Raw genomic sequence first — 72089 nt, 5'->3', positions numbered from 1 at the left:
GAAATATTTTGAAATGAGTCATAAGTTAACCAATGACCACTTTTGATGCATTTGAACCACCTAAATGGGTCCTTAGAAGCCCTAGGGCTCCTAGGTACATATGTTGTCATGAAATACATCGAAAGTGGTCATAGGTTAACTTATGACCCCTTTTGATGCATTGGAATCAAACAAATAGGTTGCAAGGGGTCTTAGGGCCCCTAGGCACATATGTTGTCATGAAATGCATTGAAAGGGGTCATAGGTTAACCTATAACCCCTTTCAATGCATTGGAACCAACCAAATCGGTTCCCATTAGCCCTAGGGCCCCTAGGGACATTTCCATGCATTTGAACCAACCAAATGGGTCCTTAGGGGCCCTAAGACCCCTAGGGATATATTTTGTCATGAAATGCATCAAAGGAATCATAGGTTAACCTATGAACCCTTTCGATGCATTGGAACCAACCAAATGGGTTCTTAGGGGTCCTATGGCCCCTAGGGACATATATTGGTTCCAATGCATGGAAAAGGGTCATAGGTTAACCTATGACCCCTTTTGACACATTTGAACCAACCAAAGGGGCCCATAGGGACATATATTTTCATGAAATGTGTCAAAAGGGGTCATAGGTTAACCTATGACCCCTTTTGAGGCATTGGAACTAACCAAATTGGTTTGTAGGGCTCCTAGGGCTCCTAGGGAGATATGTTTTCATGAAATATATTGAAAGGTGTCATAGGTTAACCTATGACCCTTTTCAATGCATTGAAACCAACCAAATGTGTCCCTAGGGGTCTTAGGGCCTCTAACGACATATGTTGTCATGAAATTCATTGAAAGGGGTCATAGGTTTTGACACATTTGAACCAACCAAATGGGCCCTAGGGCCTCTAGAGACATATGTTGTCATGGAATGCGTCGAAAGGGGTCATAGGTTAACTTATGACCCCTTTTGATGCATTGGAACCAAACAAATCGGTCCCTAGGGGCCCAAGGGTGCATAGGGACATATATTGTCATGAAATTACTAAATTAAATTTAATAATAATAGTAAAAATCATAATGATTTAATATAATAATCAGACATATATTAATATATTATATTTATAGATCATAATAATAATATATATATTACTATATTATATTTAATAAATATAGTAAAATCATAATAATAATAACAATAATAACATATATTACTATATTATATTTAATAATAATAGTAAAAATTATAATAATATAATATAATAATCATATATATAAATATTAATATATTATATTTATGGGTCATAATAATAATAAAAATAATAATATATATTACTATATTATATTTAATAATAATAGGAAAAATCATAATAATATAATTTAAAATAATCATATATAATAATCATATATAACAATAATCATATTTGTTCACATCCCTCCAAAAAATTTTCACTTCCCTCGAAAATTTGGGCATCCATTTCGGGTACCTGATCTCATATCGAGTACTCAAAAAAATGGCATGCTTTTCCCAACATATTCCCTGTCACTACAAACCAATGAATCACATTTTTTGCGAGCCATTTTCATAGATTTGGAGAAAATTGAGTTTTTGGGGCCCATGCAATCAAAAAAGGTTCTATAATATATGATTAGGTGTCCGATATTGTTTTATGAATGGGGAGTAGTAGTTGTCAAAAGGATAAATGGAAAAGGAAGGTATCAAATGAAGATGTTGTAGCATATAGGGAAAGGACAAGCTAAATCATCGAAGGAAGAGACAACATATGTTATATGTGAGTCAAGTTGATGATGTATTGATCGAAGATGAAATCATAGAGTCAAATAATGAATATGTGCAGTTGGGGAATGAAAATTTACCGATTGATAATGATAATGCCAGGATTGAAAATTTAGAGTGAAAATTTGGAGAATGAAATGCTACTAGGTCATAATGTAAATTGCATGATTGACCATGTCGAAAATGACAATGCACACAAACATTACATATCTCCTAATTATAATCGACATGAAGGTTTTAGAACACCAAAATGGATAATTGAAATTGATGAAATGATTTTACCAATTTGGAAAAGAAGTAATCAAAAAGAACCATTTGGTTATGGGCTTCAAGACTATATAAGATGTTTTTCAACAACACGACAGTGGTGAAGCAATGTCAACTTTTTATGTACACTTATTAAAGATACAAATATGAGACCTATGCTTTCCAAATTGAAGATTTGCATCAATAAAAAATTGGAAAGAAATGCCATCACTGTCAAGAATCTTTTTAGTGCTCTCAATAACATTGAGAAAAATAGTAGGGATAAGGATAAGAGAGCTTCTTGAAGGGTTATTACAACCTCTTTGGTAAGTCACAATTTGAGAAAGGGTAGATATATGAGACAAACTTGTATTGACTTGAACCTAAATCATACTACTTTGAGAAGAGCACTTAGAGGATGAGAGAGAATTGATGATCCTCTTCAAAATGAAATATGATATTTTGGTGGAAGACTTCCATGTTTTGATAAGAAGCTATCCAATCATGTGAAGGAAGAAATTACACAATTTTGAGACTCTACCTTAAGAGTATCACCCAATGCTAAAGATGTGTTAAAGTTGAGAATTGGCATCAGAGACCGCATGCCACATCCTGAACATTATTTGGAGGTAATTTAAAATATGTTGTTCAAACAATTGAGAGAGAGTCATCCAAGATTTCATATATCAAAAAGGGATTTTGAATCTTTGAAGCCATTTTATTGTGTGCCACTTAAAATTTTGAAATACATGTTGTTGCAAATACTATGTCGAGTTTTCTATGCACCATGAACTATTACTCTCCATTCATTCCACTTTGCATAGTAAAAAAATGTTGGAGAATTGTGGTGCTAATGGTATTCCAAAATCATCAAGAGACTTGCTAGAACATTTTCTATGTCATAGAGTTGATGGTTTTTTCTTTTATAGAAATGCTTGCTTAAATCATAAGTGTTTAGAATATGCTAGTTTATCCAAGTTTGACACATGTTTCCATGAGGGGTGTGAACGAGATCTTGGAAAGACAATAGTAAAAAAAATGGTATATGAAATTGTGAAATACACATTGAAGAGTGGGGGTTAGGGCTCTAGATGTGAATTGGTTGCAAAAAAAATTAGTGTGGCTAGTCTTATTTCAAATTTCAAGAAAAATCTTTTCTACAAGTATGCAAGACATAGTCATAGGTATCACTGGTTGGATCAACAATTTAGAATGTGTAAGGAGACTTTTCCCATTGTCACTATTATATTAGTTGTTGACTTTTTTGAGAACTACACATTGCAACCTCAAAATGAGACACAATCTTAGTATTATAACTCTATTCAGATTGTTGTTTTTGTCCACATAACATATAGACATGCCCTTCATAGTGCAGAAGATAATCAGAAGATTATTAGAGAGTACCATTTTTATATGAGCGATGATAGATCTCACTCTCATTAGTTTGTGCAACATTGTTTCAAGAATTATTTTGATTCCTTACAAGAGAATGCAATTGTTATGGATAGACATATCATTTGGTTAGATAATTGTATAGGTCAATTCAAGAATGCTTGCATGTTTTATTGGTTGTGTAGGATGCACATAGAGAGGAGGGTGCCTCATATTTGGAGTTTTTTTTGAGTCCAACTATGGGAAAGGGGAACATGATGGAGTAGGGGCATGTGTGAAGACAACTCTAGTTAAGGAACAATTGAAGATTTCAAGAGAAAAGCTTCTTGATGATTGTAGCATTGTTGATTGGTGTAATTCAACATTATCATGGGGGGACTCTTAATTCAGTAGTATGCAGGTTCTTTTAGTTGGTTGAGGAAGGGTCCATAGTTGATAGATTAGATTGTGCTACTGTGATAGGCTCATAAAAAATGTATTCATTTTGGCACTTTGATTCTAGTACATGGACCATTTGGACACAACAACTAGCTTTCTTTTGTCCTAGTTGTTTTTAATATGATTGGGATTACTGTGAGTTGAGTGAGTGGGTGGACACATGGGCTCCACATTATCTTACTCCATTGTCTATCATACCCTCTATTGATAATGATGGCATAGAAAGTTCACTTGAACATAAGCATCTATTAGATCTTCTTCAGCCAGGACGTGTCTTCGCATTGGTTGCACCATAGGGGAATGATGAGAAATCAAAATATTGGTTAGCATGTTGTGTAACAGGTAAATAAAAGCTTGCACAACTGATCAAAGATGATGATGGATTCACATATCCTGGTTTAGTGGTTGTTGTTGGAACATGGTTGTGGACATACATGCTTAGAAGGAATGGAATTCTTACATTCGAAGACTATTAGAAGCACAAAAAAAATTCTCATATATTCACATCTTATTATAGCAAAAAATGTAAAGTTGTTAAAGCATCAAGGAAGACCAAAAGTAAAATAAATTATTACTATTACTAATTCTAATCATGAAGTCCTATTGGAGACCCTAAAATAGAGAGAGGACCCTACTAGAATTCTCGACTAGGTATATTTACTTCTTATGTTATTTTGTTCATAATGATTTGGTGAACTGATGATTATCTTGTTTAATACTATAAGTTACTAATATTTTTATGATATTGGAATGTAGGTACATCATGAAGAGTAGCCATGCATGAAGACAAAAAACTAAATAAGGAGTAGAATGAAGAAAAATCTATTCTATTTTTGACACTACAATTTTTGACACTACGATTTTTGACATTGCGGTTTTTGACACTACTATTTTTGACACTACGATTTTGATAGTTGTGTAACCCTTCAAGATGGTTTTTGACCCTTGGTCAAATTTTCTACCACTTTGGTCAACCTAACCCCTATTGAGAAACTTATAGGCATAATAACAACTTAGGAACAAAAATCCACTTAGCAACTAAGTTAACCTTATCTAAGGACCTAATAGGTCTTATTAAACCACTAATTATGTAGCTAGCATAACTACAAGCCAAAATTACAAGAAAGAAGCACTAGGTACAAACTAGACAACTTAGGTGCTCATGCACCAAAGTGGCCATAGATGATGGAGGCTCTCCATAGACAAAACAAGGGTTTCAATAAGGTACACCTATCCATTTGGAGCTAATGGTGCTAATGATTCAATGCCGAGATTAGTGGTTTCAAAGTTGTGATGTGATGCACCTATGAACTAAGGTACACTACAAGTTTTGGCATCGAGCGAGATCGCTATGCCAAATTCAAATGGAATGTGATCTCTCAAAAATGAGAGTTTATTTTAGGACTTGACATGACTATCTTGTAGCATTTTATATTTCATCGATAGTTCCCATGAACTTTGAGTTACAACCCTCAGAAGATTGACCTCGACATGCACTTAGAGCACCTTGGAGACTCTTCAATACAGGGTGGCCGTAGACAATGGAGGATCTCCATGGCTATAACAAGGGTGTTAGTAGGGTTCAACCACCCATCTAGAGCTAATGGCACTAATGATTTGATGCCAAGATCAATGGTTTCAAAGTTACATTGTGATGTACCTATGAATTGAGGCACACTATGAGCTTTGGCATCGAATGAGATCATTGTGCCAAATCCAAATAGAATGTGATCTCTTAAAAATGAGATAGGTTATTTTAGGTCTTGGCAGAACATCCTATAGCATTCAATGTTTCATCAATAGCTCCCATGAGCTTTGAGTTATAACCCTCAAAAGATTGACCTCGACACACACTTATAGCACCTTGTAGACTCTTTGGTACACAGTGGCCATGGATGATGGAAGCTCTTTGTAGCTAGAACAAGGGTTTTAGTAGGGTTCACCCACCCATCTAGAGCTAATGGCACTAAAAATTCCATGCCAAAATCAGCGGTTTCAAAGTTATGCTATGATGCACCTATGAACTGAGGCACACTACAAGTTATTTTAGGCCTCAACATGACCATCATATAACATTCAACATTTCACCAATATCCATCATGTGCTTGAAGTTACGACCCTCAGAAGATCAACCTTGACATACACTTAGAGCACTTTGGAGACTCTTCAGTACTAGGTAGCCGTAGATGATGGAGGCTCTCTGTGGCCAGAACTGTATCACCTAATCTAGTAGTGTAAATTTAATATTTAACTAATAATGAAAGTGTTAACAATACTAAATATGCCAACACTTGTGATAGGACTAAGGTCATCACCAAGCAAGAAGGCAAACCAAGAATGGTAGGCTCCTTATAGTAAAACCCATGATGAAATATATATATGTCCTTGATGGATGGAGATGTGAGCTCATGATGTGGTCAAGCTTCAAATGGATGGGTGATTATCAAGTGTGCATATGGATGAAGGTAGGTTTCAACAATGGAGGTATGGAGGGATTTCAACATTATGATGATATTTTGGTAGTTTTTAGGCTCTCAAAATAGCATTATAAGTTTTCATGAAGATGGTTGATGAATTGTGAGAGGGAAGGGCTTCATTTATAGGCCAAGGGGTAGTGAGATGGAAGGTCAAGATGCAAGGATGGAAGGATGTTGAGGGAGGGCTAGGATGCACTCAAAGGGGAGCAGATGGATTGTGCTTCTTTAGAGCCAATAGGGGAGTAACACTTGTCACAAGGAGTATGAGTGTGAGAAGATGGGATAAGGGTCAGTCAAAGGGAGTAATGGGGGAGGTTGAGTATGTAAGAGGGATGTAAGAGTCATAAAGAGGGATGTAAGAGGAAGATCTTTTGACTTTGGTTTGGGTTAGCAAGTCTTAACCCTTGCTTAAAGTTCTGCAAATGTTTAGGAAGGGGATTGGGATTAGCTTAGGAAGGGGGTTAGGGGGAAAGTGGCTTAGCTTTGATGGGATGGGTTAGTTAGGAGGCTAAATGAGGTTAGTATGGGTGAATGGGTTGGATTAGAGATAAAGGTAGGTTTTAAGGATGTTTTAGGAGAATAGATATTTTATTAAATGATTTATTTAATAAAATGGGGATATGAGATTAAATTAAATATATTTGGGAATTATTTAATTTAATAGAGAAATAGGCATTTAATTGATAAGTCAATTTTGGGTTATCATTTGACTTTATCAATTGGACTATAATTAATTTAATTAATTAATTAACTAGGGGATGATGATTAATTAATTAAATAATAAATATTTAATTAGTAATGTCCTAGGAGATGACTAAATACGATTACCTAGTAATGTAATCAGATTTAGATGTCTATAGGAACAAGGGTGTTAGTAGGGTTCACCCACCCATCTAGAGCTAATAGTTCTAATGATTCGATGCCAAGATCAGTGGTTTTAAAGTCACTCTATAATGCACCTATGAATTGAGGCACACTGTGAGTTTTGGCATCAAATGAGATTGGTGTGCCAAATCTAAACAAAATGTGATCTCTTGAAAATGAGACAATTTATTTTAGGCTTGACATGACTATCCTATAGCATTTGACATTTCATTGATAGCCCCCACGAGCTCCAAGTTATGACCCTTGGAAGGTCGACCTTGACACACACTTAGAGCACTTTGGAGACTCTTTGGTATGGGGTGACCATGGATGATGGAGGCTCTCTGTAGTTAGAACATGGGTATTACTAGGGTTAACCCACCCATCCAAAGCTAATTACGTTGATGATTCCATGCCAACATCAATAGTTTCAAAGTTACGTTGTGATGCACCTATGAACTAAGGCACATTGTGAATTTTGGTATCAAGCAAGATCACTATGTTGAATCCAAATAGAATATGATCTCTCAAAAATGAGATGGGTTATTTTAGGCCTCGACATGACCATCCTATAGAATTCAACATTTTATTAATAGCCCCCACGAGCTCTAAGTTACAACCCTTGGAAGATTGACCTCGATACACACTTAGAGCACCTTGGAGACTCTTTAGTATGGGGTGGTGGTAGATGATGGAGACTCTCCATGACCAAAATAAGGGTTTCAGTAGGGTTCACTTTCCCATCTAGAGCTAATGGCACTGACGATTTCATGGTAAGATCAGTGGTTTCAAAGTTACATTGTGATGCACCTATGAACTAAGGCACACTATGGGTTTTGGCATCAAGTGAGATCCTTGTGCCAAATCCAAATGGAATGTGATCTCTCAAAAATGAGACTAATTATTTTAGGCATCGACATGACTGTCATGTAGCATTGAAAATTTCATCGATAGCCCTCACGAGCTTCGAGTTATGACCCTTAGAAGATCAACCTCGACACACACTCAGAGCACCTTGGAGACTCTTTAGTACGATGTAGCCACAAATCATGGAGGCTCTTTGTGAATGGAACAAGGGTGTCACTAGGGTTATTATTAAGTAAAGACATTATTTTTTACCTCTCTCAAGTTTTTGGCATTGGGCACAGTGCAATTTTGGTGTTAATGTATATTAAAATCATCAATTTTTAGGTCCCTAACACATAAATTACATTAAGTAAAATCATCTTTATTTCTTATATTAAATCAAAGAGTTTACATTTACAATATCTCAAGTGTTTCATCATTATTATGTGGGTCATAAATTAGAGCTTGTGGGGGCTATTGATGAAATGTTGAATGCTACAAGATGTTCATATCAAGGCCTACAATATCCATCTCATTTCCAAGGTGATCTAAGTGCGTTTGGTCGAGTGAACCATAGTGACACCTTAAGGGATTGCAAAGATTATTTCAAATGACACATATATATGATAGCATTTCAAATTAAACATTGCATCAAAATTTGATAATAAAGGTTGTTAAAATGTTATTCAAAAATTATTACATTTGAATCAAATATAACAAACATGATCAAAATGAATTATATTCCATAAACATGAACAATACACATGATCCACGATAAATTGAACAGTACTATATATATATATATATCATTATGCACATAAACGACAAAAATATATATCAAAATACATATATCCATAGAAAAATTACACAAATATATATCAAAGTTCATCTATCCATAGACAAATTGCACAAATATATATATAAATATATAGATTCATATACAAAATATGGCTAATCATGCCATCAAAATGTGTATAATATCAATGTTTCTATAAATAATGTGGCATATGCCATCTCAAAATGTCTCATGACACATCTTATAACAAATATACTATCCTAGGCTATTGGTGGATGATCAAAATGTAGCCTCTTTACTACACTAGGTGGATTAGATGCCTCCTACATAAACAAAAAAGGAAAACCCAAAGTTTGACTACTAAATTTATATGATTCTATGCATCTAACATTGAATTTCTCAAATGCATAATGATCTTTTTTTAATGAAGATTTATAGTGTTAAATTTTCATCATAAATACCTCTCTCATTGACCTCCTACACCGATCAAGAGTCCTGTCATATATCCTCAGCAATGCTTGAACCTCACTAATTGTGGCCTATGTATGTTTAAGTATGTTTATTAGATGAACCTACAACTTAAAATATAACATTATAATTCATAGCATGCTAAATTTATAACATATAATCAAGAATTCAAACTACAACTTACCTATGTCAACTCCGTCAAATATAATGGCTGCGTCAACAAAGATACAAAAATTTGGCATCCAACCTCCTGTGCACTAGGTGTTTCCTATGAGATACAAAATACTAGTTGTTAATATTATAAAAATCAGTTTTGAATTTATTTTTGAAAATAAGGAAAATAAAAAATAATGATACTTATACATACGATGGGGCTCTTAGTGCAAATGGAAATGCCAGAGCATATGGGACGTGGAATCTACCTGGACTCATCACCAGTAGCCACACCCTATATAATAAATAATGTAATTAAATTTCATTACCACAAAAATTTTACAAGAATTAATTGAAATTTAATCAAATAGAAAGGACCTAATTGCCTTTCCCTTGTCAATCGGTCATGCCTTATCCCCCACACCCTACCCCCACTGACAGGTGATACCTACAAGAGAAAAGAAAGATTAAAAACCATATATGCTACAATATCAAATAGAAAAAAATGAGAACACAACATAATTTACCATAGATGTCTCAAGGCCAAATGAAATAGTTGAGAGTATGACATTATCAACCTATTTGAGCTCCTCCTCAGTCATCAACTAAACATGAATGAAGATCACACACATGTATAAGTTAGTATGGGTTAAAAATTAAAATTAGCCTATTATAAAGATTAACTTCAAATCACATATGTTGTAACAAAAGAATGTATACAAATGTACCAACACATAAGGAGTCCATGGCTCTACATGCCCCTCCCCTCTCACATTAGGGTGCGTAGCTTCTGTACACACATTTGGTGTATCCTCCTCAAATATAAATTGATACTTAGAAAGATCACCTATGGGACCTAGACAAATATTCTTGCACATTATGCAAGTATGGGGCACACAAACATGTGATGAGCTCACCGATGATGAACTCGCACTAGCATCATCAATATGAGGAAGCAACACTAACCTAGCCTGAGATATCAATAGGCTACTCAATCTATGGATGGCTCTAATTGTTTGAGAGCTAGCCTTTGCAATGATATCAGGATGCTGCACTTGAGGAGGGGGGGAGCCATTTTTAGTGGGGACAAAAGTGCCATCTTTCTTCTGCTTGGAAAATGGTCTATCCTAAGGACCTCATCCTCCTACACCCATGTTGGGCTTCATGCTTGAATAGTTCACCTTGAGGAGCAACACAAATCATGCATACAATTTTCTAAGGAAATAAAATGACACCTCTAAATTGCTGTGTGGAGTGATGTCAAAAACCATCCACCAACGATCCCAAAAGTTTGCATTCATAGCCTCATTTGTGCACCATTTAATTGATAGTTTGGGATTTGTATGTTCGACTTGTTTACCAATTTTTGGGTTTGCAAAAATGCTAACAAAATCATCTTTATTTATATTTAGGGCCACAACCTCATCATAGTCCAACCCATCATCAAGCTCATCATGTATTTGGTCACACTAGTGAAGAACAACATTTTTTTCATTGGTAAGTGTTTAAATATTATCCACTATGGTGTTTAATGTGGATAACATGGGAGCCAATGTGGGTATAGTATTATATGTGGTTCGCAAAACCCTCAATTTTACACAATTTTCAAATATCAAATCTTCAATTCGAGGAAGGTTTTGAGGGGGTAGGGGATCATTTGGTGGACAGTTTTGAGGGGGCACTAGATTGTTGGTGGAAGGTTACCAGGAACATTATTTCTTGCCTCAGTATCACCATTTTGGTTAGCCATGCCTATTAATTTGCAAAACATAATTTCTATTAAAAATAACCTAAATTTCAACAATTTCTTTTTTAAAAAACTATTTTTTAAAAAATTCAATTAAAAATAACTAATTTATAATAAGATTCATTCAAAACATTAAAAAAAAAAATGTCACCAATATCGTATACCCGTTCTGAGATCTGATATCGGAATAGAGGAACTCTAAAACACAAAGCAAACACAATGTGAAAAGAGCCCTCATGTTTTTTTTTATTTCAATGCAACAAGTTTTAAGTATCTGATTTCATATCGGATACCTGATAATATTGGGTATTCGATTTCATATCAGATACCCAATAATATCAGGTATCCGATATGAAATTGGATACCTAATATGGCTTGGTCCTAACTTTTTAGCTTTGGTATTAGGATGGGTCAAAAAAAATTTGACCGAATTTTCAAATGCTTTTAGTCATTTTCAAAATCTATTTTTTTCACATCTCCACTTTTTGGCACACCATGATCCTGCACATACCTAGGAGAGAAAGATAGTTATGATGGGGGAAGATGAAGACATAGAAATGGAGGAACATGAGACAAATATTGAGATGGATTTGGGAGTGGTTACCCCAACTTAGGATAATCCCACAAAGGACAAAGCCTAGATATATGGAATTAGGACTATAATATGGAAGAGGTTGATAAGGGGAAGAAAAATGGATTTTCTGCTAGATAGGATAAAGGAGATGGAACCAAGTTTCACTAGCTATTTGAATATCCCATAGAGTACAATTGTGTCCCTAGAAAAAATATACAAAGAGGCTATCACTGACATTGAGTTGGGAGGCATGGCCTCAACCCTCTACAAAATCCAATGTGAGATCCCAGAGAGATCTATTCATGGTGTCATCACTAAAAGGAGCAAGACAAAGAAGGAAAATGGTGTAAGGACAAGGAAGAGGAACAAGAAGCAGGAGACATCACTGATTGGTAGAATAAGCCTTACCAACTAGAGAAGGACTAGAATTCTATCAAGAAGGCTTGATAGTTTTGTTTCTATTTTATTTTCTATTAATAGTTATTTCTAGTTTTAGAGATGTTTATGTTTTTAAGGACAATCTGAAATTTATTATTTTGAAGTTTGGTAAATGTTACAAAAATGGTTTTTGTTGGCTGAACATTTTGAGAACTAAGTTCTGGTTTGATTATTTTTTAAGTAAGATGCTTAGTAGGATTAAATCTATGATTTCCTTGAGCAAGTAATTTTATGGTTATATCACGAAGGATCATGGTGTTGTTTGGTTAGTTATGATTTTAGTTATCTTTGATAAATTTTCTTGGACATATGGATTACTTTGTTGGTTTATAATGGTCTAGTCTACTTCTTAGTTACATGGCTCAAGGTTGATAATAATATATAACCGTTTTACACACTCAAGGCCCTTTTCCTACCTTTATTATCAAACATTGAACATATTGAACATTTTTATTAAAAGAAAATGAAGATTGTGTACCTCTTGTCTTTTCTTATATATTTGTCATCAACACATTACAAAGAACTCATTAACTAGTTTTGTTAAAAAATACTAAATGTGTAACATATTAATAGACCTTAACTGTAAAAAACCTACAAATCCCAAAATATGATGCAAAGATTTCATAGAATAGCTGTATGTCAAATCAAATATACTTCATGTCTTTTCACAATGTTTTACAAAGTCATGTGGCATGATGCTATCCATTATTCTCTCTATCTTCCTCAATTATAATGTGCTAATTTTTTTTATGACCTACTGACCTTTGTGTCAATTTTTTTTGTTGTAAATAATTATTTGAAGAAACACTTTTATGGGAGAAGATGACAAAATTCTAAATTTGAAGACATTGTGATAACAATTTTTTTTTTAAAAGAAGAGTGATAGGTAATGTAGAAGATCAATTGCACTCAATTATTGTGTTCGGTTGATAAATTATATTGTAAAAAAAATGAATAAGTACAAAAGCTGTATTATTTTATTTGAACATCAGTTTTTTTCACAAATATTCTCATTGTCATACAATAGGAAAAAATACTAGAAATAGAATAGTAGAACAATAATGCTACAATGATAAATTGTTTTTTGTACAAATTTATGTGAATAGTATTGGAAACAAGTAACAAAGAAATTTTTCTACTACTAAAAGATGGCATCTACCCAATATTCATTATTCACCTCCATAAGTCAAAACAATTGGAAACAAATAGAAACAAGGATGCATAGTATATAATTCCTCCTGGTGTAGAATTTGGGTAGAAAGTTATCTACTTAAAAAGTGTTAAGTATCTATGTAATTTAAACATTGAATACAATATTTATAAAATGTCTGCAAAGAGTAATGGTATCTTATAAAAGATCTATTGTATTTGTTATAAGATCAAATAGTCATCCTTAACTCTATGCAAATATATATATATATTTTTTTATGATAACATGGTTTTGAAAATGAGGTAATATAATATTGTAAATGTCAATTTTTTTTAATAAAAAAAAATTTAGTGCAAGGGGACAATATGTCTTATTGTTTTTAAATTATTTTTAAAGAAATGTTACCTTTGTTCTATAATTCATCAATCATACTTGAAAAAATCTTCTAATAAAAACCATTAGATCTCTTATTTTAATAAGATTTAGTTAACATGATTTAATTATAAATATCAAAATTATTATATTAATTATTGAGCATAAAAACATAAATATAAATAATAGTTATATAATTCAATTATAACTATTAAGAAATCTAATTTCTTTATTTAAAATTACAAACATAATTTCTTTAAAATAATTTATAATAAAAAATAAAGATAAACTACTATGTTTTTGGAAAAGCTTTAAGTAAATAGTATATGGTTATCAAGAGAGGATACATTCTAGGGTTAGTAGCATCAAGCTTCCATGATTTTTTTCAAAGCACTTTTGTTATAGTATGCAATAATTCATGACTGTACAAATCAATTACATTACAAGGAACATGAGAATATGGAATAAAATCTTTATGAGGATTTAGATAATGATGGTAAAATCAACACCATTTTATCCCTATCCCATGATGTATGGTTATATCTGATTTGGTTTGTTTCATTTGAAAGTAAATCATTATTAGAGAAAAAAGTAAAATCTAGAAGCCTCTTCAAAAGCAAGGAACAAGATACCTTATGAAAGGTTAGAAATTATTATGAGGGAAATAGTAAAGTAATTAGGTATTTTTCTTCCATTGAACAAGAAAACCACAATTTTTGTTTATACCCATAAAAAGATGACAAAAAAGTATACCATTAGGAATAGATTCATGATAGTTTTTTTATAGTTGTCATTGTCACAAAAGCTTGCACCCTTGCCTAAAGTTTTTAACTAAAGGCAACCTTGTGAAACATGGAAACAATCTCCAAGTTGTGGGACTTGAACTATAAGATTGAATCTCTGGAGAAGGCCAAATTCCTTACTATCAGGGTGCAGGGTAAAGGTACAAGCTCTGTCACCTTTCAGGCTTACTTATTAGAACAACTGAATTTGAGTATTTCTATATAAAAATCAATTATATTCAAACATATGATCTAAAAAAAATTACTATAGCTATGTTATATATGGTCTCACACTTTTTCATTTGGAAATGTCTATTAAATGCATGTTTTATACTAGTTTGTATCCAATTACTAAAGAAATCAAATTATTTCAGAAAATTGGCATTTCAATAACTCTTACTATTTTTAATAATATTTTTTTAATAGCATATAAACACCATTTTATAGAGTTCAAAGTTAAGAATATTCTCATATAGAGTTTATAGTGTTTTAATTAGATATAATATATTGTAACAAAAAAAATTCTTCAAGTACGTATTTTAACACTCGAGAAGATGTCAAGTTTGAGAAATGAAAAAATATTAAATCATATGGAAAAAATTTAAAAATCACATGACATTCTAGAGGAGAGAGTCCTCTTCAAGAATGTATAAATTTTCTTTTGGTTAGAAAATATTTGTTTTGAAAAATGTGGTGGGAGATGAAAACTATTGATTTCAGATGAGTTAAATTTCAATCATTATATAAGATAAACTATAGGTCTAAAGCTAAATTTTATTTTTGATTGTTATAGCTATATATGTTATCTATAACATAATCTAAGATTGAAGGGAAATAAGCTTATTTCCACATTATTTTGTGGTGGGAACTACACCCCTAATTATGAGCATTTTTTAGCAAGTAAAAATTAAGAGAATATGTCAATTCTTATTCCAAATAACTATAAAAAATTTATAATCCTAAAATTCATCCATTTCTACACATTTTATTAGTTTACTTCATTATCAAATTTTAAAAAATACTACTATTTTTATGTCATTGAAGATGAACAGTTATACTTTTGTTAGCCTTTTTCTTTATAAAAGGGTGACATAGGTTTGTGCTTTTACCTTGCATCTAACTACTCTTTGAGAGGAAAGGGAGGATGAGTACATAAAAGTAAACTACCTAATCTAATCTAAAGGGGGTGATACACCAAAATATTTTGTGCAGTCCTATTTCTACTTGAAAATGCACTATTCACCAATATAATCTCAGAAGAGACTAATTCAACCTTTGTTTTGACTCAACAATCACATACAAATCAAGAACCAAATGGATACTATGAGGAAGGGACTTCACTCCATAACATTCAAGGGGCAATAGTGGATACTTTTACGCAGATTGAAGAATGAAAAAAAAAAACATTAAAAAAGGTAAGGAGGTTTTACAGATATTAATGAGGAATGATGCACAATAGAGATTACATTCATTCATAGACAAAAGGGAAATCATAGTAGTAGAGCATGTAATACAATGCTAAAGAATTAGAAAAAAATTGACCCTAAAAAGGGTTACAAAATCTACTTTTATAGTTCAAGCATAACTTGGATAGCTTATATCCTAAGGAAAAGTACAACAACTACATTTAAGATTGCAAAGGACAATCACTACAAATTTAGGGAAGATTTGATCAGGCTACACATCTAGATGTAGAAAAATCATATCTTTCACCAACAAAGCCCTAAAAAGTGGTTGCCATTAATGCCTTAACCAAGTAGATGGATAAAACAAAGATGGTGGAGTGTTCCTTGCATTAAACAAGCATTGATAAACACCAAAAAGTGGTTGAGATTAATTGGTGATTGGATTCTAATTTAAGAAATGCATCTGATAGTGTTGTTTGGTGCAAAATCAGCTGTGTCTTTAGTTAAAAGGAGTCTTTTATCTAATCCTTCCAGATAGCCCAATACCTTGTCAATAAGTTTCCGCCTTGTACAACCTTCTTTCTTTCTTTGATGTGTTCACTAGCATGGTTTTGCATCTTTCCAACTGATTTCCTAACTTAACCATTTGACTTGGTGAAACTGTGATGTCTTTTTTTATGCTTGAACATTGCATCATAGCCAATAATTGAGTTAGCATAAAATTCTTGCAACCATGTGATCATGGTTTCCTTAAGATGTGATTGCATCATCACAACTTGATTTCTTATCCCTGACATTAACCCAACAATGATATGAAAAGTTGTTTCACTATTTCACAGCTTCAACCCCACTTAACCTTTTCTTCTTTGTGACCGAGTGATTGAATGAATATTGAATGAATAAATGTTTTGTTTTATCAATTGATTCATTTGAAATTTGACCCCACCATTTCCTTTCTAACTTTAACCCTCTAGGAACGTGCCACATGCCAACATTTTGTTAGGATTAACCTCAAATAGAAATAATAGTTACATGCAAATATAACCAATACCAAAAAAATAGTAGATTGCATTAAAGATAACACATGACACCAAGATTTAACATGGTTCATCCAATCCCTAGGCTACATCCACAAATAGAAAATCCAATATTATTATTATCCATTCATCATGAAATCCCTAACCCTAAGCCTTTTTATACAAGCTTTTTCCACTAATAGAATTAGGCCTAGAATAATAAAAAATAGTAACCAATGCCTTTTACAATATAAGGGCATTTTTGGCTTTAGGGGCACTACCCCTAAAAACCCCTGTGAGGGCATTTCCTCTACACCCCACCCTATACTATGACAAGGAGTGCACTTGGGGTGCAGCTCCAAGACCCCACAGGAGCATTGCCCCTTGACCCTATCTTGGGTGCGCTACCTAAAAACCCCCATAGAAATAATCTAGAGGGAAATCACACCGAATAAACCTCTTAGTCTAATTAGGCTCCAAATCACAACAATCTCCCACTTGTAGACTGATCAGACTCCACAATAATAACCTCCCACTTGGAGACTAATCATAGCACTGCTAATCCTCTAACTCCCATTGGAATATATCAAACCACCCTAGACTCTACTATTCTTTTATTCTATTTAGTCTAGAAGACCAACCAAGGCTAAAGAGGAATTCAACTTCTCCCTTGTCAAAATCTTTGTAAACATATTTGTTGGATTTTTATTTGTATGTATCTTCTCCAAATTTAGCTATCCATCATCCAAAACTAACCAAATGAAATGGTACCACAACTAAATGTGTTTTTATCTTTGAATGTAGAGCCAAGATGAATGGAACTTTGACTATCTGTAAAAAAATAATTATCATTTTAAGGGTCTCCTAATTCTTCCAAGAAGAACTAAATCCATATCGTCTCCTTAGTTTCCTCTATAGGAGCAACATACTCTACCTCTATAGTGGATAAATCATTAACCTAGAAACCTAGCTCATGACTGCACCACCAATAGTAAATACATAACTTGTAGTATGCCATTTGGTATTAGTATCCCCTTCCAAATCTAAGTCAATATATCTTTGTAAATTAGTAGTAGAACCCCCAAAGTGTAAACACTGGATGTTCCTCTCACATATTAGAGAATCCATTTAACTACATTCCAATGCTCAATTCTTAGATGACTCATATACCTACTAATAAATCTCACTGCATGTGTAATATCTGACCTAGTACATACCATAGAATACATCAAGCTTCTTATAGATGAAGCATAAGGTACCTTAGACTTGATCTTGTCCTTCTCTTCTTGTGTATTAGGACACATCTCCTTAGTCAACTTCAAATGACTAGGGAAAGGTGTGCTAACAACTTTAGCATTCTCCATAGAGAAATGTTGCAACATCTTCTCAATACAATCAACCTAAGATAATGTCAGTTTCTTATTCTTCCTATCTCTACAAATATTCATACCAAGGATTTTTTTGTTGCCCCCAAATCCTTCATAGAAAATACACGTGCTAACTAGTGTTTCAACCCCTTAACATGATCCATGTTAGACCTAGTTAGAGGCATATCATCAACATATAAACATAAAATAATTTACCTGCCATCATCCTACCTCTTAAAATAAACACAATTATCTGAATGACACATGCTATATCTATGCTCATGCTATATCCATTGCTAAGGTGCTTGCTTCAAGCCATATAAACTTTTTTTCAATCTGCACACTAATTTCTCCTTACCCTCAACTTCAAATCACTCTAGCTATGCCATATATATCTTTTTATCCAAATCACCATGAAGGAAGACTATTTTAACATCAAGCTACTCCAAATGCAAATCTTCAGTAGCCACAATACTTAAAACAATGCAAATAGAAGTCATTTTAAAAATAGGAGAGAATATCTCATCAAAATTGATGCCCTTTTTTTGTGCAAATCCTTTTACAACTAACCTAGATTTAAATATTTTCTTATCTCCATCCTCTTCTTTCAACCTGTAAACCCACTTACTCTGTAAAGCCTTTTTACTTGTAGGAAACTTGCATAAATCCCATGTCTTATTTTTCAGCAAAGAGTCCATTTCTTCTTTCATTACAAACTCCCACTAAATCTTTGTATCTGCCTATACAGCTTTATCATAACATTCAGGTTCACCAGCATTAGTAAGTAAAATAGAATACAAAGAAGGAGAAAAAAATTCTAGAGGTCTACTCATCTTTGTTTGCCATCTAACATTCACTGAGGTGTCTGGTATTTGTTTTTGCAGTTGTTGCACATCATGAGGAATTATTGGAACATTAGCTTTTGGAGTATCATCCAACATTACATAATCATTTTCTTTCTTCTCATTTTGTTGCAATAAATCTTTGTACAACACTTTCTCATTGAATATGACATCCTTTCTTCTTATAATTTTAAGATTTTCAAAATCCCAAATCCTATAACTAGATTAATTAATGCCATATCCAACAAATACACATTTCTTTGACTTACCTTCAAGCTTGGTTCTATTTTTAAAATCTATATGAGCAAATGCTTCATAGCTAAAGGTTCTAAGAAAAGAATAACTCACCTTCTTACCAGTCCATGATTCCTTTGGGATACCACAACCCAAAGGAGTAGAGGAACCTCTATTAATCAAATAAAAAAAAGTATTAATAGCTTCCACCCATAAGTTTAAGGGCAACCCTGCATGCAACCTCATGCTTCTTATGTGTTCCATTATAGTCCTATTCATGCATTCAACCACTTCATTTTCTTGTGGAGTCCTTGGAACAATTTTCTATCTATGAATACCATTCGTGGAGCAATAATCTTCAAATTCATGACTACAATACTCACCACCATTATCAAATCTGAGACATTTTAATTTCTTTCTAGTCTCATTTTCAACCAAGCATTTTCATTTCTTAAAAGTTTGAAATACAACATATTTCTATCTAAGGAAATAAAACCATACTTGTCTAGTTGCATCATCAATAAATGTAACATAATAATGAGAGCCACCAAGGGAAGATACCTGAGTTGGTCCCCATACATCTATATGCACAAGCTCTAATTTCTCACTTTTATTTTCCTTCCTAGTCTTCACAAAAATCACTCTCTCTCTTTTTCTATACACACACCTTTCACAAAAATCGATATTAACACATTTTAGACCTGGTAAAACTTTCTTTGAATGAAGTACTTTCATAATTTTCTTACTCATGTGTCTAAGTCTGTTGTGCCACAGTGTGGTATTAAAATCTTCAACAACTATTTGTTCTCCCTACTCAACTGCAGCAACTGTTCTTGAACATTCATTTTTCTTTGAAATAATCAAAGTAGAAGGAACAATATGACCTATATAAAGATATAAGGTGCCTACTTTCACACCATTTGCTACTACAAGAGAATCTTTTGAAACCTTCTAATTTTTATCATTAAAATTAACTACACAAAGCTCATCACCGAGTTTCCCTATTGAAATTAAATTCCCATTCAACTTTGGAACATGTCTTACCTCATTTAGTAGCCAATGATTCCCATTTTGTAACTTAATCTTAACTTTTCCCTTTCCAACAATCTGATAGGGTTCATTATCCCCTAAATAAACAAGCCCAAAATCCCCTTGGACATAATCAATGAAATAATCTCTATGAAGTGTAGTATGAAATAAAGCACCAAAATTTAAAACACATGAACCATCAACACTTTCTAAAGATAGAAGCAAAGCATCCTCTTCAAATTTTTTACTTAACAAATCTTTCTCCTTGTTCCCTTCTAGTTTATCTCCTTCATTATTCTTTCGAGTCCAATAATCTTTCTTCTTATGCACTAATTTCTCACAGTACCAACAATATCTCTATCCTTTGGATTAAGACCTCTTCCCCTTTGACTTTTCTCTTGATTTCTAATGATTTTTAGAATTATTTCCTCTCTCACTCATTTTGCCGGTGCTTTGTGCATTCAAAGCACTTCCTGATGTAGATCTAGTTGAGGTTTTCCTATGAGTTTCCTCACTCAAAATAACACTGACCACATCATCATATTTTAGGGTACTAGATCCATAAACATAATTAGTCAAAATCATTACCAAGCCATTTTAGCTTTCAAGAAAAGAACACAAAATCAAGAGCCTTAATTTCTTCATCAAAATTGATACCCATAGAAGATAATTGACTAGTAATAGTATTAAACTCATTTAAATGATTTGAAATAGATCTACCTTCTATCATTTTCATATTAAATAAATTCTTCATGAGATATACCCTTTTTGAAATAGTGGGCTTTTCATACAATTTTACTAGGGTTTGCATCAACTCTTCTGTTGTCTTCGCTTTTGTAGTTGATGCACTATGGGCTAGTTGTCATTTTTCATAGATCCCCCATTCTTGGTTTTTCCTTCCAATGACTTCCATAAATCCTTCTAATAAAGATAGTGCCTCATTTTCATTTTCCATAACTAAAAGTTTTTCCCATTAAACTTGTCAACCCTTAGCTTACCCTCATCTGCCATCACTCCCACTCAACTGTGAGACTCTCACTCAACCATGAGACCTTCTTGCAGAGGATCACCAAAAAAATGATGACCGTGTAGCTCTAATACCAATTGTTAGGATTAACCTTAGACAAAAATAACAGTTACATGCAAAAATAATGAATACCATAAAATAATATATCACATAAAAGAGAACACAAGACACCAATATTTAACATTGTTCACCCAATCCCTGGGCTATGTCCACCAACAACAAGTCAAATATCAAATTGATTACAATCTGTAATCCTTTACAACTCAATACCACTGTAAGAAGCTACGATATCACCATTCATCATGAAATCCTTAACCCTAACCCTTGTTATACAAGCTTTTTCCATTTACAGAATTAGGGATAGAATAAAAAAAAAATTGTAGCTGATGCTTTTTAGAATATAAGGATATTTCTAGCTTCAGGAAAACCTCTATGGGGCCATTGCCTCTCAACTAACCCATAGTGTACTGTGACAGGGAGTGCACCTGGGGCACTACCATAAGACCCCATAGGGGTACTGCTCCTAAACCCCCATAGAAATAAATTTGAGGGAAATCACACTAAATAAACCTCTAAGTTTTATTAGGCTCCACATCACAACACTTTTTTTTTTTTTTAGCTTCTGATCCTTACTTGATTATCTAGGCCTATTGGGACACATGTTGACCTATCATTATGTCACCATGGATAAAGATTGAGAAATTCCTAATAGTGGCATAATGAAAACCTTTGATCTTCTTTATATCTGATGATACAGATCCATGATAAAACTAATCTCATTCATCACATAGTCATGAATTTACATATCTTTTCATTATCTACTGGATTCAAGTTGCAACACTACACCAATGCTGAATATTTAACCTTTATCACCCAATCATGGCCTTAACTTTGGTTGATTGATTTGACCATGTGACTACATGAACAAGGGCATCTGACACTTTGCAACTCAAATCATGATTAACTCTTAACCTTCTACAACCATGTGAGTGAAGGAAGGCATTACTTCACAACTATTAACTGGATGACTACATTTTTAATTGTGACCCTATGTTAACCATTGAAGATGACCATGTCACATCTTCATGACCAAATTGATGATTAAGTACTAACTACCCTTGACCAAGTGATCAAAAGTATTCACACAGTTGTAACTTAAATATTTTAAAGGATAAAGCATGAAATACTTGATACTTATGATATAATGGATAATCCAAAGTTTTATCATACCCCTATATCATACGAGATTTGAATAATTGAATTTTGAAAATATGACCATTGGCCATGCTAATCACCTTAAAAAAAATAATTTTGGTAGGAGGGAAAGAATGGCTAACAATTTTGGCAACCTAGAGGGGATGGTAGCCTACTATACATTGACTAGTGACCTTAAGAATCTATTGGGCTATAGAGTCATAAAATAAAACTTGTGCTTCATGAAACCCTAACTTAGTCTCCATCTTCTCTACAATTGCAAAAAATTTGCAACTCTATCTCCTCTGCAACCTCAAACCTTCAAGACCTAGCTATCTTACAGAAAGATAACCTATTCTTAATACTTCTTGGAAAATTGGAGACTAACCTAGTGTATATAGAAAACCCTAACCCTCTCTAGAAGCAGGTCTTGAGGTAAATTCCAATGACTAGAATTGGTAGGGCATCACCATTGAGCCTAGATAGGTGAAAAAATTTGGCCTCTTTTCAACTAATGATAACATAAGGCCCACTCCATATAGCATCAAATTTGGAGTGCCTACCTAGTTTGGCTCTGTTTGCATCCTGCCTGAGAACAAGGTCTTCCTCTCTGAAAACCTTAGCTTTGGCCCTCTTGTCAAAGTTATTTTTAAGCTATTGCTAATTTTTTTCAAGAGATTTCATAGCTTATTACCTTTTCTCTTCTATCTCCATTAATTCTTCCATTCTGACTATCATGGCATCATCTTCAATTAGCTCCAATTGATGAGCTATTTCTAGGGAGGGGAACTAAGGTGAAACAGGAAGCCCAGCTTCTCTTCCATAAACTAACATGAAAGGAGAGTTCCCAATGGCCCTCTTAGGTGTGATTCTATTAGTCGAAAAGGCTATTTTTAGTTTTGAATGCCAACATCTCTGATTGTGTTCAATGGTTCTCCTCATAATTTGATCAGGTTCTTATTGGAGGATTTAGCCAAGCCATTTCCTTGGGGATAATAATATGAGGAAGTGCTCAAATATATACTATAATCAACTGTTTAAGAGCAAGAATGGCTCTAACAAAAGATTTAGTATTATCTGATATTATGGTTGAAGGAACACCAAATTTGGTAACAATCCCATCAAAGAATTCAACCACTAAAGTCTCTATGGCATCCTTCAAGGTTACTGCCTCTATCAACCTTGTAAAATAATTAGTTGTAGCTAAGATCCACTTGTGACCAGAGCTGGAAGGTGGATTAATTAGGCCAATAAAATCTAGCCCCCACTGAGTAAAAGGTTGGTCAACCTGAATAGGATGTAGGGGAAGAGCTATTAATCTTTGTTTTCTTGAAAAGAAAGCACACTTCTCACATTTTCTTATCTACATATAATAGTCCTTGAATAGATTTGGCCAATAATAACTAGCTCTCAGGTAAAAGAACAAACCTGTGTCACCTTTTATAAAGAAATGGGATATCAGAATGTGATAGTTTAACATTAATGACAAAAAAATGGTATTTGTGTTTAGAATATGAAGATGATGTAAACTGATGAAATGTGTAGAATTGGATGAATTTTATGTCTATAAGTTTTATAAATTTTTTGAGTAAGAATTTATTCATTTTATTTTATAATGAAGTCCCTTTTCTAACTATAAAAAATATGGGTTGTAGTTCCTATCAAACAAGTATATGCAATTTTTTTTATTTATTCTAATTTGAAAATATCTTATAGATGATATGTATAGCTAGGGAACCAAAAAGAAATAATTATTTCTGATATATATTTTCTTTGTTATAAGTACTCAAGTTTGACCTTATCAAAATCGAACAATTTTTTCCTCCCACCAAAACTTCCCTATCAAATGTATACCTTATTGAAAAAAAATTACATATTTGTGAAGAGGATTCTCTCCTCTAGAGATAAATCTAATTTTTAAATTTTTTTTGATATGATTTACTTTTTAACCTTTTTTGAGGCAGCATCTTCTGAAATGTTAAAATATCAACTTATAATATTTTGAGATTATAACATATTATAACTAATCAAAATAGTCAAAATTTTATATAATGATGATATTGAATTTGAAATCTATTAAAGGGTACTTTTAGTTTTTGAAAAAAAAAGAGTTTTTATAGAGAAATGAGATTTGACCAAAACAAGTTTTGGTATCCTAAACAGTGACACAAATCTATGCATTTACCATCTCATGATCTTCATGGGTATTAATCTAGTTGAGAAATGGCCACCATTAGGACTGTCATGAAATTCCTTGATCATCCTATCAGTTTGATCAGGACCAATACATCTCAATAGGGCTCCATTGAAGTCTTTCCCAAAAATAATTCCACTCACTAAGACAAAAGGAATAGACTGCAATCTAAATTGCCTTCTTTTAGCTCTAATTAATCCTTGTGGATATCCTCCTAACAAAAATGATTCCATGTCATGCATTCAGTAATTTAGATTCTCATTCCCCTATTGGTTCTTCATCTCCTATAACTAGAGCAACTTCCTTAGTTGACTCCTAGGATAAAATTATCTACTCAAAGAGTCCTTTACCTTTGACCAACTTGGTGATCTTGATGTCTATGTCATACTCCATGACCTTAGTGATCCATCCATCCCCTTTCTCATTGACATCCTTAATCAAGAGGAAGTCCTTAACACTTATATGTGGGACTAGCAGTTGGATCCTATTATGTGATAATAGATGTCTGAATTTCTTTAAGGCCCTTATGATAGAGAGGGCATGCTTCTCCACATAACTATAATATGTCATGCCCAAAATACAGGGGCATAACACACATAAAATTTGTTTTTATTAAAGATTAATAACACCACTAAGTTTGATATGTTTTTTTTCACAAGTTAATGTTTAGGTACAATGTAAGAGAGATATGAATTCTCCTAATAATGTCTTGAGATTCCATTTAGCTTAAAATCATCATCCAAGAATAATTCATTAAATTAAACTATCATTGTTAAATTGAATAATTAAATCAAACAATCCAATTTCAATTATTTAAAAGATCAAACACATTATTTCATTTATTTAATTTTAAAAAATATTATACTTACAACACAATAGAATACCAGACCCATTAGTAAACATAATTTACAATCGACCAAAAATATTAATTAACCCCATAATTAAATTTTTCTAATGACTCATAATTAAATCTAACATAAACATACATCTTTAAAATAATCATTATAATCCCTAAACATCAATTCCACATTAATTTAAAACTAATTCATTGTCTTTAAACTTACCACATAAATAATTTAAACAATAATTATATGAAACTTAAGTTAAACTAAATAAGAAATAACAAACTATCTCTAATAACGTTTATCATTATTTAGTTTAAAGATACTAAAATCTAATTTTAAGAAAGTATTAACTACCTTTAACTAATAATAAAATAACTTCTAATGATAAAATCTACTAACAATAAAACTAACTAAACTTTATTAAATCTAAAATAAATTCTAATATTAAAATATACTCATATTTTAAAAAAAACAATAATTAAAATTTCTTAAGAAATACACTAACTAAAACTTTCACAAAAGAAATAAACTAATAATTAAAAACATACTAATCTCTAACCCACATACTACATAACTAAATTCTAAAACTTTATTCAAAACTTACTAATCTAACATTAATTAAAAATCTAACATTTATTATAATAATTTAAAATTATTAAAATAAAATAACACTAAATTTAACTTATACCACAAACTTACTTTAAAACTTTAATATATAACTTGCCCCACTTAATTCAATTCCAAAAAAACAAGTCAAACATGACATAGGGGCACTTGAGGCAATTTATTTTAGATTTTGAAGGCCTTTGAAAAAGAGAATAAGAATTTATGTCTAAAAGTTTTCTAGGTAAGGATAAAGATAGAGACAATAGTTATGTTATAAAGTTAAGTAGTTAGGATATTAGGATATTTAGGATATTTTGACTTTCTTTTGCTGTTTTTTTTTTTTTTTTTTTTTTTAAATTACTTTATTTAAATTTAAAATATCTATTTATGACCCAATAAGACATTTGAAAGGGATCTTTAAGATGCTCTTGAAAGAAAGACAATTAACTTTTTCCCATACAAATTCCAGAGGCATATGTAAATTTTTTTTTGCCAAGTTCAATTTTTTTCTAAGTGTTAATTTTCTTTTTGAAAGCAAATTGGTTTTTTTTCTTTTTCTTTTCCTAAGTGTTAATTTTGAATGCAAGTTAATTTTTTTGATAAGGGGTATATATATATATATATATATATTCTCAAGATCATATTTATCTAAGTATGGATTTTTGAACGAACAAGGGAGAATATATTATTTTATTTCTAAGTAATGTATTGTTCAATTTACATAACTGACCAAGAAAAATATATATCTTTCTTTCTAACATTGATTATAATCATCGAGTTTAAATACTTTGTTTTAAAAAATGACGTAGGATTACTTTACGTCCTAATAATTACAAAAGTGAGTCAAAGTCCTAACCATAACATTAAATTTTCTTTAACATATCTGGAACTTATAATTGCATAATTATATTTCATCATTTGATCCAATTAATGTTAATCAATTAAATGAAATTTTGAAGTATAAAATGCCACAGTAGGGTAAAACATCATTACATCTAATTTCAAGTAACATATGCAAAAAACTAAAATACCTGAAATATGATAAGCAGGAATAATATTCAATTTTTATCAACAAACATGGTTCAACCATTTCTCATTTAGTTTATTGAATAACCTTATTCAAAGGTTCTACTGGGAAAGAACGAGGAAGAAAACCCGACTTCGTAGCCATTTCAATAAAGAGTTTAAATATAACATTTTTACATAGAATTAATGTCCTGAGGAGAATTCTCCCAACATATTTGGATTTCAATAAAATTTATAAATTTCTTCTTGGCTCTACAACAAGGAAACTATTACAAAGTTCGAAACACATTAGGGTGATCATGGAGAGAATGAAAATTGACCGAGAGACAACCAATCTGAACATGGAGACAAATTCAAAACATTCACTGCCATCCAAGTTTGCACAATAGGTTTGTCATTGAACTAGACTAGGGAGAAGGTGAATTTTTTCAACAAGAGATGTCAGCCACAACACCATAACAGGTGCCCTTTCCAGGCTATAATCATAAGAACTTTCATTCTTCCATTTCATAATTCCAAAAGTCAAGACATGATTTGTGTTGACGAGTAGGGGCTCATAACACCCTACTCTCTCCCTCTCCTCATCCTAAGGAGAGACTCTACACTATTGGAGTCCAACTAAAGACTTCCTCCCATACATGGCCACTTCTACCCTATTCAAGGGTGAGTTATTCCAATACAACCCATACAATCCCTTAAAAAATCAAAGCAAAAATACAAAGGAAAAAGATTTAAGAAAACCCATTTCATCCCTCCCAAACATATTCAAAAAATACACGAACATTACATATGCAAACAAAATGGCTTAAGCATGAAACACAACTTGAACAACATGAGTTGAGGGATTCCTACCTTCACAAAAAGGTTATGGCAATTGAAAAAATTTGAGATGAGCTTTCTTTCCTTCTCCTTCTCTTTCAATCCTGAATTGCTAAATAGAGGTTGGGTGAACACCCTTCCTCTCTCAAATTTTCCTCTAAATAAGATACTACTCAACCAACTCCCCAAAATGCAATAACTCCCCCACTTGCCTAAATGTTCTAGAGTCTTCTAATTGAACTAGTCACAAGGCTAACCTTAAGGTGGAGATTAACTCATCCAACTCATGGAAAAACATTCAATTTTCACAATAAAGCAAAAATAGGATATTTTGGTGACCATAAAAATCAACAAAAGGGGCTAGAGGGGTTGAAAATGCCCCCAACCCATACCATATCCCTTAGGTACTTAATTTTTATGATTTTGGCCTCTAGGACTAATTAGAGACCTATCAAAATCTCTGAAAATTTTGGACTTTCTAAAACCCCTAAAAAATGCAAATTAAACACTAATCTTGATTAGGGTAATTAATCTTGATTACAAACTGATTAGCAAAAAGGTAACTAACCTAATCCAACTTAGATCTATAGGTTACTCAGTTAACCTTAACTATCAAGCTAAAATGCATATAAAAGTCATGAGTCTCAAGCGACACTATAAAGTCACTATTACAAAATATTAACACTTAAAGGTTACAGAATGATACATTCAATTCACAATACAAATAAAATACAAACAATGGAGTATGCATCTTTTATTAAACTCAACCCTGGTTTCCACAAATGGTACATAGGGTCCAATTTTGATTCTTTGTTAGATTTCTCAGCTAATAAATCCTTCACACTAATTTTACACATCAGTAGCTCAAGAAAATCACATGCATATATTTAAAACTTATTTAGATAGTAACATAAATCTTTCATTTAAATAACCTTTTCTAATTTTGGCACATACATTTAATCATTAGTAATTACATAATCAATATAACATAACTTTATTCATTAATTTAGATTAAAATACTAGAATAATCATCATTAGGCATGCGTATACCTGAACATCATCAACATCACCTATTAAGGAATATTGAACTATCTAAAAGCATAAAACCTAATCATTGAGGTACCAAAATCAAGACCCTCATCATCAGGTGAATATGCCTCATAACATTGTTAGTGAAATTTTAATGTTTAAACAAATAAGATAATATAGTAGTTCTCGAATCACTAAGTATTAAAACATGGATGTATCAACCGCTCTAAATTTCATTAGGACATTTACAACATGAAACATTACTTCATATCCAATTCAATCTCTTATAATAGTTTTAATAGAGGATTCATATTTGATAAGTACATACAAGGAGGGATCTTACACCCTCCCCCACTAGCTTTTGACTTCCTCCTGGAAGTCGCACAACTAAAATGTTCGTCTTATGCTAGACCTTGTCTAGACTTATACCATAATTTACTCTTGTTAAAATAATGATCAATAATTCATATACATACTTAGGGTCGATAACATATTTACCTAATTATTCATACTAAAAGTGAAGTTCAATCCATAGCTCTGACATGGTTACATTTTCCAAGGTCAAATACTCCTTAAAATATATTGGTCACTTATAAACAACATTCAAATCTAGTATAACATACTTATAAAGTCTCTAATAATAACAATATCATAAGATATTTTGAATTCCACATACCCACTCATCGGGGTAATAGCTGTACAAGTCTCCCTTAAATGAGTTTTCTTATAATACAAAAATGGATCTTTATTCAATGTTAATCACTTTTCCTTTAGAGTTTCTATGACATACTGATTTGTTGATGAGATACTAAACTACCCATCACTACACCTACACATTTTCATCTAGAAGTCCATTTGGTTAACTCGTAATCTTAACCAAATTTATGTTGGGGTGCAATTTCATTACCCATAATAGTCAATAGATAACACTAGTCCTATTTATAAAGTCCTAGGAGAGGGTGGGGCATGAATACTCTCACTAATAACCCCATACCCTAATGTTGTGCATCCACATGATTGTTAGGAATACCTTTGGTAGGCTCATCATATGTCACTTTGCCAATAAAATTTACAATAAAGTACCTCAAAATTTAAATTCAACATCAAGGATGAAACATTTAATGCAAAAGTTTGAAGTAAAATAAATAAAGAGTGGCCACAATAGAAAAATTTTAATCAAGAAATAAAGACATAACCAAGAGGTAAAATAAAAATATCAATAATATAGTTGGCTAAATAGCCCCACATCACATTGATGGAAAAAAGGAAGAACATTAAGAGTACCACAATCTAAAATCAAACAAATAAGGAAATAAATCTGACCACTTAAAAAATTTACATTACTGACAAAGTGTGGCTGTACCAAGGTATCTGAAGGAAAGGAGATATTTTAGGTATTTGAATAATATTGTAGGGGTCTTGAATTGATTTTAGATGGTGGTCTAATGACCATGTCGCTCAACCTATGATTGATCCCACATACTAACTACATAGCTCACTTTATCAACATCGCCCTACAATTAGGGTTTACTATACCAAGGGGTTTGGAATGATCAAAATTTACTCAAAAGTGCAAATGTGAGGATACTAAAATGAGTCCCCTTCAATCCCCTTGTTGTTACATTGGTTTCTTTCCAAAGAATCTATACATGTGGGGACATCAGTGTCAGTAGAGTTATACTTTGAGATACAATTACAAAAACCAAATTTGTTGTCCTTAATTCACTTATAATTACATATTAGGGCATCTACCCATAAAATTTCTTAAATCAATTTTCCCATCTCTACACTAGTTGAAGTTGTGTTATCTCTCTCACCAAATTGGTATGATCCTCTGTACATATACATATATCACTTTCCATGTTATTCCATCATTCACACAAGTTCCAATTATCATTCAAGAATGTACTAAATGTTATTGTTCTCAACAATAATCCATATTTTATGTCTCCTAGTCATAAATGAATTATAAATTCATCCTTAGGTTATAGGTTTGCAACAACATAGGTATAAGACCATTATTAAGATGTTCAATTTAAATCGGCACAGTGTAAATGCTGTTCAATTTTGAATACAAGATGGATAAAGTTGAATGTCAACAAATTATTTTGAGGTTTGATATGCTCTCTGTATTTTAGAAATACACGTTTGAGCATAAAATAGCTTCAAAATTTCCACCAAATATTAAACCTAAGGAAGATTATCATTTCCTAATACCATCTTCAACAACTCTAAGACACTTTATATGTACAGATATTTATGATGATCTTTTGTATAATAAAACATGTTGCAAAAATGTTATGAAAGAAAAAATAATATAGCATGTGGTTGAGTACCAATTTTTTTTGGCATCTTCAGTTGCATTGTCAAAATTAGATTAAAAAAAAATCTAATTACAAATATCAAAGCTCGCTAAAATATTGTCTTCACAATCAGCTTCTATTGGTAAAAAATTAAACACACTGAGCACTGACATTTTTGTAGATTAGAAGGTGTATCTTGCAATTAAAAAGGACACTAGAATGATTCTCCTGATAATCCCATAACGTCGTTACCTAATAATTGACATGCTCGATGTTTCTTCATGCCATGGAATGTTTAAGCTACTTTTCCACTTTGACGTCTTAGAGTTCAAATCACCTTGTAGGACAACACATTTTGATGCAAAGATCTTCAATAGATGCTGTCAATGTTTACTTATTCATTCTTACAACTATCTCCTTGTTGACGATATAGGTCATTTTCATTGTTCTTATCACGCCTTGTGGCTTATAGTACTCTTATCACTTAACTTTGATATTTGAACCTTTAGTTTGTATTAGGTTGATGACCTCATTGTGATTTTACTTTCTCTATATTATAGGGTTATAATTGATCCAATACTTTCAATACTAGAGTTTCCGAGTATTCACTTGATAGTTACAATTTAGTATCACTCATGCTTATACAATAAGACTTCTCACATAAATAGACTACATTATCCCTAACTCAGAAGTTTTCATTTTCTATCTTGCTAGTTCAATATTGTATGTCACATACTTATCACCATTTAATTTCATTCTTAGCACCATATATTTAGATGGATTTATTGGTTCTATTCCCTATAGTAGACTAAAATATTCATATTCTTTGCATGTTCCTAACTAACTCTCTCTTGTTGAATAGCTTCTCACATTAGTAATTCCTACCGTTCGATGTTTCCAAAGGTTACTTGCAGATTCTAGTTTAACTCTCATTTGCTTTTTCAGGATTACTGGAACAATAAAATTTAAATTCATAATAGATTAAAGGTATCCCAATAACTTGGTAATGTGGTATACTCTTCAAATGTTACCTTTCTATTTACTCACCATTCATTTTATTGACTTAATATTTCAGCCTAAAGGTAAAAAATCTGATTATGAAGATCATAAGTTTCCTTTACTTATGTTTGAAATGTCTAAATCAATACCAACAAAATTTATCACTTCCATATTTGATATGAACTACCATACTTCCATGAGTGATTGGGTTAGACAAAATTTGACTTCTACTAAAGGTGATGTGAAACACTTTCTCTTTAGTTACTAGGTTATGTACTCATTTCCACTCATAGGATTGGAAGATGTTTTAGTGTTCTTAACTTAGTTTTACTTCAAGGTGATCGTATTCAAATTAATTTTGAACTCCTTATGGGATCATAATATACCTTTTTATAAATACCACATTCTTGCATCGACTCAGTTATGTCAAGTCATTAAGATGGGGTTATCTGTTCATGGTTGACCATTTACAATTATTGATACCAATTCCAAGTTCTTTCTTAGGTATAATCATCAGCATCATTGTTTAGAAAGAATACATTAGCTTCTTTAAATTCTTCAAGGAGAACTCCCTGCTTCATATGGTAATATTAAAACATCCACACTTAACATGGACCCATTATTGCCCAAGTGTTACAAACTTAGGCTCTGATACCAAAATGTCATGCCCAAAATATAACAGCAAAACACACGTAATTTTTTTTTATTTTAAAGATTAATAACACCACCAAGTTTGATATGTTTGTTTTCATAAGTTAATGTATAGGTATAATGTAAGACAGATACAAATTCTCCTAACAATGTCCTGACATTCCATTTAGTTTAAAATCATCATCGAGGAATAATTAATTAAATTAAACTTTCATTATTAAATTGATTAATTAAATTAAAAAATCCAATTTCAATTAATTAAAAGATCTAACACATTATTTTATTTATTTACTTTTAAAATAATATTATACTTACAACACGATAGAATATGAGACCAATTAGTAAACATAATTTACAATTGATCAAAAATATTAATTAACCCCATAATTAAATTTTCTAATGACTCATAATTAAATCTAACATAAAAATATATCTTTTTAAATAATCATTATAATCCCTAAACATCAATTCCACATTAATTTTAAACCAATTCATTGTCTTTAAACTTACCACATAAATAATTTAAACAATAATTATATGAACTTAAGTTAAACTAAATAAATAATAATAAACTACCTCTAACAACGTTTAACATTATTTAGTTTAAATATACTAAAATCTAATTTTAAGAAAGTACTAACTACCTTTAACTAATAATAAAATAACTTCTAATGATAAAATCTACTAAAAATAAAACTAACTAAACTTTATTAAATCTAAAATAAATTCTAATATTAAAATATACTCATATTTAAAAAAACATAATAATTAAAATTACTTAAGAAATACACTAACTAAAACTTTAACAAAAAAAAAAAAAACTAATAACTAAAAACATACTAATCTCTAACCCACATACTACCTAACTAAATTCTAAAACTTTATTCAAAAAACTTACTAATCTAACATTTATTATGACATGTATTCAGTAGATTTTGCAACTCTACAACTTTGCCACCCATTTTCTTTTTGAATTTTGAATGATGGAGGGCCCTAAACCTCCGGATCCGCCTTCTTGCCCGGACCTGCAACTGGTGCTTATAGTGAGTAGAGATGTTGACCAGTTGTTTTGCGGTGGATCTATGGTGTTTGATGGGTCGGGGTATGTCAAGCCATCTTTGGAGGATGGATGGTCGTGTGTGGACATCCCTGAGCAGCTGGGAGGAAGTTCTGCCGGTTGTCAGCAGGGAGATGCCCAAAAGTTGGATGTGGGTTCTCTGTCGGGATGGGAGAATGCGCTCGTGGGTTCCAAGATGTCCAGCCCCATCACAGAAAATCCCACGATAACTCATGGACAAGAAGGTCCTTTGATTGCACTCCCTGATGGCATGATGGATAAGGTGACTTCTGGCCTCAAACTTTGTGTTGTTGGTAGATTTGTTGCTTTTCACCCTTCTATCGAGATGGTAAGGAAATGGGTGGACCATAAATGGAAGGTCAAAGGAAATGTAAGTGTTTCTGCCATGCAAAGTGGTCTTTTTTGTTTCAGATTCACCATGGAAGAAGATCTCATGACGGTTCTATCTGGGACTTGGTATTTCGGGAAGCACTATCTAGCCCTAACTAGATGGCATTCGAGCTTTGATGCTAGTTTGGAGCTAAACAAACTTGCCCTAGTTTGGGTAAGATTACCTGGCCTTCCTCTGGAATTTTGGGATGAAAGGATATTAAGATGGGTTGGTAACTCTGTTGGTCATTTTGTTACTACTGACAAAGTGACAATGCAAAAATTGAGACTTGTCTATGCTAGATTCTGTGTGAATGTAGCACTGAACAGAACACTACCTACTGTGGTAACTTTAAAAACTAAATGGGGTGAGAGTGTTCAGCCCATAGAATATGAGATTGTTGGCTTGTTTTGCCAAAGATGTGGGCAATTTGGTCACCTTATTGTGGATTGCAAAGCTAAAATGCAAAAAGATAAACAGGAGTGCTCCCCAGGGATAGTTATGGAGAATATTTGGGAACCTTCTATACAAACTAAGAAGATAGTAACGAAACCTCCTATGACCTTGCCCATTATGACCTCCACATAGGATATGGGTCCTAGGGGTAAGGAGACTAAGGAAGATGAGAAGGCTCAGGAGGAATACCCTTTCAAAAGAGATTTGGAGGACCTTCTGGGCTCACCTTTGGCGAGGTCTTTGGTGGAAGAGTGTTTGGAAGATGGAGAAATATAAGGAACCAACACTACACAAGATTTGACAACAATCCAGTTTGGGGGGAGCAAGCTTGAAACCCCTTCTAAGGGAAAAGGGATAACCCCAGCTTTCATGGGCTCCTCAACAAAAAGGGGGGGAGGACCATAAGCTTAAGGAAGGTGATATAAGGGAGTTAGTTTGCTCCCCTCTAAGGATAGTAAAGGCCTCGCAGGATGAGATAGCAACAAGAGTAATGGAAAGCATTGATAATATGGATAAGGAGATGAGCCCCTCTTCACCTTAGGAGGATAATGGGGAATGGGAAGTGCAAAAGAAGAAGAAAATGGGAGGGAGAAAATCAGATATTGGAGTTTCAGGAACAACAGGAAGATCATCAAGCAGAGTTACCAAGACAAAGTAAACTGCTAGAGATGTAGCTAGTGGTAAATAGCTTACATTGGAGATAGTAACAAAAGGTAAGAAATGAAACTCCTTTCATGGAATATAAAGGGATTGAATAATCCCCAGAAGTAGTATGCTCTCAAGCCATTAATATCTCAGGAAAAAATTGACCATGTGTTAATTCAAGAGATAAAAATGTCTAGCTCAAATTTTGATAAAATTGCTAGCTATATCTGGCTAGGGGCAGGGTATACACATAGGGATTCAGATGTAGCTTCGGGGGGAATTGCTACCATGTGGAATCTAAACTCATTGAAGGGCTATGAGATCTGGAAGGAAAAAAACTTTATAATTACTCATTTCCAATTGAATAGTCACAGCTGGAAATTGATTAATATCTATGCACCTAATACCAGATTAGGGAGGAGGGAAATGTATGAAAATTTGATAAGGATATCTAAAACTATGATGGAGGAGAAATGGATGTGTATGGGTGATTTAAATACCCCTCTTTACCATTCAGAGAAGAGGGGAGGCAACAAAGAATGTCAAGAGAGTTTGCAACATCTAAGTGAATTTATGGGGAAGCTGAACTTCATGGATGTGGAGTTGAGGGGTAACCCATACACCTGAACTAATAATAGGAAAGTCGAAGATCTCATTCAGGTTAGGCTGGACAGATTATTACTGTCAGGGAATTGGAATAGCATGGGCAACTCCTACTTGGAAAATCTTAACAGAATGGTGTTTGACCACTGACCCATTTTATCCCATTGGGAGGATGGCTATAAAGGGGGAAAGAAACCTTTCATATATGAAATAATGTGAGAATCACATCTGGAATTCAAAGATAAGATTCAAGAGTGGTGGAATATAAGAATAGAGGGTATTGCAATGTATAGACTTACCTAGAAACTAGATAATATTTGGACAAATGTTAGAGCTTGGGCTAAAAGTTCATTTGGGGATCTGTTTAAAGGTAAAGGAGAAGTAGAGGAAAAGCTAAAAAAACTCCAAGGGGCTATTGCAGAAGGGAATAACTAGGAGGAGAATATTTAGGAGGAGGAAAAACTTAGAAGGAGGTGGAAAGAGATCTTGCAAAAGGAGGAAATTTTCTAGAAAAAAAGATCCAGAATCCAATGGCCGGAGGAAGGGGATAAAAATACCACCTTCTTCCATAGATTTGCTTCTAACCAAAAAAGAAGAAACACTATCTCAGAACTAAGTGAAGAAGGAGGAAGGGTATTAAAAGTGTAGGAGGACATGGGGAAACTTGTGGTTGATCACTTTAGTAAGGCGCTTAAGGAAGATAACCTTGCTGGGAACCAGGTGATCAGGAGAAGTCTGATTAATTCAATCCCAAGGAGTATAAGAGAAGAGGAAAATGACTAGATCCTTGGTAAGATCTTAGAAGAGGAAGTGAAAAAGGTAGTGTTCTCAATGAAAGCTTTTAAGGCCCCGAGCCTTGATGACTTCCCACCTGCTTTTTTCCATCATTTATAGGAGGTGATCAAATTTGAATTTATTTGGGCGACTAGGGATTTCTTCAGAACTGGAAAAATACTACGGAGCATAAATAAGACCTTTATTTCACTTGTTCCTAAAACTTCCAATCCTCTGAATTTGAATGATTTTAGACCTATAAGTCTATGTAATACTATTTACAAGGTCTTTGCCAAGGTTTTAGTGAACAGATTAAAGCCTTTCTTGGAAAAAATTATTGGTAGTCCTCAAAAGGGGTTTATGCTAGGAAGGCAGATCCTTGATGCAGCTATTTCAACCCATGAGGTTATCCATTCAATGGAAAAGAGTAGGCAACCTAGAATGGCATTCAAGTTAGACATTTCCAAAGCTTATGATAAGGTCAAGTGGGACTTCCTTCAGGATGTACTATAAAGAATTGGGTTTAACAATAGGATTATAAACTTGATCATGTTGATGGTGAGCTTAGTGCAGTACTCTGTCCTTCTAAATGGGTCCCCATGGGGTAACATAATGGCAGGAAAAGGCTTAAGATAGGGTGACCCCCTCTCACCTTACCTATTTATCATGGTTGTTGAAGTCTTGGGAAGGTCATTCTATAAATTAGCTGATTCGGGCTACATTAAAGGTGTGAAACTAGCCACTAATGCTGAAGCTGAGGTAATTCAACAATTTGTGGATGACACCTTCCTATTTGGAGAATCTTCAATCATGGAGGCTGAAGCCTAGAAAATGATTTTACATAATTATGAAAAAAACTTAGGGCAACGGGTGAACTACCATTAAAGCAAGATTTATTTCTTTAACACTGATCCTTCACTTCAAAGAAGGATTAGGAAAATCTTGCATTGCCAATTTGTTTGCCTCCCAAACACTTATTTAGGCCTCCCCCTCACTACCAAGGAGGTGTCTAATGAATTTTGGAATTTGATAGTGGAGAGAATTCAAAAGAAATTTGCAGGTTGGAAAGGGTAGATATTTAGCAATGCTGAAAAACTTCAACTGATTGTTGCTGCCCTTCAGGGAATCCCTATTTATTTCCTATCCATATTTAAGATTAATCTTAATATGGTTGAGAAAATTGAGAGAATTCAAAGGAATTTTCTATGATCAGGGATTGAAGAGAAAAATAAATTGAATCTGGTCAACTGGGAGGAGGTGTGTAAACCAAAAGCTAAGGGGGGGCTTGGGATTAGAAGAATGAAAGACCTTAATAAAGCTCTCCTTACAAAAATTTGATGAAGATTGGTTGAAGGAAACATGGGGTGGGGAAATATTATGAAAGCTAAATATTTGTCTAATACCTCCTTTCGGTGGAACCTGTATAATAATGACCTCCCAAGTGGTTCAAAGATCTGGCAGAACATTATTAGAAATAGAGGACTACTAAGAGAAGGATTGGGGTGGATTATGGGCAATGGCTTCAATATAAGGTTTTGGGAAGATAGGTGGACGGAGGGGAAACTGTCAACTTTAAGTAAATTTAGTGGTTTAAAGGAACTTCTTAAAGAGGACATAGGGGTTAGAGTAGGAGACTACATTGATTAGGGGAGAAGATGGAAGAAGTTGTTGAAGGAGGATTATCTGCGGGAGATAGGTATTCTCATAGAGGAACTGGAAGAACTAATAAAGGAACAGAGGACCCCAATCCTGCCACAAGAAGACGTTTTAGCTTGGGATTTAACTTCAACTAGGAACTTCACTGTCAAATCTACTTATACCCTAATGTTTAGTAAGGAACTATGCCCAACTACATGGGGTAAGGTATGGATCAGTAACCTTATAGCTAAGATTAATTTCTTTTGGTGGATGGTTCAACATGGAAAATCCTAACAATCGATAATTTGAAAAAAAGGGGATTCTACATAACAAACCCTTGCTACCTTTGTGAATAAAAGGAAGAAAGTATTTACCACCTTTTCATTGAATATCAGTTTGCGGTTGACATCTAGACTAAGGTTTGGGAAAGATTGGGGATGGTATGGGTCATGAAAGATAACTTGGGACAATTTGTGGATAATTGGGATTGCCCATTCCATCATCCAAGACTAATCCTCTTATGGAAGTTTATCCCACCATATGTATGCTGGCACATATGGAAAGAAAGGAATAACAGGATATTCAGGGGAGAAAATAGGACGATTGAAGTGGTTATTGGAGTGATGAACAAACTGTTGAAGGAAAATATAAGAGTAGCTAAATACAAGATGCCAAAGGAGGAACCCAGAAGACTTGAAGGAATTGTGGCTGAGAATTGGGGTTGTCAAGAGGACTTCTTCCTTTTTGATAGCTTTGCTAGGAGGAGGAGACAATAGACAATATGGAGACCACCCACTATCACACAGTATAAACTGAATTTTGATAGAGTTGCGAAAGGAGGATAGGGAGCGGCTGGTGGTGTGTTGAGAGACAGGAATGGTGATTTTCTATTGGTTTCTGCAGGTCAGGTGGGGATTGATAGCAATAATGTGGCAGAAGCTATGGCGTTATTATGGGGTCTACAAATCTCTAGGGAAAGAAACATTTTAGAGTTAACTATAGAAGGGGACTCCAAACTGGTGATCAATTGGGTAAAGGGGGAGGCAAAATTGGGATGGAAGATTAGAAATATCATCTTGGATATTAAAAATATATTGGAGGAAATGAGAATGGTCCACCTGCAGGATATCTACCGGGAGGGTAATCAAGTGGCAGACATTGCGAATGCCATGGGGTTTAATGTTAGGGCAATCACGTGTTGGGAAAATTTAGTTGATATCAACAAAAATTTAAGGATGTTGATATTCAAGAAAAAAGGCAACAGAATTCAAAATGATGATTACTAAATTTAAAAGTAAGGCCAATTTTGGCAAGATGGAGAACTTTGTTGCTAAATTTAACTTTAGCATTTTGGAAATAAGAGACAGATGTAGTCGTACAAATGACAACTGGAGTAATTACAAATTAAGAAATTTTTCTTTTCGCAATTATGGTAACTTAGGGCAAGCTTCTAATCGCTTCCCAAATGGAAGTATGATAGATATGATGGATTGGGATGTTAGAAATCGATGAGGAGAGAAAATTAGGTTTTTTAATACCCACAAATCTCATAATAAGATGTTATGGGATTCTGGTGCTCATCATATGCGAGTCTATAATTTCGATCCCTATTCCCCCAAAGGATTAAAGCAAGAGAGCAGCCACAAAGAATTGGAAAGAGATAAAGTTCTAATGCATATTTCTGAGGAAGAGAGGCAGGATAGTGGAGAAATTAATATGGGAGGTGATCTAAATCAATTGGAACCAACGAGACTTGAGAACTTCAAGGACAGGATGGCGACTTGGTATCTCCTAAAGGAAGGGGTTTTTTTGCCATATATGTTGTCCATGGTTGGGCACGATGAAAATTGTGCATTACAGTTTGTGAATAATTGGGATGATAGTAAGGTCACAATCAACGACATTACTTTTCAAGTCATGGAGGAGGTTATTGCCATGGCAACAAGACTCACAATAAAGGGAAAAAAGTCTCGGATGAGAATAGCATGAAAAACTTCTTTGCAAACAATGAGGAGCCAATTCACTACAGAGGAGGGTTTAAAAGGGATAAGCTACCTGAGCCCTAGGATGATGTGTGTCTGGTCCTAATGAAGTATCTCACCCTGGAAGGCAAGTTTGGAGTGTGCTATTAGTATCATTTTCCCTTTTTGAATCATTTTAGAAATAGGGATTTCATTTCCATTCCATAAATTCTTCTATATTCGCTTGAGGATATGATTAAGGATGTTAAGGGAAAAAAAAGTAAAGGCCTAAACTTCACCATTATTCATCAGGGGTTAATTTTCCGTCTGTATCAGTTCCACTTAGCTTTATGTCCCCCTAGAGAAGTTGTTGTGGAAAACCCCTACCATAGTAGGATTTCCCCCCCGAGCTCCACTACGAGGATGAAAATCCATACTCCTAGGCCATCTCCTAGTAATGATACTAAGAAAAAGAAAAAACTTGACATAGCCATAGAACAAAAGGGGAACAAGAAATTAAAAGTTGATAAGGTGGTAGAGGTTGTTGGAGAGGATTTTGGTAAAGATATTGGGGGAAAAGCAAGAAGAAGGTCTGGTAGGCTAGCTCAGTCCCAGGCTAGGGGTAAGCAGAAGTCAATTAGATACCTTGTTGAGGAAGTTGAAGAAGATAGCTCTGACAATAATAGTGATAGAAGGGAGGAGGAAAGCATTTCCAACTCTAAAAAGGATGATGGTAATGAGGAGGGGGAAAAAAGTTTCAATTTTGGGAACATTTTCATGTATGACACTCAAACTCAAGTGTCGGACAACAAAGAAAGGAATATTGAGACAACCCATGTTTCAGCTAGCTTCTCACTTAAACCCCTTACTTTCTGTGAGGAGACGAGCAAAAAGGATAATTCCCCAATTACCATTTCTTCCCCTGTTAAGGAAAATTTGAAGATTTCTTCTAACCCATGGGTGCTGCAGGATAAACCAAAGGGACAGAAAATGAAGGAGGTTGCTGCTACAAAGGTCAAGGAGCATAAAGAGGAGATGGTGACAGTGGAGGAGCATTACAAAAACTTGGAGGAAAGAGTCAAAACTTTGGAGGAGGGGTTTTTCACCTTCTCCAAGTTTGGACTTAAAGTTACTCATGCTGCTGCAACTACCCTCCAATTGTTGGCACAGGAGAAGGAGGAAGCTGGCTTAGACATGGAGGACAATAAATTACTCTTTAAGTTCCTTGCTGACGACTTGACCCAAATTCTTCTTCATGCAAGAAGAAAAGGGAAAAAAAAATCTAAGTCTTTTTTTATTTCTATTTAGTTATGGGGTCCATGGATCCAAAGACTTTATATACTATTATGACAGTTATAGTTTTGCTAGTTATTAGTTGTAATTATGTTTTTATTAGGCTTGGGTGCCTCGTTAGACTTTGGTTAGTTGCTAGGGTTCCTTTCTAGTTCTAGCTCTCTTGTCTTAGGTTCTTATTGCTGACTGCTGGTTCTCCTGTTCTTTTTGTCTATTTTTGCTACTAGTTTGTAATGTGCTGGTTACCAGCCTTTTGACTATTAAGGGCCGACCCCTTTCCTTTTGGTTGCTTTTAATTTCAAAAACATTTATTATAATAATTTAAAATTACTAAAATAAAATATCACTAAATTTAGCTTATACAACAAACTAACTTACTTTAAAACATTAATATATAACTTGCACCACTTAATTCATTTCCAAAAAAGCAAGCCAAACATGACATAGGGGCACGTGAGGCAATTTATTTCAGATTTTGAAGGCCTTTGAAAAAGAGGATAAGAATTTATGTCTAAAAGGTTTCTAGGTAAGGATAAAGATAGAGACAATAGTTATGTCATAAAGTTAAGTAGTTAGAATCTTAGGATATTTAGGATATTTTGACTTTCTTTTGTTGTTTTCTTTTTTAAATTTTTTTTAATTTAAATTTAAAATATCTATTTATGACCCAATAAGATATTTAAAAAGGATCTTTAAGATGCTCTGTTGAAAGAAAGATAGTTAACTTTTTCCCATACAAATTCTAGAGGCATATTTGCTTAATGGGGTAAAAAAAAATTTTGCTATGTTAAATTTTTTTGGAAAAAAAATTGAGTTTTTTTTCTTTCTAAGTGTTAATTTTGAATGCAAGTTTTTTTTTTTTGACAAGGGGGTGTGTGTGTGTGTATATATATATATATTCTCAAGACCATATTTATCTAAGTATGGATTTTTGAATGAACAAGGGAGAATATATTATTTTATTTATAAGTAATGGATTGTTCAATTTACATAACTAACCAAGGGATATATATATATATATATATATCTTTCTTTCTAACATTGATTATAATCTTCGAGTTCAAATATTTTGTTTTAAACAATGACGTAGGATTACTTTACTTTCTAATAATTACGAAAGTAAATTGAAGTCCTAACCATAACATTAAATTTTCTTTAACATATTTGGAATTATAATTGCATAATTATATTTCATCATTTGATCCAATTAATATTAATCAAGTGAATGAAGTTTTGAAGTATAAAATGCCATAGAAGGGTACAACATCATTACATCTAATTTCAAGTAACATATGCCAAAAACTAAAATAACAAAAATATCATAAGTAGGAATAATACTCAATTTTTATCAATAAATGTGGTTCAATCATTTCTCATTTATTTTATTGAACTACCTGGTTCAAGGGCTCCACCAGGAAAGAACCAAAAAGAAAACTCGACTTTGTAGCCATTTCAACAAAGAGTCTAAATATAACATTTTTACACAGGATTAATATCCTAAGGAGAATTCTCCCAACATTTTTGGATTTCAATAACATTTTTGAATTTATTCTTGGCTCCACAATAGGAAACCATTACAAAGTCCGCAACACATCAGGGTGATCATGGAGAGAATGAAAATTGACTAGGAGACAGCCAATTTGAACATGAAGACAAATTCAAAACATTCACTCCCATCCAGGTTTGCACAACAAGTTTGTCATTGAATCAAACTAGGGAGAAGGTGGATTTTTCCAATAGGAGATGTTGGCCACAACACCATAACAGGTGCCCTTTTGGGGCTATAATCACAAGAAATTTTGTTCTTCCATTTCATAATTTCAAAACTCAAAACATAGTTTGTGTTAATGAGTAGGGGCCCATAACACTCTACTCTCTCCCTCTCCTCATCCCGAGGAGAGACTCTGCACTATTGGAGTCCAACTAAAGACCTCCTCCCATACATGACCATTTCTGCCTTATCTAAGGGTGAGTAATGCCAACACAACCCATACAATTACTTCCAAAATCAAAGCAAAAATACAAAGGAAAAACATTTAAGAAAACCCATTTCATCCCTCCCAGACATATTCAACAACCACATGAACAATACATATGCAAACAAAATGACTTAACCATGAAACACAACATGAATAACATGAGCTAAGAGATTCCTACCTTCATAAAAAGGTTATGACAATTGAACAAATTTGAGATGTGCTTTCCTTCCTTCTCCTTCTCCTTTGATCTTGAATTGCTCTCTAAAACTAGAGGTTGGGTGAACACCCTTCCTCTCTCAAATTTACCTCTAAATAAGTTACTAACTCGACCAACTCCCCAAAATGCAATAACTCCCCCACTTGCCTAAATGTTTTAGAGTCTTCTAACTCAACTAGTCATAAGGCTAACCTCAAGGTGGAGCTTAACTCATCCCACTCATGGAGAAACATTAAATTTTCATAATAAAATAAAAATAGGATATTTTGTGACCATAAAAGTCAACAAAAGGGGCTAAAGGGGTGGAAAATGCCTCAAACCCATTCCCATACCCCCTAGGTACTTAGTTTTAATGATTTTTGGCCTCTAGGACTAATTAGGGACCTATCAAAATGCCTACAAATTTTGGACTTCCTAACAACCCTAAAAAATGCAAATTAAACACAAATCTAGATTAGGTTAATTAATCTTGATTACAAACTGATTAGCAAAAAGATAACTAACCTAGTCCAACTTAGATATTTTGGTTACTTAGTTAAACCTAACTATCAAGCTGAAATGCATATACAAATCACAAGTCTCAAGCAACACTATAAAGTCACTGTTACAAAACATTAACACTTAAAGATTATAGACGATACATTCATTCAATTCACGATACAAATAAAATATGAACGATGGGGTATGCATCTTTTATTAGACTCAACCCTAGTTTCCACAAAGGGTACATAGGGTCTAGTTCTGATTCTCTATTAGATTTCCTGGCTAATAAATCCTTCACACTCATTGCACACATCAGTAGCTCAAGAAAATCACATGCATATATTTAAAACTTATTTGGATAGTCACATAAATTAGAACATAAATCATTCATTTAAATCACCCTTTCTAATTTTGGCACACACATTTAGTCATTAGTAATTACATAATCAATATAACATAACTTTATTCATTAATTCAAATAAAAATACTAGAATAATCATCATTAGGCATGCGTATACCTAAACATCATCAACATCACCTATTAAGAAATATTGAACTATCTGAAAGCATAAAATCCAATCATCGTGGTACCAAAATCAACACCCTCATCATCAAGTAAAAATTCCTCGTAACATCATTAGTGAAATTTTAATGTTTAAATAGATGAGATAATGTAGTAGTTCTTGAATCACTAAGTATTAAAACATGGATGTATCAAATGCTCTCAATTTCATTAGGACATTCACAACATAAAACATTACTTCATATCTGATTCAATCTCCTATAATAGTTTTAATAGAGGATTCATATTTGATAAGTACATATGAGGAGGGATCTTACATAATACTTGTCTTCATAATCCTTTATCCTCTCACTAAAAAAATCAATAGGTTGTTGCTCATTTGCATCATTTAGCTGTGTCAAGATAGCTGATACACTTGATTCACTACCAAGGGTATATAGAATAAAATCCTTACCAAAATTGGGATTGATAAGGGTAAGAGCCAATGCTATTGTTGCCTTGATCACTTCAAAACTAGCTCCCCATCCTTTGCCTAAGTAAAGATTATATTCTTCTTAAGCATGACTATAAGAGGCTTAACCATGGTAGCAAGATTAGGGATAAATTTCATTACAAAGTTGGTTCTACCAAGGAAGCTTTGTAACCCTTTCTTATGAGTAGGAAGTGAGAGAGAAAGAATTTCCTCTATTATCTCTAGATCAATAGTTAAACCCTCCTTAGCAACAATGTGTCCAAGAAATTTTCCTTGACTAGTGGCAAACAAACACTTGCTTGGATTCAATGACACACCGTACTCTCTACACTTGATGAAAAGCTACCTCAAATGATCAAAATAATCTATCACATTCTTGGAGTAGACTATTATATCATCTAGATAGACTAACACAAAAATTTCAATTATGCTCTTGAAAGCCATCTCTATTTCCTTTTGAAAGGTAGTCCTTGCATTGGTTAGTCCAAAAGCAATCTTGCTATAGGTATAAGTACCCCATTTAGTGGTGAAACTAGTATTGTATCTATCAAACTCTTAGACTAGCACTTGGTTATAACCTGAAAACCCATCTAAAATGGAAAACCTTTTAGAGTTAATGATCTTGGATAAAATATGCTCCATGGAATGGAGAGGATGGTGATCCTTAAGAGAAGCCCTATTAAGGTCTCTAAAATCTACATACAGTCTAATTTCTCCACTCTTCTTCCTAGGAAGAAGGTTGGCTACCCAAGATGAGTGTTTAATAGGAAAAATAATATTAGCCTCTATCAGTTTGGATAGCTCCTTTCTCATCATAGGCTCAATCTTAGGGTTGACTGGTCTTTGCTTTTACCTAATGGGTTTAGCATCACTACTCAAATCTATGGTATGTTGGAACAAGCTTGGGTCAAAACCTTTTCAATAATCATATGTCCATGAAAATACATCATTAAATTATTGATATAAATGAACAAAACTTTCTTGTTTAGCTAAAGAGCATACCTTTTCCATGTTTAGAGACTTTCTAACAACAATGGCAACTGGTATGTGATCATCTTTAATTGTAGCCAAGTTCAACTCTCTATTCCTTGCTTGATCATTAGGGTTGAAGATACTCTTCAAAGTGATTAGGCCTTTGAGTACCTTGTTTGAACTTAGGTTCATGATTTGGTCACCATATTGGCCTTGTAGGCTAAATTGGTCCCTCTTAAAGAATTTTGCCTCTTCTTGCAAGAAATTGACAATTTACACATCAGAATCAAAGACTTTCGAATTTGTGTAGTTGTCTAGAAAAAAATGTCTTACAACCATTCTAATTTATTGCTTCCTATTATCTTCAATATGCTGAGGTACACCATAATGAGCACCAATAGCTACAAGTCAGTTAGCATTTTTCTTTTCTTTTCTAGGGACACTCTGAATATTGAATGCTTGAATACCTTCAAGAAAATCCCGCACTCTATGTTTGTATTATTTGAGGAGTTTTTTATTGGTGATATTCTAGCTTCTTACTTGATTAACAACCAACTCACCATCCCCAAATATCCTCAGAGCTTCGATTCCTCTCTTTTGTGCAAGTTGGAGACCTTGGACCAGAGCTTCATACTCTACTACATTATTGGTGTAGTTGAATTGGATCCTATAAGGTAAATAATACTTCTCCAATTCAAGGGAAATATGAAGTACAGAAGCCCCTAGACCATTTTTATTTCTTGATCCATCAAAGATCATGCTCCATAATCCTCTTGTATCTTTTCTTTATGTGGTTGGGGATAGGAAAATTACCCTCAATTATACAATATGTTCCAAGCCCTATCTCTAGAGTTTCTTGTGTTGGATCAAATTGATAAGTAGTGGTTCACTCATCCAAAAGATAATCAGGCACTTCTGGCAATGAAGTAGCAGACTCATGTGATGTATGCCCTTCATCCTCTTCCATAATTGTCCAATTCATGTTTATAGGGATAGGAGTATAAGTCTCTATGTGACTAAGGGCTAGAGGCTCTGCTCTTAAGGAAGCTTTTTCCCCATTCCTTGTCCTCAAGAACACGTAGGACCAATTTGTTGCAATATGACCCCTTATTTATGCAGTGAAGTCTCTTGAAAGATAGATGGAAAAATAAGGCTCTACCTCTACTAATGATATATCTTGAGTTATAATACAACCCAAGCAAGCATGCAATGCCATTTCTACATTCTTTAGGATCCCTACAATCTTGACAAAACTGCCATCTAACTAAAGGAAATCCCTAACTATGGGCTCATACTTGATGCTAAGGAGATCAGCTATGCACTTAGGCATTATAGAGCTACTAGCGCCTAAATCTATCATACAATTCTAGACTAGTTCATTTCCTATGATCAAAAAAACAAAAAAGGTGAGAGGCCTGATCTTCTTACTTGTCTCTCCTCCTTTAATTTATTGTGCCAAGCTTGTTGCATCCTCTTCTCTAGGTGGCTGATTCTTTGCTTCTATGCCTTCTAACTCCTACTCTAGTAACTTCCTCTTTGATGGCATAGTAGTAGAAACATCCCATATAGAGAGATTGATAGTAGCTCTCACTAGTACATTTGGGTTCATTTTTTGACCTTTATTGGTTGAATTTTTGACCCAAATTTTGACCAAATTTCGACCAATTTCGACCAACCCATTGGTCAAAAAAAATTGTTGACCAAATTTTGACCAATTTTGACCAACATTCTGGTTGGTCAAAATTTTAACCAATGGATTTGTTGAAAACCTTCCAGAGCCATTTTCCAAGTTCAATTAGGAGGAATTGGTAAAAATTTCAACCAATGAAGGTGGAAAGTTTCGACCAATGAAGGTAGACATTTTGACCAACAAATGTATGAAAAAATTCAGGTGTTGGTGGAAATTTCAACCAGTAAAGGTAGAAATTTCAACCAACAAAGGTAGGAAAAAAATTCAGGCGTTGGTGGAAATTTTGACCAATAAAGGTAGAAATTTTGACCAACAAAGGTAGGAAAAAAAATCAGGCATTGGTGGAAATTTTGACCAATGAAGGTAGAAATTTCCACCAACAAAGGTAGAAAAAACCTAGGCATTGGTGGAAATTTTGACCAATGAAGGTAGAAATTTCCACGAACAAAGGTGGAAAAAAATCTAGGTGTTGGTGGAAATTTCAACCAACAACTAGGTGTAAATTTTTTTCAGACATTCTATAAAATAGTTCACATGCCTTGTGTATGATATGAAATTTTGCATGCATCCTGTACTCTCTCATCCAACTAATGATGGATTACGCAGAGTGATCTAAAACCATGATTCTAAAAACCACACACAATCAAATCCAAAATGAACGTGCACTACAAATGGATTGTGGAAATCTGATATTGTTAATTTTGCATGCATGTCTACTAAGAAAAATATATGTTTAAGTTGTGATTGTCCTAGTAGACATGCATGCAAAATTACCAATATCAAATTTCCACAATCCATTTGTAGTGCAAGTTCATTGTGGATTTGATTGTGTGTTTTTTAGCATCATGGTTTTAGATCACTCTATGTAATCCATCATTAGCCGAATGAGAGAGTGTAGGATGCATGAAAAATTTCATATCATACACAAGGCATCCAAACTATTTTATAGAATGCCTAAAAAACATCGACAATAACTAATATGAAGAATATATAATTAGTTATATGATTGAGACAAATCATGTACATTGTATGAAGGCAGTCCATGGTTGACAGGGCCCACCAAAAGATAAAAGATATGATAAAAAGACTTATTTTTATGTTTTGAACATATGGGGTACACATAACATGATTTATTATTGCACAATTCAACTAAGTTCAGTTAATTTCCATAGGGATTGTCCCCATTTAATGGTGAATGTTTTGTCACATTTCAAACCTTTTGATTATATAAAGAAATGGATAGCATGAAAAGTTTAAGTAATGTCAAGCCATTTATTTACTTGATATATAATTTGAATAGAACTATTATGTTGCTCAACAAAAACCACCAAATAAAATTATCATGTAACCAAGAAGGGATGGATAGAATGTCAAAACCGACCTCCAACTAACAAGTATCACCATCCCTCTATATTATAAGTTATAGTAGTGCTCTAGATTTTCTCTATTCCATCATACACTTACATATCATACACTTTACCATAGTCCATATCAACAAGGTTAGAGAGACCAATTTCATTTGACTGGTATGTGGAAGATCTTGATGTTGAGAAGTTGTGTGATTCACGTGGAGTGGAAGGTGTTTTGGCCCCTTGGAAGGAAGCTTCATCTCTTTTACTAGATTCTTTATTTTTACTTAGAGAAGCATATTGCTTTGAATTGTCCCCATGGCTCCTTGCAGATGATGCCAAGAGTTTCCTTGCTATTTTCTTCTACCATAACATAATGTTCACAAAGTGTTAGAATTGTCTCTAGATGAAAAGAAACTATAGAGGCTCAATTGAGGAAACTGATGAATTCAGGCCTCTTTTGGCACAATCAAGAAATAGCCAGATTAGCAATTGAGTCTATCATACCACAACTAGGAAACCAAAATAGATGGACCAAAGTGAAAAAACAATTTCAATTTCTTCTGACTATATAAATTTAAAAACCAAAGAGCAAAAACTTGCCTTGGCCAGCATGGGGATAGGTAAGTAACGTATCGATCTTGTGGAATACGAGGATGATGTTGGAAGCCCCACTAAATAACCAATCACTCTTCAAAGATTAGGCTATCATGGATTTAATGATAGCATACTAAGAACACTATTTTATTCCAAATTAGTTCTCTTAGCTGGGGATGCAGTGATGAGTACCTTCTTGAGTTTGTTGATTAGAAATCCGTAAAAAAATCATGGTCATTGACAAATAAAACAATATAGATGACCTACATCACAAGTGCAAGGATGGAGAGGGATCATCAAGGAAATTAAGGTCTCTTGATGGTTGTCACAGAGACTTAATGTCTATCAAATCAAAGAATGTCAATCTGAGATAGTCACTATTGAAGCCTTATTAGTCATGAGGATGAAACTAAATGAATTGTTGTTACTCTAACAATTCTCAGTTGAAATTAAATGAACTGTATGCTAATATTCAAAGCCCTGGTGATATACACTAATCACTCCATTAGTAAGTTTTATGGTTGGTAACAAAATGACTTTGTATGCATTTATGCTGAGAAATAGTACTCAGTTATTTTATATATACTAGACTCACAATTGACAGAACTCCAGTAACTGTCTATGAAGACCACTACACACATATATGTTGTTACTATTAAATAATTCTTTAACTAATATCTAGACCAAAGAGATAGATACATGTTAACTTGCATTCTTACCACTTCTTTTGTCCATACATCTCTCTCTAACCACTTGAGAGGAAGAGCTTCTTTTGGGTTCCATATTCCAAACTGAGGGTCATCACCAACTATAGCAAATTGTTGGCCAAATTTGCATTTCTTTTCTAAGAAAAACTTCACTTTAACTAGAGGTTGCCCCACAATAAACAAATTTTAAGGTTTGTGATGGAATTCTTAACCTAATTATGAAGATGAATATGAGCAAAAGAAACTTACAATTACAATAGAAAGGGCTTTAATATGCAGCTTGCAATTTTGTAGTCATGTTATCAACACCAAAAGTAAATGACTACCATTTAATTACACATAAGTCCTAGCATAATGGAAAACCAATGCACAAGCTTGGACTTCAACTATTCTGAGAAATTTTAAATTACTTACTAGCATTCATTTATCGAATTGATCTCCACTTCTAAGTTTTGAGGATATTATTTTTGTTTGTCATTCATAGAGTTCTATCTTGCTATCTTTTCTTATATTGCCAAAGAATAATAATGGAATTTGTCGCTTAACATGTTGTCAACCTTACCATAGGAAACCTCAACTTTAGCAAGCTTGTCAACAGTAAGTGGCTACAAGACTTATGTGGTCATTTTTTAAGATATCTCCTTGATTTCAATATAACTCATCTAGGTTGTTGCACTTCTCATCTTCACCAGGAAGCCAAAAACTCATGCTATTGCCTTGCTAGTTAAGACTGCATGTTGGCTTGTAGTCACTATTAATATGGTATTGAAAATTATTCCATAAGCTAAGAGCCTTTATATATATGTGTAAGTTATGAAATTTCACAATAAGCTAAGAACTGAAGAATATAAAAGATTAGCCAAAACAATGAAGTCTTGCAATAATTTTTTCTGCCTTTAAAATTGATCTTTGTGACAACATATGATAGCTGGTTCATTGAAAGTAGTGTTTCACCTTCAAATTTATGAGCAGCAGAAAAAGGCTTTATTTGTGTCTGCAAAATTCCTTCTGATAGATTGAATTCTTACTGTGCTTAAAGATACTAATTCCAACAATCAACATTTGCTAAAAAAAATATAATTATCTTAAAATTTCCATCTCTGTCAAAAAAAAACATGTTTCCAAAGTTACAGTTGTGGATGTAGTATCAAGAATTTACATAGTGTTGACAATAAATGGTTTATATAATTTCATGTTTTAAATTTCTAAAATATAAATCATTCTCTTCTAAAATTTTGTACATATGTACTTAAATTACATATGTAAAAAAGAAAAATAGCTACACTTGTAATTTTAGAGGAAAAAACCACATTAGCAAGCGAAAGTTTCAAGATATGCAGAAGAGTCATGGTATTGGAATCACTCATACATTCATCAAAATTTCTTGGTATTTGAAGTAACCTGTATAGGATATTGATATGCCAAATCTACAGATTTTTTGACTTTACAACATTGAAGACAAAATTCTCTAAGTCCTAAAATGTACTGCTACTAAAGCTAAATATTGCATGAACCAAAGAAATAAATGTAGTGCACATATCACACAAGAGTCTAATCTCATGCTGCCTTTATATTCCTTTTCTTGTCAAAGCCTTGGAACTTTCCAGAGAAAAGAGTAAATTATTACAAATCCTTACTCAAAGTTAAACTAGATGACCAATATGCTAATTTAGAAGGAATTCAAAACATTGTTGTTCCTCCCACCTTGTCCTTATGCTTTCTACTTGTAACTTTCCTCTCAACTAATGGAGTTCTATATTTTTGCCTACATTACATCTATATTTTATTTTTCTTCCCTCCCAAGATGTTCTCTTTATTTTTATTCTGTGTGTTTGCTCACCCTAGAATGGGTCAAAGTTAAACTAGATGACCCAATAACTGACAATTTCTATATCTAAAGAGCACATGATCTAGTGGATGCTCTGAGTCATCCCAGAGAGCCTAGAAATATTCTGTATGGCAAGAAATCTTCCAAATCCATTTTGACACCAATTTGTGCATAGTTTGGCACCATGTGAGGAAAAGAAGGCTCTACTGCAACAATGTACTTTCCAACTGTGTTCCATGTCCTCTTTAGTGCATTTGTCATTTCAAAATGGAAAATGTAAGCAAGGCGAGGGCAAAATCTAGCGATAGAACCTACATATGTTTGCATTCTATTATAGGCATTCTTGAGGAGTAGAAGCTCCACACATTCTTATTCCCATCAACAAATAGAATATATCATTGATTTATTTTACCTACAAAATAACTTGCAATTAAAGGATAAACTTGAGATGTGCAATATGTATCCTAGGTACTATAATGGAAATTCTACTTCATTATAGCAAATTGGTCTGTCTTGTTTCCAAAAAACCCCAAAATAGTTGGATAAGTATAAATACTCCATTAATGATTGGCAAAACTAGGACAAACCAAAAGGCATTCATACATTTTTAATGGGCTATCCCCACAAAATATCATGACATAAGTAATCCTCATCAATCATACCCTATACAGGAAATACTTTATCCCAATATAAAGAATTGCGACTTAGACCTTCTCAGGTACACCACTTCAAAAAAAATTGAGAACATGAAAATTAAATCCTTAAAATGCTTATGTGATTCATATCTTACAATGCCAGTTTGTTCTAAAATTTCATTCATTAGTAAAAAAAAAAATAACAAAGAAACAAATTATAAATTTGCAAATGATATTCTTGTTTTCTCACTACTTTGCCCCCACAAATCAACAACATTCCAAATGCAAGGCACAATATGTTAATTACATTACACAGACTAGAAATGGTGCAAGTATTCATAGGTTGAGGATTCTGCATGATGACTTGACTTATGTCACAAAGTTCAATTTGTTCCTTGGCTTAAACTTTTTAAAACATTAACAAAGAGACTAAAACCATCTCTGAGCAGATGAAAGGTTAGAAACCAAAGCAACTAACTTTAATCAAAGTTCATCAGCCATAGTTTCCTGGATCTCAGCTACAAGTTCAAGGAAAATGTAGAATTCACTAGCTACCAAGTTAGCAGTATGATGCCAATATATACAATAAAAAAAAGAATATATGTGATACCTATTTATGAAAAATCAATAAAACTATGTTCAATGGAACAAACCTTGCTTTCTATGAGAACTTCAATTTCTGCAATTTTAGCAAACACAAATTTGATATCCATCCAACACATGGAAAGCTACTAACTATGCATATTACATAACAGAACAAACCTTGTTCTTCATGAGAAGTCTTTAAATCAGCTAGGTTGGTATGCATAAAAATATCCTCCGAACTCATCTCATCCTAAAAATCAGTGAAGAATCTCATCAGACATGTTCAACATTGACATAGCTCAAAAATTTATTAACTCATTATATAATAAAGATTCTCAAAAAAATCCAGATTAGTTGTTAAAAGATAAAAATATTTATCCATGTAGCAAAGCATTGCCAATTGAATTGAAGAAAAGAGTTAAAATATAAAAGTCAATCTAGTGTTCTACAAATAAAGATACCAAACTCAGATGCTGCGATAGTTAGTCTTAATTTTAGTCAGTTATGCTAAAGAAACATATAAATTGATGCCTCCCATTGTCATCACAACAGTTTTCTCCTTATTTCTTAGCATAGATCATAAAATTCCTCCCATTGTCATTACAACCAATACTTTGTCGAAAAGTCCCAACAAGCATGACATGAAGTCTACATACTTGAAAATTTGAAATAATGAGAACAACACCAAAGGTTTAATCTTCATACTACAATGTCTCAATAAAATTGACTTGTAAATGTATAGTAAGATCAAAGGTAGTAGCTTCAATCATTCTCTCCTACATATGTTGAAAATTTACTAGTCATTGATAGAAAAGATTTATAGCTCATCATTTCCAAACATGGGAACAATTAAGAAAAGATTACAAGATATTTAAAGCACATTCAAGTTGACAATTAAATTTCAAGTGAAACTCATTCTTAACTAAGAGACAAGAAAGTTAGTCTACATGTACAACAAACAAAAAACTACTTCTCCACCACCCAAAAAGCACATGAAAAACAAGTAAGAGGCATGCAAGAGGACAACCTTTTATATTATTTATTATCAATATCATAATATCTTGACAACTAAATTGCATGCTTAATGTAGTGAACTTGGTCATAGGATAAATCTAAAGATGCAGAATTATAAAATATGTTCATCTATGTACATATTGTGATTAAACACTCTTATTGTGAGATGCAACTGTGTATTGACCTCAAACAAAACATGTTTTCAGCAGAAATATTTTAAGCCTTCCAAAATACATAAGTATTTATTGTGCTTCAAGCTCACAGCCATACCAGAATGAGGGCCTTTTTACATCCTAATAAGTGTTACAAGTACAATATTTTATGATAACAATATTAATAACTATTAATATACTTTAAAAGGTGGCAACTTGTCTTGTAGCCTCTCCCTCATACATATATAGTACAAGAACTATTGTCTCTTTGTCCCTAATATCTAACTATTTACAAGCATGTATTCTAAGAAGAACCATATCTTTACAGATTACCAATGATGATTTTTACTCTTTAATTCTCATATAATTTGACAAGAAATGTTTGGAAAATATGGAACTAGTCCACTAAATTGTGGCAATCTAAAATGATTTACCAAATGCGATAAAAAATATAGCAAAACAAAACAAAAGAGATGCAGTCTGTACATTATTTGCTATGAATAGCCTTGATATATAGATGAATGTGAATAGAAATACCAAAGGCTGAAATAAAGGACAAAACATTTGGCACTATAAAGGGCATCATCTACACATTTTCTTTGAGTGACTTATTTTCTCCTTGCAATCACTCTCTACAGGCTGCCACCTTGTTTATGAAGGAAAAAATAGAGTTCAATCAACATTCACTGCATTTAATAAAAGAAAAGAGTTTCCCAGTAGGTTTGTATGATTATTGAGGGAGTGGGACATGCTTAAGAAATATTTAATATTAACTGCAATTACTTGTAAAGAAAAGAATGAGAGAAATTGCATCCCTTAAAGGGGAAGGGTATAAAAAGAGGTCTAGCAAAAAGAAATGCAGAAGAAAACTAAATGCAAATTTATATATTTATTTTGCATTGGTAGAGCATAAATAGTGTCCTAGTAGCCCAAGGAAAAAACCCCTTAGCATACTAATTTGGACTAATCCATTATTCCAAATGGTCTATTTTCATGGCAGAGTTCTTTATCAACTCTTCATATTTCACTAATGGTCTGGTAACATTTTTTATTTTTCAAGTTTAACAAATGTTAGAAGGTTTACTCTATGACATGGAATTAATAGGCCACATAACATCCAATTTCAACTCACTGATAAAATATACAGTCAGAATACAAACTATGGAAAACCAATGACGAATGGATAGAGATTGGTAGTAGAGACTGAAACATGCCAAATAGACATATATCCAGCTCAGTGATGACACTATGTGAGACTGGATGAATTTTGTGATTGTGTTCTAATTTAAATTCTCATTTTTTTTGGAAACCACAGAATGCAAATTGTATTTAAAGAATAGATATTATACTCATAGAAATCATCTATGTAGGATGTCTTCATTGGATTTTTCTTCTTAGCATTTTGATTTTAGATGAAATATAAAACCCAAATTCTGATTGGGACTTGATAAGTTGCAAGTTTCATCATCTAGGAATCTTTATCATCTTTAATGCACTAGTCCCTTTGTCGAAGCCTTGGAGTGTCTAATTCCTCCTTGAGTGTCCCAAAGTAGAAAGGTATATTAGAGGTGTCCAGAGATTTATTGGTGAAAAAGGTGTCTACTAGTTGTATTGCAAAAATATCTAGGGTTTTGAAGATGGGGCTTACGGAATCTAAGAGGGAGTTACATGAGGAATTCAAGTGATATTTTTTTTTCTAACAAATTTGTTGGAGGATTGCAAGGTTATTATATGCCTGATGATGATGCAGACCATGGGTACATCAAGAGACTAGTTGAAGGATGGAACACTTGGGTTAGATCCAAGGTGTTTGATTGCAGGTACATGAGGACAAAGAGTAGAGGGCACATCATAGTTGCAAGGTCTACTGATGAAGTGATTAAAGACTTGAAGAAAAGGAAAAAGAACCCAATCCAAAGGGACTTAGATTGCTTTGATCCTTGGTAGCATGATGCAGGAGCATCAAGGCCAAGAATGAAGACATGAGAAGACATTAAGGTCACTAGATAGAAAACATGACTATGTTGGGTCATTGAATGTAATAAGACCCTTGTAAAGGTCCTTTTTGATATGTTTTGTAATCATTTTGTTAAAGTTCAAAGTTGTAAGCCATTAATGGCATGATGAAAGGAAAAAGGGTACATGAAATCATACATGAGGTCATTCAATGTAGTACAATGGAAAAGAGAGTCCTAGAAGGTACTACGATGATTAAATGTGGTCAAAAGGTCATGATGTGCATATAGAACGCAAATAAGTACAATGTAATTGGAAAAATTATGTAACATTGTCAAATGTTGACAATAGGCCACCTATGGCACTATAATAGAGTCTAGAGGTTAAGTAGTGGCCTAGAAGTCCTTTAAGTATTAGAAGAGTCTTAGTTTCAAAATTTTTATCAATATTTGAGTCTTAAAAGACCAAGGGTAAAACAATTAGTAGAGGAGTTGTTATTAAAAGATATTAAAAACTATTCAAAACTGTTCCAAGACAGTTAAAGGAGTTTTTGAAGTTTGGACAGTTAGATGGTGGAAAAGGAGTTTATAAATACAATGTATTCAGTGTCCAAGGAATGATGGTCAGAGATCTCAATATAAAAGTCTTGAAAAATCAATAAAATTATGTATTTCGCTATCACATTATAATTGTCACAAACAATGAGTAATGCAATTTAGTTTGTTTTAAAGTTTGTAAGTCTTTTGGCATCAAAAATCTTTGTATTTGAATCCTAAATATTTAGAAGGCTTTGATCATGACTTATTAACATTTGGATACTGAAAGTTTAAGAGAAAGAAGTCATTTTGTTTGCTGTAATAAGACAGTCACGTGACAGATTTAACTCTGTTGTGTTGTTTTAATGAGTAAAAGCCCCTCCCACTTTATGTAGATGGTTGTTTCTTGTGGAAGGAGGGTTTAAAATGTATACTTCTTGTAGGTATTTTTTTCATGCAGGAATGTGCAATGAGATTGGAGAAGAAGATCTCTAGTTGAGATAGAGTGTTGTTTGGGAACACTTAGTGGTTGGAACAGTCAAGGTTTAGAGATTCAATCCACATGAGGGCTTTATTTTATTGCATAGAAGGTCATGTTAGGATCAAGTTAAGGTGTTGGATCCATTGGGAGGGTCTAGAAACGTTTGGAGAGGTGATTTTGGCAAAACCCTAGGCTTATGCACCTAGAAAGGAGGGATTGATGATTGGACAAGAAAAACTTTATGGAATTTCCTGTGAATGTGAAAATCCTTTATTTTGGGTTAGGATACAACTTTTTTTGAGGTTAGATGGTTTGGGGAATGAGATCTACTAGTGGTTACTTTGTAACAAGAGGGCTAAAAGAGGGATAATTGTGGGCAGCAGTGTTGGTTTGGGCATTTGGTCCAAGGAAGTAGCATGAGCATTTTTAGTATGTTGTATATTGTCTAAAAGGGTATCAAGATATGGTCTTTTTTTTAGTGTTTTGGGAAAGGTGAGAGAAAATAGTGAAAAACTGATTAGGAAAGGCTAATTGAGAATATCCCTAGTGAAGGGCTAGAATTGAGTTTTGGTATCAGATGATGAGTTGAAGATTTGGGAACCATGGGAATTGAAGTTGTATGAAGTGAGTGAAGGTGGAGAAAACACCTGGTTAAAGTGAAGACAAGATTGGAGCCTATTGGGCATTGTGAGTATTTGATAACTTGTTGACAATATTGCTTAGATGAATCCAACGGATGGATTGAGGGACAGAGATTATGTTTATAAGATGTAGAGCCTATGGTGGCACATGAGAATGATATGTGCACTTTGATACGATTTGGAATTGACTGGATCAAGGAGAGTGATCCTATGAAGAAACTTGTTTGTGTTATGAGAACACTAGATAAGTCCATCTAGATGAGAACAAAGGGACTAGTGCATTAAAGATGACAAAGACTCCTAGATGATGAAACTTGTAGCTTATCAACTCCCAATAAGACCTTGTTGATGCTCTGATACCACTTGATGGATTTATGCAAAGTCATGTGTGGTGGCATATGATAAAATAGAGACTAAAAATTATATTCCTACTAGTTTCCTGCAAGTGAGCTCTGTTGCTGCTTTCACACTACCAAGACTATGAATATTTGAGGCAAATTGTGTAGTAATAACTCTTCCTTTTGCAGAAGAAATCTTTCTCAATAATGCTTTGGAAACATCTATTTCACTAGTAGTTCTTCTAGGTGAAATAATGTGGAGTCGCTCATCATCTGACAACAACACAAATTTCAGCAAGGAGCATAATCCAACAACTATCAAGTACATTTAATATTCCAAGCACTCTGATGGACCATAGAGAAGTAGATCAATTCCTAAGCATAGAAAATAAAATAGCAATTTTATAATTCACTGACACAGATTAAATAATAATTATCTAAGAAGTATTCAATTATATTAGACACAAAACCTTGATCCCTGGGAAACAACCATCTATTCATTGATTTTAGGCTAAGAAACTGAGTCAAACGTGTTCTATTTCCATTTTTCATTTGACACCCTACTAACAAACAAATAGAAAATATTTTTAAAACTATATCCACAAAAATGCTCATCAAATGGGTATATGAAACTTCAATAGAACAAAATGTTATGTGCACTATAGTTAAATAATACAGCTCTAGTTTTTGATTAAGATTTGCAACTATTATACCCCATTACAATTTTATTTTCAAGCTTCTTATGCAAAAAGATTTTCTAGAAAATGGTTAGAGGTCATTTAGTGAACTAGAAATTGAAACCTTCCTGAAATCCAGTCAAAAGATTGATGTTAGATATTTTCTAGGACAATTGAGGGATACAAATCCCTATAATCATCTCAATCCACAGATATGATGTGGCTTTGAAGTTTTGAATGGTTCAGAAAGATACATATTTAATAAATAAGCTTCTCAAATATAGAGTAAAGAATTGTTTGGTCTGGCATCTCAAAATTCTCCCTTGATCCCCTAAAATCAACAACATTCTCATCTTCTAGGGAGCATATATGTTGGCAATCATATCAAGCCCTAAAACATAGAAGATAATAGAATAACATTGCTGAGATACATGTCAGTAAGGATAGATGGGAGAAGGGTGTGTGGAGATAACAGGACCTTTTATTAGACTGAGATACAACACCCATCTAGAAAAATGTTGCACTCTTAGAGTGGTGTAGGATATTTGTGGAGTTTTCTGCTTGTATAAGATTCCCAAGCTTCACCATTCATTGATTTTGTTATCTTTTCATTGCTAAAACTCAGTTGTTTCTAAGATTTTAATGCCTTTTAGAAGAGTAACATGAAGAACAAGTTTCAAGACTTACATTTATAACGCTTAAATGGGTATTTTGATTTAGTTTTCAAAAACCTACCCTTTGATTTTAAAAAAGATTTAAACAAGAGTAGGACAAGGTTGTGAATTGAGTCGGTGTCAAAAGACGTTATGAGAACTTTATCCAAATGTTGAGAAAAAAAATTCCACTGCCTTGATACAGCTTGTAATTGTATGTTCATGTGTTTGTCAATAGTCCACAATCTAATATTCTTCTCTTGAAGTTACTTCTTGATATATGAATATGATTAGTATCAAAATTTGGAATATAGGAGGAAACCCATTTAGCAAATTGTTGTTTATCTACTTTCAAATCTTACACTATCAAATGCTTTTACGGTGTTTCTCTGCAATGGTTTTGCTATGGATAAACTTAGCAAGCTTCTCTTTCTTGACACCTGCCATTGAAGATAAAGATGCTTTTCCTTATCAAAATTGACTTTTTCCTTTCTTTTCTAGCAATCTCTAGCAGCTTTTAGTTTAAATATGGTGGGTATGAAAGCATGGTAGGAAAATGGGTGCATCAGTTGTTAGGGATAATTAGATAACCATTTTTCTTTATAGTTATACTTGGAGAACATTGATAGGATTGAATGGCAATGAACATATAGACCCTGCTTAGTTGAGTATTATTAACATTAACTACCACCATGAGAATTCAGATAGGGCATCTTGAGTTTTGAAGCCTTCTTTGTTAATTTCATTCATTAAGATTTTGAATGAGAAAATTTTCAATAAAGCAATAGAGTCTAACAATCTTGCTTTTTAGATCATCTCTAAAGTTCTCACTTCCAGAATGCTTAAAATCTTGCATCTGATCATTTCATAGCAAAAATCGAGCTTTGTTCTTGGGAGACAAATCTTGGACTCGGTACTGATGGTTCATGAGGTTATTCATTCTTTACAAGCTTCCAAGCGGGAAGGTATGTTGCTCAAACTGGATCTCTCAAAAGCCTATGATCGGGTGGACTGGTCCTTTCTTGGAAAGGTCCTTCAGGCCTTTGGTTTTGACAATAAAGTGTGTAAACTCATTTCTCAATTGGTGTCTACCTCCTCTCTTGCTGTCCTGATCAATGGAGCCCCCTCTGAGTTCTTTAAACCTTCTAGAGGTCTCAGGCAGGGAGACCCCCTATCACCTATCCTCTTCATTATTTTAGCTGACTGCATTGGGAGGCTTATTGAATGCAAAAAGTCTGATGGAAGTATAATTGAGATTAAGCCTTCTTTGAGAAATGACCCCTTCACTCACCAGCAATTTGTGGATGACACTATAATGGGGGGGGGAAGCTTCTGTGAAAGAAGCTAAGACATTGAAAGAGGTTCTTGATACTTACTCTAAAGGGATTGGTCAGTTGATTAATTGGAACAAAAGCTTGACCTTCTTTGTTAACACCCCTGAAGTAAGACAAAGGAAAATTGCCAGAATCCTTGGTTGTGGGGTGGGCTCTCTCCCTTCATCCTATCTAGGTCTCCCCTTGGGCTCTTCTCCCCCTAACTCTTTCTGGAATGGTATTCTAGACAGATTCAACAAGAAGATGGTTGGATGGAAGGGTGCCTCTCTCAACCAGGCTGGGAAATGTCTATTGGTCAAATCCACTCTTCAGAACCTTCCCATCTATGCTTTGAGCCTTTTTGGAATTCTTGTGAAATTTGCAGAGAAAATGGAGAAAATCCAAAGAGACTTTCTATGGATCGAACTTGAAGGAAAGAAAAGGTACCCGCTTGTTTCCTGGGAGAAGGTCTGCCTCCCCAAGAGGTATGGAGGTTTGGGCATCAGAAAGCTTACCCATCTCAATAAGGTGCTTCTTGCGAAACAAATCTGGCATATCTTCAATAACACTGGTGAATGGAGAGACATTATGGAAAATAAACACCTCAGAAGTCCCTCTCTTCATTTTACTTTATTCAATGAGGACATCCCTAAACGGCCGACAAATTGGAATGGTATCCTAAAGGCCAGGGACTTGGCTAAGGCAAGGATCTCTTGGAAACTTGGCAATGGGGAGGATATTCAGTTTTGGTCTGACTGGTGGTTATGTCAAGGCCCACTTTCTAGCAATCTAGTTTTTGAGAGATGGGTGCAAGAATGCACAGAGTTATATGGATCTAAAGTTAGCAATTATTGGGTTGGTCAGGAATGGAGAGATCTCTCCCTCATTTCCGAGGAATTGAAACCAATAATGACTATGCTTAATGCTTTGATCCCTAGTAATAATAAGGATGAGCTAGTCTAGAGGGATAATCCCAATGGAAGTTATTCTGTTGCTTCTGGCTACAACTCTCTCTAGGGTTTAAAAGAGAAACCCCCTTGGGAAGATTCCTGGCTCACGGGCCTCACTCCTAAGATCAACATATTTTATTGGCTGGCCCTTCAGAAAAAAATCCTAACGCAAGATAACCTCATGAAGAGAGGCCATTTTATGCCCAGCAGATGCCCGCTCTGTAAAAACTAGTCTGAGTCGGGAAATCATATCTTCATTCAATGTGACTATGCTAGGGAGATGTGGAATTCTCTTAATCAAGATATGGAGATTCTCTGGTGCTGGCTGGATAACCTTATCAACTTTTCCAGTAATTGGAAAAGCCTCTATAAAATTGCTGGCCGGTAGAATAACTATGCCTGGTTTTTGCCTCACTTCTACTAGAGTATCTGGAAGGAAAGGAACAACATAATTTTCAAGGATAGAGAGGAGCCGACAATTATTCTGGGAAGGAATATTTTGAAAAACATAAAAGAAAACCTCCAAGTAATAAAGGAGGGGGAAGTTGAGATAGGGGACAGGAAGACGATTAAAGAAAAAGACAAGGATCCCAAAAGACAGGATGCCAGATGGATTCTACCCTCGGAAGGATGGTCAAAAGCCAACTTCGATGGTGCTTCTAAGGGCAACCCTAGCCCCTCTGGAAGTGGTGGAATTATTAGAAATAGTTTTGGGGATGGGATTGGGGCTTTTGCTCTCCTGCTTGGTACCCAGACCAATCATTTGGCCGAAGTCAAAGTCGCGTGCAGTGTGGTGAAGCTGGCTTTTGAAGCTGGAGTTACCAAACTTTGGCTTGAAGGGGACTCCAAAAACATAATTAACAATATTAATGATATCTCCCCTCCCTCGTGGTCGATTGCAAATATAATCGATAAGACATGTGCCGCCCTCACAAAATTTGAGAAGGTCCACGTCACTCATGTGTTTAGAGAGGAAAACCCAGTTGCTAACTGGTTCACTAACAAAGGGGCGGGAGCAGACAAAGAGATGATTTGGCACTCCAAAAAAGATATGCCGCTGGAAGCTAAGTCACTTATCAAGCTGGAGAAAATCCATGAAAGTACGGGTTAATCTAATTGTTATTATGTTTAATAAAGAAAGAATGGAGGTTAGTATGAGCAATAATATGTTTCTTGGTTTACGTAATCTCAAGGGATTTTCTCTGTCTTTTCGACACGTTTGGAGGATCATCATTATTTTTACCTACTATTGCACCAGAGAGACTAATGATCACAAACCCAACAATAGAAACAGAGCCAAAATCTTGACTGGAAAAAATTTGCAGAGATTGAGGCTCATGAGAATTGTTGAAGAAAAAATGGATGCCATGAGTGGAGAAAGGAGCAGAAAGGAGCCGGCGAGTGAAGTGGAGAAGTTGAAGAATATGGGCAAAGTTTGGAAAAAATTGGAAAAGGGTGGGGTTGTGAGTTTTTTCGAGAAACTCCATGGTTTTGACCTTGAGGTCACCAATAGCATGGTGAACTCGTAGAACAATGGCAAGGTCAAGGTGAACGGGGTTTCTTTCCAAATCACAGAGGAGGTGGTTGTGGAGGTCACTGGTATCCCTATGGAGGGTTTCAAATTCTACAGGGACAAGAAACTCTTGTCCAATGCAGTCAAGGAGTTCATGAAAAATGCTGCACAGATGAACAAGCTGGAAAAGAAAGAGTCCTTCTATGTGATGGAGACTACAAAGAAATTCTAGAGGTATGTTTTATATGCCCTCATTGATTATGTTACCTTGGACCCAAGGTTTGATCGGGTCAGAACTCACCATTTTGTGATTTTAAATCATTTTTGCCATAAGAAAAGAATTTCCATTCCCTTTTACCTTCTCACTTCTATGAATAAGGAAATTTCTAGTTTCAAGAAGAAAGCCACTGCTAACCTTGCTTTGCATGAGGGCTTATTACTCCTCATCCATGAGCATTTCGAAGCTCAGTCTATATGCAAGAACCCTCCTCAAGTTGAGGATGTTGAAGAAGGCAGCTCCAGCTTTTCCTCTGACTTTGATGACATTGAGAGCGTTAGCTCGGAGGAGGAGAATGTTTCCTCAGGAAAGAAGAGAAAAGGTCAAGCCAGGAAATTGTCAACTGCTACTACTCCCAGTAGGAAAAGCCCTAGGGATCATGGCCAAGACCAAGGAAAAGAGGGTTATGCTGAGGAGGAGGAAATGGACATGAAAGATTCTAACAAAATGTCGGAGGAGGAGTTGGAAGAGGAGAAACTTGGGAAAAAATGGAAGAGGGAGGTTGTGAGAGTTGAGGAGACCAGAAATTAGAGGGCAGATGCTATTCCTCTTCCCCTCTCCCCTGTCCACTCTCAGCCTCCTTCGGAGGAAAAAGTGAATGTCATCACTGGTGAGAATGAGGGGGAAGTGCAGGTCAAAAATAGGATAAAGGCTTGCAAAAACTTCAATGTGAGGACTGCTACTATGGGGATTTTTAGGGAACCTATGAACCCTCAGATCCTGGTGGACAACCTGGAGTAGCCTAGGCTCAATGAGCTCATAGACCCAGCTATCCTGGCCATCTCAGACAATGCAAGGGAGACTGGAATGAACCTTCTGAATAATGTCCACAGTAGTATGATTGACAACTTTAGGTCAATCAAATGGCTCTTCCATGAGCTGGAGGAAGTTAGAGAAAGGGTATCCCAGATGGAAAGTATAAAGAATAAGATAGGTAATGATAGCCACGAGGACCAAGATAATAGAGAAAGCTTAAATGAAAGGAGACTAAGAAATCTTGAAAACTACAACCACAACCTGGCTAGTCGGATGATTTTTCTCCTGAGTTCAATTAATGACAACATCCAATCCCTTGCTGGAAAACTTAAGGATAGGGGCTTCCTGGTGGAGGAGGGAGGACAGAATAGGGATAAGGCCAGACCGAATGATGACAAGGCCACAATTAGCACTTTCACCAGTATGGATCAAGGCATGGAGAAGGTTTAGGATCAAATGGCTAAGGAGCGTGCAGGAAATGGAGAAGTTAACTGAAGACTAGTTTTCTTGTCTTTTGTCTTTTCGTCTTCCTGACTTTTGGCTTTTCGACAGGCTTTATGTAGTCTGTTCTAGTTTGTTTGTTTTTTGGCCTTTCTGTGGGCCTTTGTTTTGGGCTGGGCCTCCGGACTTTTTTATCAACTGTTGGACCTTTGTTTTGGCTGGGCCTCTTTGGCTTATTATCAGCTTTGTTTCTGTTAAACTTATGGGTTTCAGGATCCCTTAAAACCTTTTTATCTTATCAAAAACAATCTTGCTTGTTAGGCATGTAGATAGGCAATTAAATCGGCAATAGAAGAGGAAAATCAATCTGGATAATACATAAATGGTCAAAAAAAGATATTAAATTATCAAATAAAATCATAAATCTGTGTTCTTTCAATTGTTGAGAGTGATACAATTTGTATAACTTGTAGATAAGATGCAAGAGAAAGTTATTCATATTTTAGATTCTGCACATCTACTTTTATCTTTCTTTTATCCTATAGATCCTACATGCTCTTCAAATTCTGATGTTGATTGAATTATTTTCAAATATCCATTGATGGATTCATTGATGATGGGCTTACAAACAAGAGTTTTTTCCATGTTCACGGGAAACAAATGATGAATCCACAATACCCAGTGAGGATGATCAAGGAGCCTCATTTGAAAATAGTGATTGTGAGTCTCAAGCAAAGAAAGCAAAGGAAAATGTTGAGAAAACTGAGATAAGTGAATCAACAAATGGGAAAAAGAGTAGCTCAGGCAGCATTCCTGATAAAGTGATGCCCATAAAACCTAACAAGCTTCTCCCATGTCCAAGGTGTGATAGTTTGAAGACCAAGTTTTGTTATTACAACAACTACAATGTCAATCAACCAAGGCATTTTTGTGAGAATTGCCAAAGTTATTGGACTGCTGGAGGAACTCTAAGAAATATTCTTGTAGGGCAAGTAGGAGGGAGTCCAAGCACAACACAAATAACACTACTGCTACATCAACCTTGATCAACTCTCATGGCTCTTTGTTAGTAGGTAAATAGTAAAACATTAATTATTTTAAGAAAACCTTATAAAAAATTTACTTAGTGAGTAAAGAGTAAAATTTCAATTATTGCAAGTAAACCTTGTCTGCCTAACAAAATTATTTAGCAAGTAAAAAGTAAAACGATAGAACTTCGATTATATTAAGCAAACCTTACAAACTGTGTGACAAAGTCACTCAGTAAGGGGTATAATATTTTGGCTAAGTTTTATTGGGGATGTGGCAGTCCTTCGAGAGGATAAGAGATTGGATGTGTGTTCTCAATATTTTTGAGATGATGTAGGTGGTGGTTAATGTGTTATGATAGGTGGCTGAATGATTTCATATGAACATAGACAATCTATACAATGCTTATATCTATAATGTTATAATGTTAATGTGGATAACACAAGATGTAGATTCCTACCTGATTATGATTACGTATGAGTGTCATGTATACATGGATGCATGATATATGGCTTCTACCAATATTTATGATTTTTAATAGATATATGATGTATGGTTGATGATTATTATGATTGAAAATATGTTTAGACTAATAAATTTAAATGAAATGCACTTAAATGAAGGTAAGGCATATAAAATGATTATGAAGGGATGCATAAACTAATAGGTCAGTATGATGCAAGATGAAACTAAATGAATGCAATAATAAATATGATTAATGGATAGAATAACAAGTCATTATTATGCAGGATGAAGTGAAATGATGAAAATGATTAATGGATAGATGTAAGTCTTTTGTTCTGTTAGCACTTTAAAAGTAATCTGAAGCATTAATGCAAAAACTAATACAAAATTAAATTAGAAAATTATCAACAAATTTTTTATTAAGCCTACATAATTTATATTTTTGAACTCTATATTGATAAAAAAATAGCTCAATAAGAATGAAAAGATGAAAACAATTAGAACAATAACAAATCTATATTATAGAATCAATTAACCAAAAAATGAAACTAACTGATAATGCAGTTCCATGATAGATGAGATGTAAGAACAAAAGCAATGGAAGATAGATGTAAAACTAGAAAATGAAATTGTGTGTCAGGGGACTCAAAAAACAAAGCATACGGACCAAAGTGAAGCTAATCCTACTTCCAAAAGATGATTCACCCTATTTTTTCTTGACATGAGAGAAGAGGACTAGAACAAGTGTACGTGTCTTCCAGTCAAAAAGAATTTGTGTGCAATAGTTGGAAAGATTGCTTCATACGGTTGGAATCTAGGGCTTAAGGCAATCTAATTGGTGTGGAGATAACAACCCAGTCCATGAATACCAGTTTTAAAATATAATAGCATACTCATATTAGCCAAGGGAAGAGATAGAGAAGGTCTAAAATAAATGACTTCAAAGCCATGAAAAAACACGCAATTTCACTTCAAACAGCCATAGCAAAAAACAATGGTTTCAATAATTACCCTCTATGATCCATTATAATTGCTTAGGGACCAATCATCATCATCACTTGTTCTCCTTGCTTGGGGTTCATATCATATCGACTTGTAGGTCAAAGAAATGCAAAGGAAATTTCTCAAGAATACTCTCCCATGCACACATCAAGGATATACAATGATAATGGGTAGGGGTTCATATCATATCGACTTGTAAGTCAAAGAAATGCAAAGGAAATTTCCCAAGAATACTCTCTTGCGCATGCATCAAGGATATACAATGATAATGGGCATCAATAAATTGCCTTTTTACATATTAAGCTCGTGTTGGTCAAAATTTTGACCAACACGGGCATGTATTGAAAATAAAAGATGTGTTTCCTAGCATATTCTGTCCACTTTGACCCCATTTTATTAGATGGTCAAAAATTTTGGTCTAAAAATGTGGTCAAATGTACTAGTGCCTCTTCATTTGTCTACAATGTTAAGAGGAGTACTTACTACTTTGTTTGGGGCTTTGGGGGATATAGGGGCTGCTAATTGAAATTGAGCACTCTGAGGTTCAACAACACCCTTGTGGCTTGTGTTCTACTTCTACTAAGGAGTAATATTGGATTGAGCATTCATCACTAACATATGAGGAGAAACACCTAAAGTTGAAGCTTGATTAGGTGTAAACATCCTCAACAACTCTCCTTTCACTTCTAATATTGTGGGCTATAGCATCATGATTGGTGTGACAATGCTCCTCTAGTTGATGGTTCATGAAAGAACAATCACTCTACTATTGTGTATGAGAACTCTAAGTAGGTTGGATGATATTATATTGTTTTCCTACTACTTTCTCTTATGTAATCAATGCTAAGTAGGACTCATCCTTTTGGAAACTACAATAGCCATATGAATAGTTGTTGGAAAGACAAAAGTCTTGATCTTGAGCAAGATTATTTTGAGGGACTAAAGCCCTATTTTGGTTTGTATTTTCAACATGGGTATTACCAATAGGTCTATTCTAATTATAGGGAACATGACTTTGGCTTTGATTTTGGGGTTTACTCTGCATAGGGGTTTGATACTAGAGTTGGGGAGGTTTGTTGTTTTGAGCTTGCTGCTTTTCTAGGGTCACCACCTTAATGCTCAGCTTTTGTACCATTGAGAAATTGTCCTCTAACTTCTTCTTTTGAATCTATAAGTTCTTATCTATAGTCTACATTAGGGCCATCAACTCACCCAACTCATTAGAAGGTGTAGGGGCTTGAGGAGCTATAACAAGAGGTTGGCATGTAGAAGTAGTAGGGATTGGGGCTATTGCAGGTTAGTGATTAGGCATATCAGGAAAGAAAGGAATTGGATGCCTTGGAGCTAACTTTTCTCATTTTATCAATATATTTTCTCCCTTTATGGCAATTTCATAAGCATCTAGTAAAGTATCCCTTCCCATAGTTTTGCACTATGGTAGCTATATCACAATTGAAGGCTCTAAGGTAATGTATGAAAGAATTACTAGGAGAAGGCTTTACTGTAGTAGGTATTCTATCCCATGTATTTTGAAATTTGTAATTAAAATATGTCATATATTCATGGGATGCTCTCTTAATAGTTGTTAGCTACTCTAAAAGTGATAGGTGATAACTTTTATCCTCAAAATGTTTACAGAGCCCTGTTCCTAACCCATCCTAATCAGTAATAGATTCATGAGGTGAACCCCTATATCATTGTAATACTTTTCCTTTTACGAATGAAGCTAGAAGCTTGATAGCAACATCATCCTCTATACTACCATGTATATTACAAACATTTGAAATCTCTTGAATATGTTGAGATGGAAGTTTCACCAATAAACTCAGGTATACTTTTGAGAGATGACACCTGAATATCATGTCTTTGAGCCAAAAGGAGAGGAATCCCACCATTAAAGGTGGCAAATGCATGTGCTCTAGGCTATGCCATGTGGAATAATGACCTATTCAAGTGAAAAGATGGTACCCTAGGCTGTGACCTATCAGCAAAAGGAGTGCAAAGAGATCTTACTATTCATTACTATTACACTCCTAATTGGTGATAGAGATTATCTATTTTTCTTTCTTCTAGGGTTTAAAAATGACAGCTCAATGTATTGAAAATTACCTCTAGAAGATGCTTTTGTTTTAGCTTTGGGCATGAATCACAACAACTTTGTCTAGAAACCAGAATATAGAGTTGGAGTTGCCAAGTACTTGAAAATGAGTCTCTTGAAGGACTAGAATACTAAGAGCAACACTATCCTCTTAGCATGTATTTGAAATTTTCTTCTTTGAGACTAGTGAACTTATAATGCTTCAAATATTAGTACCACCAAGCATGCCAAAAATTGTTGTCGCAAAATCTTGCACTCTTGCTTAAAGTTTTTACCAAAAGGAAACCTTGTGAAACATGGAAACAATCTCCAAGATGTTAGCCTTGAACTATGAGATTGAGTCTTTGGAGAAGGCCAACTTCCTTACTATCAGGGTGCATCTAACTACTCTTCAAGAGGAAAAGGGATGAGGAGTGCATGAAAACAAATTACCTAATCTAATCTAAAGGGGATGATAAACCAAAATAGTTTGTTCAATCCTATTTCTACCTAATAATGCACTATTCATTAATATAATCTCAGAAGACACTGATTCAACCTTTTTTTTTTTTGACTCAACAATCACATACAGATCAAAAACAAAATGGATACTTTGAGAAAGGGACTTCACTCCATAACATTCAAGGGGCAATAGTGGATACTTTTATGTAGATTGAACAATCAAAACAAATATATTAACAACAATAAGGAGGTTTTATAGTTATATTAATGGAGAATGAGGCACAATAGAGATTACATTCATGCATAGATAAAAGGGAAATTATAGTAGTAGAGCATGGAATGCAATGCTAAAGAATAAAAAAAAGATCAACCCTAAGAACAATTACAAAATCTTCTTTCATAGTTCAAGAATAACTCAAATAGCTTCTATCTTAAGGAAAAGCACAACAACCACATTTAAGGTTGCATAGAACAATCATTACAAATCTAGGGAAGATATTATCAGGGTACAAATCTAGACATAAAAAAATATCATATCTTTCAGCAACAAAGCCCTGAGAAGCAGCTGCCATTAATACCTTAACCGAGTAGATGGATAAAACAGAGGTGGTGGAGTGTTTCTTGCATAAAAAAAGCATGGAGAAACACCCAGAAGTGGCTAGGATTAATTGATGATAGGATTCTCATTTAAGAAATGCATTTGATAGTGTTGTTTGGTGCAAAATCAGCCATGTCAGTAGTTAAAATGAGTCTTTTATCTAATCCTGCCATGTGGTTGAATACCTTTTCAATAAGTTGCCACCTCGCACAACCTTCTTTCTATCTTTGACTTGTTGACTCCCATGGTTCTACAGGTTTGCAACTAATTTCTTGACTTAACCATTTGACCCAACAAAACCACAGTGTCCTTATTTATGCCTAATCACTACATCACAACCAAAATTTGAGTTAGCATAAAATGCTTGTGACCATGTGGTCGCAGTTGCCTTAAGATGCGATCATATCATCATAACTTGATTTGTTGACCCTGGCATTAACTCATTGATGATGCAAAAAGGTGTTTCACCATTTCATGGCTTCAACCCCTGTTAATCCTTTCTTCTTTGCGACCAAGTGATTGAATGAATATTGAATGAACAAATGCTCTTCTTTATCAATTCATTCATTTGAAATGTGATCCCACCATTGGCTTATTGACTTTCAACCCTTTGGGAATGTGCCACATGTCAACATTTGATTTATTTGCCTTTGCTCCTTACTTGATTGTTTGGGTCCACTGGGACACGTGTCCACCTATCATTATGTCTCTATGACTAAAGATCGAGTAGTTCCTAATAGCAACATAATGACAACCTTTGATCTTCTTTATATTCAATGGTGGAGATCCATGATGAAACTGCTCCCATT

This window comes from Cupressus sempervirens, chromosome 10, assembly GCF_028749045.1.
Source record: "Cupressus sempervirens isolate cs-2001-9-10 chromosome 10, ASM2874904v1, whole genome shotgun sequence".
Lineage (NCBI taxonomy): Eukaryota > Viridiplantae > Streptophyta > Pinopsida > Cupressales > Cupressaceae > Cupressus > Cupressus sempervirens.
This window is presented reverse-complemented; position numbering follows the sequence as displayed.